Source organism: Cynocephalus volans, chromosome 12, assembly GCF_027409185.1.
Source record: "Cynocephalus volans isolate mCynVol1 chromosome 12, mCynVol1.pri, whole genome shotgun sequence".
In the NCBI taxonomy this organism is placed as follows: domain Eukaryota; kingdom Metazoa; phylum Chordata; class Mammalia; order Dermoptera; family Cynocephalidae; genus Cynocephalus; species Cynocephalus volans.
Genome location: NC_084471.1, coordinates 52,646,670 through 52,718,758, shown reverse-complemented (window position 1 = coordinate 52,718,758; position 72,089 = coordinate 52,646,670). Strand labels below are relative to the sequence as shown.

The window sequence follows — 72,089 nt, the reverse complement described above, 5'->3', positions numbered from 1 at the left end:
TAGTCCAGACACTTTGGAATAGAGTTTGGTGGTTTTTTCAAAACTAAACATACTCAACATACAATCCAGCAATTGCCCTCCTTCAGATTTACCCAAATGTGTTGAAAACATGTCCACACAAGAACCTGCACATGGATGTTTACAACAGCTTTATGTATAGTTGCCAAAACTTGGAAGCAACCAAAATGTCCTTCAGCAGGTGAATGGATTATAAACTGTGGTGTATCCATACAATGAAATACTACTCAGCAATAAAAAGAAATGAGCTATCAAGCCATGAAAAGACATGGAAGAACTTTAAAGGCATATTACTAAGTGAAAGAAATCAATCTGAAAAGGCTACGTACTATATGATTCCAACTATATGACGTTCCAGAAAGAAAGGTCAGTGGTTGCAGGGGTTGAAGGAATAGAATAAAAAGGCTGAGCACAGAAGATTTTTAGCGTAGTGAAAATATTCTGTATGGTACTATAATGAAGGACACGTTATTACACATTTGTCCAAGCCCATAGACTGTACAAGCCAAGTGTGAACCCTAATGTAAACTATGACTTTGGGTGATTATGAAATGTCAATGTAGGTTCATCAGTTGTAACAAACATACCACATTAGTGGGGGATGTTGATAATTGAGGAGACTGTGTATGTGTGGGGACGGGGGCATATGGGAGATCTCCCTACCTTCCTCTTAATTATTCTGTGAACCTAAAACTGCTCTAAAAATAAAGTCTGTTACAAAAAATACTTGTTGATGTGCTAGACATCATTCTAGGCACTAGGGAAACAGCAAAAATGAAAAAAAGGGATCCCTGTCACCATAGATCTTCCATTCTGGTGGAGGAGATTGACATAAACAAAGCTATAATTATGCAACAGAATGTCAGGTAGTTATTATGGTTTGAAAAAGTAAAGTAGGAGAGATGGATGGTGCTAATTTAGATAAGAAGATTGGATGAGGCTTTCCTTAGGAAAGGGCATTTGAGCAGAGACCTGACTGAACAGAGGGAGGGAGTCACGGATGTGATGGGGGAGAGTGTTCCAGGCAGAGAGAAGAGCAGATAGAAAGGCCCAAGACAGGAGCATCTCAAGCAGGTTTGAGTTCTAGCAAGAAGGCCAGTGTGCCTGGACCTGAGGAGCAGGTAGTGGGGTCAGAGAAATAGCCAGGGACCAGATCACGCCCCTGGAAAAAACTTTAGGATTTACTCTAGAGGAAATGGGGTAGACTTGGTTGGGTTTTGAACACGAGAGTGATGTGATCTGACACATGCTTCAACAGGACCATTGTGGCTGGTAAATAGAAATCAGGCTCTAGTGGGGCCAGAGTAGAAACTGAGACATCAATCAAAAGGCTACTGCATTCAGTAGATGTTGGGGGAAAATTAAAATAAAATATAAAAGACTACTGCAGTTATCCAGAAAAATCCACATGAGGGGTTCCAATATGCCAAACAAGTCAGATGTCATCCCAGAAGCAATCAAATGTGGAATCATATAAAAATATGGTGACCAACCCTCAAATTATGTATGTAAGGTAAGCCAGGTTATTTATGAGTAGAACAGAAAAAGATACTGCACAGACAAATAATAGGGCCCATGGCATAGGTTTAATTCACGAAGTATCTCACAAAAAGTCATTTTTTTAAATTTAGACACTTACATCCTATCAACTCAGAAACATATTTCAACATTGATGTGTAAATAAAACATATTACTATAGTTTTGAAATTTCTACTTTTTGAATATAGGAATATATCTTCCTCCTAAAATAAAAATTCTATGAAAACATTGTTTTGAAGCTAGCATTCTTTAAATGCAAATGTTCAAATTTAATTGGCAATTTTTAAGCTTGTAACGCAGTATATAAAAATGCATAGCATTCCCAGAACCAAATAAACAAGCAAAAACTAAGCTCAACAATTCTTACTAGCTGTACTGAAAAAGAAGCTCAAAATTAGAATTTTTTTGTTCATTATTAAGTAGCATGCCAAAAATCAAGGCTTGAAAATCACTCCTGCAGGTAAATATATTTTACTATACTATTTATCAAGTAAGACTTATCTGCTTATTTGCAGGCTTGTCCATCTTATGATCCTTCCAAGTTCATTTCACACTCCAATTTTATTCATCTGTTAATAGAACAATAGTTTCTTTTTTTTTTTTTTTTTTTTTTTTTTGTCGTCTTTTCGTGACCGGCACTCAGCCAGTGAGGACACCGGTCAGTCCTATATAGGATCCGAACCCGCGGCGGGAGCGTCGCCGCGCTGCCAGCGCAGCACTCTACCAAGTGCGCCACGGGCTGGGCCCCAGAACAATAGTTTCTTTTTTAAAAAATCCAATTCTCATGTATTTTAGAGAACCGCTTGTGATTCTTTTGATGTCCACATCATCATTCACCTTTGAGTAAAATAACCATTGTCCACACTCCTTCATTCTCAGTTTTACTACTTCTGTGTGCTGATGTCCTCTCGATCTCTATCTCTAGGAGCGACCTCTCTCCAGAACCTCTGACCCATCCACCTCACTGTTTCATATACATCCCCAATCAGGTGGTATTATGTTTAGAATAATTAGAAACCAACTTATCTTACATTACACACACAAAAAAAGAATATATATGTATATAAATATACACACACACACACACACACTAAAGGACCCAGGCTTTGCTCAGATAATTCTTTAGTTTGTTTTTGTTTTTGTTTTTTGTCCTTATCATACTCTCCTTTTTTATTTTTTTTATTTTATCATTACACAATGTAAACATTTTTTGTGGCCCTTTATCAATTTCTCACTAGCCACCCTCCCCCTCCCCCTTTCCCACTTCTGGTGGCCTCAGTTCTGTTCTCTCCTTTTGAAAGTTCAATGAATTGTTGTGATTGTTGTAGCTTTCTTGCTTTCTTTCAGCTCCCACTTATGAGTTAGGACATGCAGTATTCCTTTCTGTACCTGGCTTATTTCACTTAACATAATTTTCTCTAAGCTCATCCATATTGTTGTGAATGGCCGAATTTCATTCCTTTTTACAGCAGAGCAGTATTCCATCGTGTATATATACCACGTTTTCCTTATCCTGTCATCTGCTGGTGGACATTTAGGTTGTTTCCAAGTCTTGCCTATTGTAAATAGAGCTGCAATAAACATGGGAGTGCAGGTATCCCTTTGACATGATGATTTCCATTCCTTTGGGTATATACCCAGCAGTGGGATTGCTAGACCATATGGCAGTTCTATCTGTAGTTGTTTGAGAAACTTCCATACTGTTTTCCATAACAGCTGCATTAACAGCTACACTACAGTCCCACCAACAGTGTGGGCGGGTTCCCCTCTCTGTATCTAGCCAGCATTTGTTATTCTCTGTCTTTTGGTACTGGCCAGTCTACCTGGCGTGAGATGATATCTCAGTGTAGTTTTGATATGCATTTCCCTGATATTTAGTGATGTTAAGCATTTTTTCAAGTGTCCATTGGCCATTTGTATATCTTCCTTTGAGAAATGCCTATTCAGCTCCTTTGCCAATTTTTTAATCAAGTTGCTTGGTTTTTTACTGTTAAGTTGTTTGAGTTCACTGTATATTCTGGATATTAATCCCTTGTTAAATACATAGTTTGTGAATATTTTTTTCCATCCTGTAGGTTGTCTTTTCACTCTGTTAAATGTTTCTTTTGCTGTGCAGAAGCTTTTTAATTTGATATAATCCATTTGTTTCTTTTTTTCTTTTGTTGCCTGTGCTTTTGGGGCCTTACTGATAAAGTCTTTGCCTAGTCCTACTTTCTGATGTGTTTCCCCTATGTTTTCCTTTAGTAGCTTTATAGTTTCAGGACTTATATATAAGTTTTTAATCCATTTTGAGTTTATTTTGGTATATGGCAAGAGGCACAGGTCTAGTTTCATTCTTCTATGTATAGATGTCCAGTTTTCCCAGCACCACTTACTGAAGAGGCAATCCTTTCCCCAGTGTATGCTAGTGCTGCCCTTGTCAAATATCAGTTGGCTGTAAGTTTGTGGGTTGGTTTTGGGGTTCTCTATTCTGTTCCATAGGTCTGAGTGTCTGATTTTATGCCAGTACCACGCTGTTTTGGTTACTATAGTTTTGTAGAGTAATTTGAAGTCAGGTAGTGTAATGCCTCCAGTTTTATTTTTTTCCTCAGAATTGCTTTGATTTTTTAGTGTCTTTTGTTGTTCCATATGAATGTTAGGATTGCTTTTTGATATTTCTGTGAAGAATGTCATTGTTGTTTTGATGGGGATTGCATTGAATCTGTAGATCATGTTGGGTAGTACAGACATTTTCACAATGATTATTCTTCCAATCCAAGAGCATGGGATGTCTTTCCATCTTTTTATGTCTTCTTTAAATTCTTTCATCAGTGATATGTAGCTCTTGTTGTAGAGATCTTTCACCTCCTTGGTTAAATTGATTCCTAGGTATTTTATTCTTTTGGTGACTATTGTAAATGAAGTTGCTTTCTTGATTTCTTTTTCTACTATTTTGTTTTTGAAGTATAAAAATGCTACAGATTTTTGGGTGTTGTTATCATATCCTGCAAATTTACTGATATTGTTTTTCAGCTCTAAGAGTTTTTTGGTAGAGTCTTTAGGTTTTTCTATATTCAGGATAATGTCATCTGCAAACAGGGACAGTTTGACTTTGTCCTTTCCAATCTGGATGCCCTTTCTTTCTTTCTCTTGCCTGGTTCCTCTGACTAGTATTTCCAATACTATGTTAAATAGGAGTGATGAGAGTGGGCATCCTTGTCTTGTTACTGTTCAGGATGATAGTCACAGTGGGTTTGTCATATATGGCTTTTATGGTATTTATATACTTTCCTTCTATACTTAATTTGCTGAGGGCCTTTATCATGAAGGGATTTTGAATTTTATCAAATGCTTTTTCTGTGTCTATTGAAATAATCACATGTTTTTTGTCTTTGATTTTGTTGATGTGGTGTATCATATTTATTGACTTGCGTTGAAATGTCTTGCGTCCCTGTGTTGAATCCTACTTTATTATGGTGTACAATTTTTTTTTTTTTATGTTTTGCTGTAATTCTCTCTCTCTGGCTGTGGGCTACATGATTTCACCTTTCTGTACACATTTGCTTATTCCTCTTCCTATCTCTTTTTCCCTCCACAGTACAAAGAATGACTACCCCAAAGCTCTAGAGTTTCTCCTTGTCCTCTGGTTCCAGCCAGAGGCAAAGATGCAACTGTATCTGAATCATAAATGAGAATTCCCAGTAGGAGTTGATTGATCCATCTGGACTGACTCTTGTTAGCCTTGAATAACCCACATGCCCATCTAAGATCTCCCCTGTGATATGTTGAAACCAGAAACTACATCTCCCAGAATTCTCTTCTCTGTATATTCCCTGGTTGGAGTTAACCAATTAAGGCTCTTGCAGGAGATTTAGAAGGTAGAAGAGAGGACACTTGGTCATTATTTTCCAGAGGCAGGAGCATGGCAAGATTGGACGTTCAAAGCAGATTTCCAGCAAGCTTCTTGAGAACTTCCCACCTCAGTGCTGTAGGCTGACATTTTAGGTGTCAGCTTGCCTGACCACAGCTTCCCACAATGGTTGAATCAAATTCTAATTCTCTTTGCTAAAAGCTTGCATACATGAAATACCTAAAGTGGCTTCTCTTTTCCTGGCCAAAGCCTGACTGTTACACTGAGAAAACTAACAAACTTCACTGCCAGATGCAGACTGGATCTCAAAGCAGTTGTCTTACAGTTACCTCAAACATAGTCTATCTACCCTAAGCCTCCTTCTCTTGTGTTCTTTCTCTACAGTGGTGGTGCCAACTCTACCTGGTTCCCCCAAGAGGAAACCTCCTGCATTGACTCAGTCTCTTAGATCTGCCAGTTTTATCTCCTAATCTGTGTAATATTTTTAACCTCCTACCCATCCTTGGAAACAACCTTGCTATCTTTCCTAAACCCTGGCAGCTGCCTAACCAGCTCCTGGTCTCTGCTTGTGGTCCTCTCAATTCCATTTTTCAGAGATTCTTTCCTCAAGTTAAATATGATTATGGCATGCCTTTCCTTAAATAAGAGATATGCATCACAATAAGTTCTTTAATGTGACACAAGGGACCATCCATGGGCTTCTGCCCACCCACCCGTCCTCATCTCAGTGTTCTCTGAAACCCATTCATCACAGGGAGAATGAAATCAACTGCTTGGAGCACTTCAGTGGCTTTTGTGAAGTCTGAGCCAGCCTCACATGTCATACCATGTGGGGCTGCTCTTCAGTAACAATGCCATGTGGCAGCAGGAGAAATGGCCATAGAGGACTGCTTCACTGTGCAGCTACATTTTTTAGACTTATAAGCCCACAGAGTTTTTGTAAGGAGAAGTTTGAAGAAGCAGGAAAGAAATGCTGGATTTCTTGCCAAAAGGTGAACAAATTTTGAAGTATATAACAATATATAATATAACAATCAATAAGTAACATGTCTCTTCTCTTCCTGCTTCTCTGCCTATTGAAAAATAAGACAAAAGATGGAACAAATGGAAGAGCAAAATATTATCCTTTTGTTAATAGAGCTGATATAGTGCATGTGGCTCAAATCTGTGGGCAAATAGGAATCCTAAAACTGAACCTCAGAATTAGACTTTCCCAGCTCACAGTGCTAAACAGGATAGACACCCTCCCCAAGGCCCTGCAGGAGCAGAACAGAGCCCACACTTCCTGCATGCGGTCCCAGGAGGAAAAGAAGAATGAGGAGGAAGGGGCTGGGATAGGTATTCCCTGTTTGTCTCCCCAAACACAGCAGTCAGATGAGTCACTCCACTGCCCCTGGGACAGAGTGAGTGGGGTGGAGAGAAATCAGGAGTGTTATGCTCATGGAGTTCCCTGAACAAGATGATAAGAAAAGAAAGAAAAGATCTGCCCCAACTATGGGAGCAAAACTAGACAAGTAGAAAAGACATCACAGGATCTGCACAGCAAGTTTGGGGAGCATTTCATGCTGGCTACACATAAAGATAACTCAAAGAAGTCACCTCCATGGAGCCTACCTGAAGTATTTGCAATGCTGGCTCCATGCATGGATTACACTTAACATAGTGTGACTGCATAAACACATCTGCCTTTTCTTTTCTCTTTTAATTTTCTCTCTCTCTCTCTCTCTCTCTCTCTCTCTCTCTCTCTCTCTCTCTCTCTCTCTCTCTCTCTCTCTCTCATTCAATTTATGATTTTACTGAGTGAATCCTAAGTCTGTATGGGCTAGCAATTAAGAACCCAGACAGAGAACCCTGATTCAGTCCTAGCTCCACTGTCATTAACTATGTGATAATAGACAAGTTCCTCAACGTTTCAGGAACTTAACTTTCCTCAGTATAAAAATAGGGAAGATAACAGCACCTATTTCAGAGAGTCATTGTGAAGAATAAACATGTTGATGCTTATAAAGCACTTAGAACCCTGTCAGGCATAGAGTGAGCTAGGATGTTGTGTTGACAATGATAATGATGATAATGATGATTGTTATTATTGGCACTTGGCAGAACTTGATAGCTCTAGTGTGTAATGTGAGTCTTATAAAAAATATTTCCTCTATAACTTGAGAAACAGTCAGCAGCTGCAGAGCTCAGGGTAGGCAGCAGAGAGTTGGGTTTATCCATGACTCGGGTTTTGCCAGGAGAATATGACGAAGGAAGAGAAGGGCAAAAAGACCACGAAATTAGGTGAATAATAAGGGAAGCAAAGACATGTAAGGGTAAGAGACAGTGAAAAGATGTTAGGATTTGTGGATTATCCACCTCCTTGGGGTTGAATGATTGCTGGAGTGCATTCTAGAGGGAGCAAGCTGAAAAGCTGTACAGCAGGATTCATGAAATTGAGACAAAGTGGGGAATGGGGGCTGTTGTTATTATACTGCAAGCTCTAGAATCTGCCCATGGGATGCACTGGCTACAGTAAGCTAAAAGGCAAGAAGAGCTGGGTGAAAGGGAGATCATGGGAGTGAGAGGCCTGCGTGTTTCAAGCACCATCTATATGGATATTGAAGTTATAACAGGAGTGGTATTGGAGAAAGTGATAGTAAACCAGTAGATAAAATCTTTCTAGAATGAGGAGGAGTGACTGTGGGATCAGTAGATGATGATCACTGGGGACTAGTGGGTGATGTAGTCTCATGGCACAATATTTAAAGCAGGAAGAAGCTAAGGAGTTGTAGGAAGAAGAGAGGGAGAATGGCACAAACACGGATGAAATACAAGAAGGGCACTGAAAGTACCTCCACTCCATGCCCAGGGACACAAGAGGAAAGGGAAAGAAAGCAGCCACAGCTAGAGAGAGTGGCAAGGGAGTCAGGTCACAGTGGAAAGTCCACTCCATCATAGCAAGAAGGTAAAGTTCACAGAAAGCATTAAAGATATAAGGGATTTTGCTGGTGACTGACAGTGGGTTCAGAGGGCACAATTGGAAGGATTTCAGAAGTTGGAGACAGGTCGGAAATGGGGTCAGGAAAAAAAAAGTGCAGAGCCATTATAGAAATGAAAACCTGGGGATGAGGGAGTCTCCTGGGAGTGCTGAGCGTCTTGGGGCATCTGTCTTAAGCAGGAATAAAGAGCATCATGGAATTATCCTTGGTGGTCTCAAAGCTGAGAGTGGTAGGGAAGCCGTGAGTGCTGAAGATCCTGCCAGGAGCACACAGTTATGTGTCCCTTCTTCACTCCTGCCCATGATTACGAAGAGGTTGAGGGAGCAATGGTCTTATTTCCCAGAGGGATAGAAGTTCTTGGCTCCTTCTGGACCATCTGGGCAAGAGGATGTCCACCTCTGCGTGAAGACCAGTAGGTAGAGCTCTAGGAGGAAGGACTCCTGAGAAGAGAAAGGAAGAAGTAAACGTAACCCACGCTCACAGGCCAGCATGCGTTACTAGATATTAGGAGATGTTGGAGTTAGGAGGGAGCTTAGAAGTCTCTAAATTGAATGTATTCATTTCAGTGAGGAGAAAGCCAAAGTTCAGAGAAGTAGAGTGAACTCATTATAAATAAGAAATTAGGTAATAGATCTCAGAAAGCTCTCCTTCAAAAATCATTATCCTAACAGAAAATGATAAGCTACCTAAAGGAGTATTTATTATTTGGGAAATTCATTAATGGGAAATAAGCAAAACTTGCTTTAAAATATTTATCACAGTCCACCCAAAATTTTTTTGGCAACATTTTAATAAGTAGCTGCTTCAGAGGTGGCACTGAATAAATCCATATTACAGAATACTAGTAATTGATATATATTTTTTTTTACTTTTGGTTTTATTGTTTCCAATTATGGGGCTCTGAAGTAAAATGTCCTGTTACAAGACAAATTTATAGTAATAAATTTTAGAATTTATCATTACAACACTCTCAGAGAAAATTCTTTGAAAAATTATTGATAAATTAAAAGTCTGGGTGAATTATATGCCTAAAAGCTTTCTTTTAAGTGATGCTTGAGGGAAAAAAAGGTTACTAAAGGAAAAAAATTACTAAAAAAAAAACCTTTAGGAATTATACTTTACCAGTGTAGAAATAGTTACAAATATTACTCTTAAGTATTTTGTTTCAGTGATGTTTGTGAAATTTGACAAACTATTTGATAAGTCTAGATTTTCTTAAAGGCACTCAAATACATGGTATTATTTCTTAGGACTTGTCTTGGCTATTTTGATGGCCATAACTCTTCAATATAGGTTTTTGGATTTCTGAACTGATACTTTGAGGCCAAAAATTATTCCCACCACAACTTAGAGTAGCGTTTGAAATAATTTTTAGAAAGCACAATTTGATTTCATATTTACAGCCTTTTTGAGTTGTTTATAATTTACATGTTTATATAAATTTTATGTCTATTAATATAATTTATAACCAGATTTTAAAATAATCAATCTATTTTTAAAGTGTGATAAGCAATTGGATCATATAATTTTTGCCACCACTCCCTCTTATCCATTGACTTGGAAACCACATTCAAGATAGTCCTCTCTACCAAGAATCAGCCCACTGATGTAGCAGCAGGGTGCCATTAACTATCATTTCCACCGACAGCTGAGGTTGTGGTTTTGCATTCAGCACTTTTTTCCTTGTGTATAGAACGAAAGATGTTACTAATGCAGTAATGTGAGTAATCTACCAAACCTGTGGTTACTACTGCCATGCAAATTTTCTTTCTCAGTAGGAAAGTGTCATTGGTCATTCCCAAGATGTTACACATGAACAGAAAAAAGTGAACATTGTTGGCTCTTACATTTTGTCTAGGAAATAAAACTTAGTTCTTCACTTGTGGTTAAAGGTAAGTCACTGTGGTGACACACACCATTTTTTCATTAGGAGATGAGCTAAGCAGGAAACAGCAGCCTGAGATGTATCATCAATGAATTTTTACACTTACGTTATTTACTTTATTTTAATAAATATAAACAGCAAACATAAATATTAATGTCTATATGCATATTAAGTTTTTTCCTTCTAATCTCCTCAATTTGACACATGCCATATCAGTGTTTTGCTTTCTTAAATGTTTTCCTTTTTCCTTAAAAAAAAATCTAGTAATTTTTTTTTTTCTGTCTTCATCAGTGGTACACTGATTTTTCTATTTTCCCACTGAGTTGGTATCTCAAAAAGACTATGAGAACTAACCTCTTTGTTTCTAGAATCAGGCTTTGTTCTAGGGCTATCATAGGAGGACCCAGTAAAAATAATTTGGGGTAGGGTTCAAATCCAGTCCTTTCAGTATATGGTCACCAGGCTGAACTGAAATCTCCAGTGTGTGGACATCCCACACGTTGGGCACCCCTAGATCTTTCCCAAGCTTCCTGAATCCAAATTTCTGTCCATCTCCACTACCTCCTCCATCATCCAAGCCACCATCATCTCTCACATGAGCCACTGCAAGTGCCTTTTAATTGCCTTCCAAGCCTCCACCCCTACAATCAGGGCAGAGATTCAGTGGGCATGTCTGTCATCCTCTGTGGTTGGTCAAAGCCCACGTCATTCAGTTTGTCAAATATTTTTATTATCATACCTACCTACCACCTTTTCACTACATGATAGCCAGAGAGATCTTTACAGCATAAATCATGGTTTGCCATTCCCCTGAATATAATGGTTTTGTCTGGCTCACAACACCTGAAACCACTAATCCATCTCAACATCAAGAAAAGAGAAACAAGCAGGAATTACCTGCCTTCTGAAGTGACGTGGCAGGGAGTCCACAGCGCCACCATGGAGTATTCCTACCAAAAGCTTAGAACTGAATCTGATCATTCCTCTACATCTCATCACCAGTTAAAAGGAAATTCTGTGGAAGAGGGACAAGTTAAATGTCACCACATGGACATCAGCTGTGAAGTCCAGAAGGTGGGAAATTCTATAGGACAAATGATCTGGTTTCTTCACCAAATAAATGTCAAAACAGACAGAGAGAAAGAGTGTGTGGGGGAGCTTATAGATTTAAGAAATATATCTACTCATTTATTTTGAATTCTGATTAAGCCATACTGACTATTAAAAGAAATTCATGAGATGTTCAATTTGTTGATATTATTAAATTATTGTTAATTTTTTATGTATAATAATGATATTCCCGATGTATTTTTCTAAGAGTCCTTATTTCTTAGACATACTGAAGTATTTATGAATAGAACTATATCTGGAATTTTCTTTAAAATAACCTCAGGTGAGGGAGTGGAAGTATTGGTGAACCAAGATTGTCAGATGTTGAGAATCTTTTAAGCTGAGTGCTGAGTATATCAGAATTTGTTGTTTGGGTGCTTTTTAAAAAAATTTTTTTTAATAGTATTTTCTCTATTTGAGGGTAAGTTTCAGAATTTTATAATAAAAAGTTAAAAATATTAATAGAAAGAAAACACCTCAAAGACATCCCTCTACTCTCAGAATAAAATTCAAGCTCCTCCGTACCCTACTAGTCCTACATGATCTAGTTCCTGCTTCTCCAACCCCATCTTGTCCTATTCTCACTGCATATTGCACTCCAATAAGCAGTGAGAATGGGCTTCTTTTCTGTTTCTTGAACACCTCCAGGTCTTTTCCCCTTCAAGGCCCTTGCACTTGCTATTTCCTCTGTCTGGAATGCTCCTTCCCCAGCAACTCGCTTGGCTATCTCAACTCTGATCTTTCAAGTTTCAGCTCAAATATTAACATCATTTTACTTGGCAATCTGTCCTGAAAACCCCCTCTAAAATAACCCCTTGCAAACCCTCCCTCACCCAGTCAGTTACTTCTTATTATATTACCCCAATAATTGTCTCCACAGCACTTATCACATTCTGAAATAATCTGTTTTGCTATTATTGTTGTTTGCTTGTTTGATTTTTGTTTCTCCATGTATCATAAGCATATTGTCTCTTTTCATGGCTGTACCTCAGAATTAGAAAAGCACCTAGCATGCAATGAATACTCAATAAACATATGTTAAGTAAACAAAAGATTTGTTGAAAATGAAGAAACTACCAGGAAAGAAAACTGATATTAGAGACCATAAGTTAGCTAATCAATTGAGTACTGCTTTAAACTAAAAACCCAGACAGTGGGAAGTAGAGTATCCATATTCCCCAGACAGACACGAGGCAGGAACACAACCTCAGAGTATTCAAAGATGTTCTTCTTAGTTGCCCCAGAGATGATTATTCTCTAATGAAATTCAGATTTTCCAGAGAAGTGGGGTCATGATGTGGCTAGATCTGAGCAGTGGATGGTACCTAAACAAATACATGAATACTACCTCCATCCCTTCACCAGTTCAAAAGCAGCACAGGACACAAAGCCCAATTGACCTCACGTCCCTTTTACCTCCCCCCAATCCTTACTCCTCCAGAGGTACATGAAATTGTGGGTCTCTGAGAGATTAAAATTCACGGACACCCGAAGTCCCCAAAGCAAACTGGTATATTAGGATAGGAATGGACAAGAGAATGTATCAACACATTAAGAAAACAGTAATTCCTACTCTTGTTATCCTTACAAATACTACTGGGTGAGTTCTAGGGAAAGGTGAGCCACAACCAAAGCTTCTTATTGACTTACTCCCAGAAGACTGGTCTCAGTTCAAAACTGAGAATATCTTCTTACCTGGGACCTAGATTCCTAACTTGAGGGTGGCTATTCCAAGACTATGACAGAGTCACAGTTTTTATAAAACAACGGTTCTCTGGCTTCCTGCCAGAATGACTTTCCCAAGATCACGAGCTAGCTGGACAACTCTGGCACATTTGTGGCAGATAGGACAACCCCAGCAAGGTTCTCAGATGGTGCTGGCACAATAAATCAGAGCTAAAACCATCACTCAGGTCGCCAAAGTGTTACATATATAATGGGATGGTCCCATCGGATATTATGAAAGTTGGTAATACAAACTCTAACAGCTCCATGAGGTTCTTAAAGTAGGTTAGATTATTGCTTCAATTCCTCAGTTCATCATTGTATTAGAACTATTCGTCCATGCCACTTTGCCATACCACAACCACTCTATTAGGCAGTTTGTTTTCCTGCCCCAGTAATGTTGGGATCAGCCAAATGACTTGATTTGGCTAATACAATGTTAGCAGACATTATGCAAACAGAAGCTTAAAATATACTACATGATTTGGCTTGGCCTCTTGTGCTTTTGCCATCTGCCATGAGAAGATCATGTCCTACATTGCCACTGGTTGCAGAATGAAAGACGTGTGGTGACATGTTCCTGAAAGTGGGCCAGCAGCCTGAAGCCTGTAGCAGAACAGCCCCAACTGACCCAGAGATCCATGAACAAGACACTGTTTTGAGATACTGAGTTTTTGGAGTTATTTGTTACACAGGACATATTAATCCTAAACATGGAAATTCAAAGATCAAAGCTCAGTAAAAATAATTATTCCTTCTGTCCTCTTCATTAATGAACTTGTCATTGTTATTTGCTCAACAGAGGGATGTTTTATCCATATTAGAAACCCATGGTGTGATAAACAGGGCTCAGGCAATGAAAATTCCCCAATTATCCAAAGTATCACTAATGCAGGCTCCGTCAGGAGCAGCATATGTGCTTTTTTCCTTTGGAAGCTGTTACTGTTTACACAAAGACAGAAGAGTCTTAAGAAATAACCTGCACTATCCCTGTTTCACCTGGTCAAGAATTTATGTTGGCAGCAACAGAAGACGTTCTCACTGATATTCCAATAACTTAAAAGCAATGTTCCATTAAAGTAGTTTTAAGAACCCTGTAGCCCATGGATGCTTTATATCCATTCAAACCTGGCTAGTACCCAAAATGCAAATCCAAAAAGCCCTTCATGCCATCTATGTTCTCCACTTCTCTCCTCCAGCACTCTGCTCCTGCAACCCTTGCAAATGGAGGCAAATCATTTAACTTACACATTGTTCACAGATTATTTTTTCAAAGCAGCTTCCAAACTCTTACTTCCTATTGTAGATTATGTTTTAAGCCCTAATTCTTCACCCTACCTTTCATCCATACCCTTTGTCTTTTCTTTTGACTTTTCAGTTCCTTCCACTAAAGGGACAGAAATATTTCTCTGCTCCTTGTCTTTGGATTTGACTTGAGTTGGTCAATCAAATAAGGAGAACATGAAAATTTGGCAGTTCTGAGTCTAGGCTTTGAAAGATCAGGTCTTAAGAGGCCTCACATTTGAACTCACTCCCATAGGTCCTAGGAAGGGATGAGAGATAGTGGGAGCAGATCCATGCTAAGATAAGCAGCTCCATCCAGACAAGACAGACCTTGGTCAACAGACCCCCAGATTACCTACAGACATAGAAGCTAAATGCGTACCTGTTGTACAAAGCTGAAATCTGGTGGATGTTTGTTACACAGGGTTTTGTGACCATGACAAACTGATATACTTAACTGTTTTTTTTTAATTCTTTTAGGTTCATATCATTTACCTACACTACCTTTTACACCTACTCATTGATAAGAGCTCCTTATGTATTAAACCTTTGTCATAATTTGTAAAAGAATAATTTCCAATATGTTTTTACCTCTTAAATTAGTTAAAAGTAGTTTCAAATACAATTTTTAAAATAAAGACCCATTGATCTATTCCTAAATAGACCTTAAAGACTAAACAAGACCTACTGATCTATTCCTCTCTGATATTGCCTTTTCTTTTTGTATTTACAAAATTGATCATCAACCTAAGTTCAGTTAACTATTTTCTGCTATTTTGACTGGTACATCTTTATTTGTACATTCAGGTCCTTTTAATTAAATCCAGAAAGTTTTCTGCAGTTATACCTTTATGCATTGTTGCTGTTTCAATTAAGTGTCTAGAAGTTCTTTGACAATATTTTTATTTCTTAGGTTTTGTATTTGAGGACATGGAGATGAAACTGATGGGTCACGTTCTACCCAACTGAGATAAACAGAATACAAGATTAGGTGTTAAAAAATGTTTAATTAGGAGTCCTAAAAACAAATAGAAATTATCTAGTTATTTGTGAAATTATACAAATTTGCCCATTTCATCTTTTATGTGTCTGTTTTGGCCTTTCTAATAACACAGCTTCTTGAAAGACAAAGGCCTAATCTGGATACCTAATATTCTGATCTACTCTTCCCCACCTCCTGCAATCATTTAGGGGAAAAGTTCCCCAAAAAGCTGCTTCAGTAGAGGCCACAAATCTCATGAGAGAAGGAGAAATACTGGCATCAAGAGCACCTCTGAGTAAAGAATATACTTTGGCAAAAATATGCTCAAATCATCAAGCCCAGAATAATCAACGACTCTGGACAAGACAAGTTGCATTCTTTGAGCTATTTGTTTAACTTTAACATCCCCTAAGGCCTAGGAAGTCAGAAGATGCCTACTCCAGGAGACCAAGTGATGACAGAGGAATCCCCACTCCAAAAAAATTCTCCTATTTTTAAAAAAAATCATTACTTAAGCCAAAAAATGTTGAGAATCTGTAATAACCTGTGCTCAGGCTAAAGCTACAACCGTAAACAAAGTTCCAGCTGTCAAGAAGGGTTATAGTCTGGGGAGGGAGGAGGAGGATAGATAGAAATCAAATAAAAGTACTAAAATATAAATCCATCGATATTGAACTAATTTACAGAGTGCTTCCTATGTGTCAGGTCCTGCTCTCAATACTAGGGATGTAGCAAGTCAGGCAAAAATCCCTGAACCTTGGAGCTTAATTCTAATGAAGGGAATATGATAGATAGAAAGATACATAGATAATAAAATTCTAGGAAGGAAAGGAAAACAGTTGTTTGAGAGCATATAACAAAGAAATCTGATCAAATTGGAAGTGGTTCCAAAAGGCTTAGTCAGGTGGGTGAGAACCTTACTAGAGTAAGTAGCCTTACTATTGGAGCCAGAATGCCAGGATGCTAATACCAGCTGCTGGTCAGCTGCTACATGACCTTTTGTACTTTACTTAAATTCCCCATGCCTCAGTCTCTTCATCTGCAAAATGGGTACAATAGTGGTATCATTATGTAGATTACATAGGTTAATAGCTGTAAAGTGCTTTAAATAGTGCCCGGGCCATAGTATGTGCCATGAAAGGATTTTTGCAAAAAAAAAAACTCTTAAGAGAAGAGCGAGATGCATTCCATACAGAGGGCACAGAACGTGCGGACTCCCAGCACTGATGCCAGCACATACCAGTAGAGCCATGCAGTTATTTCCAAGCCACCATCCATTCTGATTGGCTCAAGCCCATGTACTATATTTCAACTCTAACCCTTGCAGATGTTCCTGGGGAGAGGGAGTTGAAAAACTAAGAGTCTAGAGCTCAAAGAGCAAGGACGGTTGTGGGAGGTTGTTGAAAAACGAATCTGAATGAGAACACACAATACTCTGGAAGCCAGGGCTGGAACTAGGGTGGGAGAGTGAGGTGACCAGGGTGCAATGTTTAAGGAGACACTCACTCTCAGGATCAGACAGGTACCACTTACACAATGCTAAGAATGTTTCCTTAAAATTTGCATTCTAGGTGCCTCACTGGCCTTATCCTAGTGCCAGCCCTGCTGCAGGCCATTTTATGAGCTTTCTTATTATGATGCGGCAATGAAAAGCCACAGAAGGATTGTAAAGGGTGAGAGAGGTGGGCGTCATGTTAGCATTTGCACTTTTAAAATTCTCCCTGGTTACGCAGACAAGGAGGAAGGAAACTAGATAAGAAGACCCAGTGTGGGTAGCAGATGGAGCTTATAAGAAACAGTAGCTGTGAATCCAGACATCCACTGTCCCCAGAGGACTCAGGACTGCTGTGAAGGATATGTGCTCTCAACTTGCCCAAATATGCTTCAGCAGCACCGCAACTAGCTAGCCCTCACATCCTACACAGACTGAGGACTTATGTAGCCCAGGATCCATGGTACTACCTGGATTGGTTTAGGGGCTCCAGCACCTAAACCAAAAATAGTTCTGAACAACTAGAGGGCCTGTGAAACCCAGCCCTGGCACCTGGACATTGCTAGGACATCGTCAAAGTGAAAAGAGAGGGCAATATGTGGAAATAGGGGCAACAAAAGAACCTCTAGGATTAACTCAGAATCCCAACAATTGTGTCTTGTCCCCCAGATCCCATGTCTGTGAGAGCTGAAATCTAGACTGCACAAGGGGACTCCAAAATGTTTGTGAAAAAATGGAATTAAAAGATAAAAATAAAAAAATATAAACTTTATTTCTCAACACAAGCTCCATCAAGTTCAAAACACTTTTGTGAGTGATGATAGCAGCCATTTAGTCCATCCCTACAGAACTGAGCATTCTGGGAACTTACCCGTGTCCGTGCAGTCTTCTTCACACGATCAACTGAAGAAAAAAGGGCACCCTTTAAAGATTCTTTAAGATTAGGGGAAGAAAAGAAGTCAGAAAGAGCCAAATCAGAACTGTAAGAACTAAATGCCTAATGACTTCCCACTGAAACTCTTGCAAAATTGCCCTTGTTTGATAACAGGAATGAGCAGGAATATTGTCATGGTGAGGAAGGACTCTCTGGCGAAGCTTTCCCAGATGTTCTTCTGCTAAAGCTTTAGCTGACTTTCCTCCAAACACTCTCATAATAAGCAGTTGTTCTCGTTCTTTGACCCTCCAGAAAGTCAACAAACAGAATGCCTTGAGCATCCCAAAAAACTGTTGTCATGACCTTTGCTCTTGACTGGTCTGCTTTTGCTTTGACCAGGCCATTTCCACCTCTTGGGAGCCATGGCTTTGATTGTGCTTTGTCTTCAGGATCCTACTGGTAAAGCCATGTTTCATCTCCTGTTAGAACTCTTCAAAGAAATGCTTCAGCATCTTGATCCCAGTTGTTTAAAATTTCCATTGAAATCTCTGCTGTTGTCTGCAGCCGATCTGGGTATAACAGTTCTGGTGCCCATTGAGCAGAAAGTTTGCTCAACTGTAATTTTTCAGTCAGAATTGTGTAAGCTGAACCAGTTGAGATGTCTATGGTGTTGGCTATTGTTTCTGCTGTTAATCATCAGTCCTCTTCAATTAGGGCAGAAAAAAGATTAACTTTTCCTCACAAATTGATGTGGATGGTCTGCCACTGCAGGTTTCATCATCAACATCAACTCATCTGTTCTCAAAATGAGTTATCCACTTGTAAACTGCTGATTTCTTTGGGGCACTGCCCCCATAAATTTTTCATAAAGCATCAGTGATTTCACCATTCTTCCACCCAAGTTTCACCATAAACTTGATGTTTGTTCTTGCTTCAATTTTAGCAGAATTCATGTTGCTCTGAGAGGAGCTCTTTTCAAACTGAAGTCTTATCCTTCTTAGTGCCTCAAGATAGATTGTGTTCAGACATGTTATAACATGTTAGTACAAGTTTATTTTGGTGTAAAATAATTTTGCAATCCATGCATAGTTTTTTGATAATATGCATTTTCCATGAAATTTTTGAAGACCACTCATATAATTAGGTGGGTTTTGGTTGCAAATAACAGAGAATTCTATTCAAATTGGCCTAATACAATAAAGGAGATTAATTGTACCACCTGTGAGACATAGGACAGGTTTGGCAAGCAGTTTAACTTAGAATCCTCTTCACTTTTTTGTTTTTCTCTGAACTTTGGCCTCCTTGTATTGGCTTCATTCCTAAGCTAAATTTCTTCGTGGAAAAAACATACTCACCAATAGTAAAGTCTGTTAAAAATTTTCTCATTCACATCAGGAAGAGATACTATTCCTTCCTTCACGTACTGATCAAAATTTATGAGTTTCAGAATGATTGGGCTTCCTCTGAATGAATCCCCCTGGCCAGGTTAATTTCATTGGTTCTATGTTGCCTCAACCATTCAATGTTTCAAGGACATTGACCAACCTCTATTTTTACCCTTCTCCACTTCCTATCTTTTTCACCTTGCTTTATTATTGCTCTATAGCCCTGATTATCCAACTTATTATATACCTGTTTTTGTTTATTTCTTGCCTATTTCCCATTAAAAGAATGTAAGTCTCATGAGGATAGAGACTTTGCTTTGTTCCCTGTGCCTAGAACTGTGCCTGGCACAAATAACTGTTTGTTGAATGGATGAATGAGTGAATGAATGAATGACCTGGAGTAGTGTGAGTAGTGAATGATGACTGAGGAAGCAGAGGACAGGCATGGACAAATCTTGCAAGAAAACTAGCTATAAATCAAAGAAGAATGACAGGGCTATGGCTAGAGGTCAAAGGTAATCTTGAGGTAAGATTTCTTCTTGTAAGAAAAATTCCTACACGTTTACATGCTGAAGAAAGAGATTCAGGGAGGGAGAGTTTGAAGTGTGAACTGCATACTCTTTCTAATGTGGTGTAACTTGAGGACCAAATTGGCTTCCATCTCTTATCTTAAGAAGAAAAGCAAATCAGTTTTAACCCTTATCTTGTTTTCCTTGAGTGACATCTAGAGTTAGGTCAGAAGTACTAACCTTTTTAGCTTTGCTTTACCTCAAGATTATCATTTGTATGAACTGACTTTCCCCAAAGACACAAGATGTTTCTAAGTTCCTATAAAGCTAACGTATTCTTGGAGAAATATTCTAAAACCCATGTTCAGCAAAGTTAAAGAGTCGTTTTAATGTAGATCTTCTCCAACCTTTAATATTCTAATGTGCATTATAATTCCCCATACAGAAAATATGCTTTGCACCATTTTCCCAAACTTGTTAAATAAGAAAACACTTTTGTGAGTTTAAAGCATGAAAAACTATTAATATGTTGGGGAAATGTTACATATGCCATGAAACAGTGAGAAAAACTGGTTTTAGTCACGTGTTTGCTTTTTTCTTAGGAGCAAGCTACACCTTAGTTTTGGTTTTTGGGTTTGTTTTTTTTTTAATTTCTATTGAATCAAAATTGATTATACATATTTTGGGGGTTCAACATTGAGATATGTTGATCAAATCAATATTACTAGCATATATATTGTTACAAATTACAATTTTTCTTTATGCCCCTTGTCCAGTCCTGCCCCATCCCCTTTCCTCTCCCCCCTCCCCCCTCTAATCACCCTAACAAGCTACACCTTAGTGTGAATTTAGTGTTTGCTGTTAGGTGCAAGGGATCTGTGTTATTGTGATAACCGTATAGCCTTCATTTGGTATCGACTTCAATTACTTGGTCCCTTCTTCCCTCTAAGCACCTTAGAACTTCTCAGATTTTGTTGTCCAATTTCTCATTCAGAAAATATATTCAGTATATATAGAAAGAAATAGTTTGGTGAATCAAGACAACATGGTTTTCCATAGTTAAAAAAATTGTTCCTGCTGTTTATTAAAAGTCATTAAATAACTGAGATACTTACCTGAGAGAAATAAGGCACCACTGGTGATTCAGAGAAGTTAAATTCTTCTAGATTATGGTTTTAAAATGCTTCATAATAATTATGTAACATTGGAAATATTTAACCTCTGCAAGCCTCAGTTTCTATATCCACATAAATTACAGAAACACAAAATCAGCAATATCTTTGGTCTACTTCTCAGTCATTATGAGGATCCTTCACACTTATGCAAAAATGTCACCTCATCAGTGAGCCTTTTCCTGACCACTCACTTTAAAGAGCAAACCACCCCCTTCCTGCCCTCTCCCCTGGTCCCCCCTCCAAGCTTTTTTGTTCTTCCTAACACTTGACATCATCTGACATACGTTATATTTACTTCTTTATTTGTTTATTGTTTGTGTCCCCCAATCAGAATGGCATTTTCACCTGTTTAACTTTTAGAACAGAGCCTGACACATAATAAGAAAAACAAATAAATCTTTGTTGGCTAAATGAATAAAAACACAACGTGATAAAAATTTGTGCTGTGTTAGAATAAATCAGCAGAACTGAAAATAGTTTCAATAAAATCAGGTATATAGTGAAAGCTCAGTATATATTTATAGCCAGTCTTTGATAACACTGAGAAATTGACTGAAAGGAAACACTCATCGTGGGCTACAGTAGCCTCAGAAGACTTTGCAGACCAGAGGCAACTGTGAAGAAAATAAAGAATTTGGCTTGAGGCAGAAGAGTGACAAGGACATACATGGACAAAACAGCATATCCAAGGACATGAAAGCAAAAGTAAGCTTGTCTCATGGGGGGGATTTTTTTAAAAATGGACTAGTCTGAAGGGATCTGTACATGTCAAAGCGTAGTAAGAGATGGATTTGTAAACTCATTCAGTCACTTATTCAACAAATTCCTGTTGAGCACCTAAAGTATGCTGAATTTTTTGGTTAGGAATGATGATAGTAGAGGCCTGATGAAAGACTCTGAATGTCAATCTAGCAAGTTGATCCTCATCCTGTCTCATGGAAAATTTTAGGGATTAACAAAATAGTGTACCCAATGTGCTCTGTAAGACTTTTTGCTCTATAATAATATACATCTGTATCATTACCCAGCAGGAGATTGATCTAGTCAAAGCAGCATGTTATACCATGCATTTAACCAGAGAGCCAAAGCTAATATATTTCTGAAGATCAGAGCATGTCAGAATTTAGAAAGTGCAGTTGTAGAGAAAGTGGAAAAGCCATAAAATAGATTAAGCACCACCAAGAAACAGACCTGTTTCATGCTTTAAGAACAGAAACTGCCAGAAATCATTTCCAAGACTGGACCCAGACTCTTTAAAAAAATCTGTCCTGAAACTCAGAAAACATTCTTCTGTTATCCTATTTAGAAGTTGCAGAGTGGAAAATTACAAGTGACTGAAAGAAATAGATAGCTGTCTATAAGATCCAACATCTACTAGGAGTATAGAGAAAAAGCAAACCTATGTCATGTCTTTGAAGCAGTCTTCTGCCACAAATTAACCAGTTTAATACCAAGAATCATTTTCCTCAAAACATCTCTCAATATGAGAATTGTTATTTTATCCCCAAAGAACTGATCATGCCTCTTCTCATTCTAACAAAATTGTCAAAACCTTTGCTGCATGTAATAAAGAATGCTTACTTAATTCATCCATTTGACTTCTGTGAGCCCCTACTATGTTCTGGGTTCTCATTTAAATGTTGGCAATACAGAGATCAACAAGGCATTATCGCTGATCTCAAGGAGCTTTTCCTTTGCTGAGAAGTTCGGACAAGGAAATGAAAGGTTGCAATACAGGCGCAAGTATTTATTTTTTTAATTTAAAAATATATATACTTTAATTTGACACATAGTAATCATACATATTTATGGGACACAGAGTTATATTTCAATGCATGTATACAATGTGTGATGATCAAATCCATCACTGCAAATATTTACCACTTCTTCATGATGACAGCATTTAAGCTCCTCCCTTCTAGCCATTTGAGAATGTACAATAAATTGTTATAATTATAGGTGTCTAGCTCTACTGTAGGCCACTAGCACTTTGTAAGTGCACACTTTAGTGGCTTTAAGTACATTGGTTGCTCTGCAACCATCTCCACCATCTGTCTCCAGAGCCTTTTCATCCTCCCACACTGAAACTCTGTACCCATTAAAGAACTCTCTCCCTTTCCCATATCCCAGCCCCCTGCAACCACCATTCTACTTTCTGTCTCCACGAATTTGACTAGTCCAGGTCCCTCATACAAGTGGAAACATACAGTGTTTGTCCTTTTGTGACTAGCTCATTTCACTCAGCATAATGTCCTCAAGGTCCATCCCTGTTGTAGCATTTTTCAGAATTTTCTTCCTTTTTTAAGTCTGAATATTATGTCATTGTATGTTTATCCCTAATGGGTCCTACGTTTTTTTACCTTTTAAGGCTTCACCCCAAACAGCAGCTTTGAAACTGTTTGATATGTGAACAGTGCAATTTACCCCGGGGAGGAGGAGATGGAATCCCGTCAGACAGCAGAGAGGGACAACAACCCACTTGCTTTAGTGCATCTGCTTTCTAGTGGGCCACCAGAAACCATGTGAGAAGTGCGAAACCATCTCAAAGCCTGACATCCCAGCAGGTGCTGGCAAGACTGGCATATCACAAGCATTTAGCAGGTGTCATGGCAGCAAGAGGAATCCAGAGAAGGAATGTAACTGCGACAGGATAGGGTTAAGAATGTGAGAGGTGACAACAGTGGAGAGCTTGGGAGGGACATGAACCATATGGACAAGACCTCCATTCTCATAATGCTTACACTTAAGTAGAGTCAGAGGGAGGATGATAATCAACAAGAAAATCCACAATCAAGATAATTTCATAGAGTAGGAATAAAATGAAGGACACAGCAAGGTGATTTGATTAGTTACTAGGGGTCAATGGGGAGCCTTATCTAGCAGGGTCAAGAACGTCATCTGGAAGGAAGGGACATTTGCGCTGAGGGTTGAATGAAAGGAGCCAACTGTGCAAAGGACAGGGGGAGGGTATTCCAGCAAGAGACAGCAGCAAGTGCAAACGCCCAAGACAGGACTGAACTTGCATGTTTCAGAAACAGAAAGCTCAGCAAAGAGCTGAGGCTAGAGAGGAAGGCTGGGCCATTCGTGTCAGTCCCTCAAGGGGTGGAAAATGGCAGAGAAGGGGAGAAGAGGGGCAGGCCAGGGGCCTTTGTTTGTATTCTTATTTGTACTCATGCCTTGGGCTCTGCAAATGGAAGGGGGTACTGGTCTGCACTACTTTTAACATTCACTCCTTCTGACTTGCCTTACTCTCTAGGCAACAAAAACAGAAGCCTTCAGAGGGCAAGAGCCATGCCTTTTTTACATCTCCCAGCCTGTCAAGAGGTTCTGAACTGCAGTGGCAAACTGGCTGTGTCCACCCAGTGAGGACACTGGCTATGTGGGCACCAGCTGCTTCTTCCCACAGCCCCTCCTTAGAACATCTGCCCCTCCCCCACCCAGCCCCTGGTCCAGGGGAGGTCAGGAGGCCACAGTCCTGGTCACCATCTCCTCGACTCCGGAGGCAGCCTGTGGACAGCCAGCCAGATAATAAGGTTTATTCTCAGTGCAAGGGCAGCCACTGAAAGGTAGCTAACAGGAAGGGATATGCTTTGATTTACACTTTTAAGTTGTCTCTGGAAGCTGTGAGGAGGCTGGATGCAGCGGCAGGGTGAGTGGAGGCAATGAGACCAGTTACAGGGGGGTTCTGCAGTGTCCACACCAGACACGGCAGTGACACACGCCAGGGGACACCAGTGGGAGTAGGAGAAGCAGAAGGATCTGTGGATATTTGGAAAATAGAACTGAAGGGATGTGCTGATGACTTTGGCTTGGGATCTGAAAGAAAAGAAAAAATCAAAGATGCCCCTAGATTGTTGGCTTTAGCAATTGAGTAGGTGATACTTTTTCGTATAAGAATAGTAATGCATGCTCGTAAAGATTTTATTATATGCCAGTCGTGACTCTAACCGCTTTACATATATTACCTCATTTAATCCTCACAACAGCCCTACAAGATGGGTACTATGACCATCATCCCTATTGTACAGATAAGGGAGGAGTGGGACAGAGAGATTCATTAAGCTCATTTGGCTGCTAAGTTACAGCCTGTAACTTACAAGGAAATATCAAGTGAACAGTTGGCTGTGTAAGCATGGCATTCAGGGGATAAGTCAAGCCTGGAGACATTAGCACACTGCTGCTATCTAAAGCCATGGAGTTTAATAAAATATATCTAGAGCAATAAAGTACATAGAGATTAGAAGAGGCCCAAGATCTAGCCCTGGGTTCTCCAATTTATAGTGTTCAAAGAGAAAAGAAACTCCTCGCAAGACCAAGAAGCAGCAAACAAGTGAGGCAAAAAGAATTCCAGGAGTATGGATTCCCAGAAACTGCGTGATTAACATGGTGGCTTGATTCTTGGCCAGATTCTTTTCTCATGGTGACAAGATGGCTGCAGCAGTTCCAACCCATATCCTTCTAAGCTTAAGGTTCATAGAAAAGAGAAAGACTCTTTTCCAGGGCTCATTTACAAATCCTAGAATTCACTCTGATTGGGCTTTCTTGGGTCTTGAGCCCATTCCTGAATTCTGTACCAATTATTGTGACTAGAGAGCCCTAGGGTAATGTCCCATCAATAATATGTGGATGAAAAGCTGGGACTTCACCATCCACTGTACATTTGCCTTGCAGGAAAATATTAGCAGGATTTTGAAAATTACCATGACTAAATTGTACCAGAGGGACCTGATTTCTCTGAAGAGAATGCTCTCTCACCAGTTCCAAAAAGAGTCTCAAAAGATCATCTTATGCAAAACTCAGTGACACTTGTGGCTGTCCATTTCTAACACCCAAATACGCCTTCTCAGTGTAAGCCATTATAAATCTAATCTAAAAGGAGTCAATCATAAATGAAAGGGGTAAATGGAAAGTAGAAAAATCACCAGAGCCTAATTTTGAATGAACCGCTTTGAAACCAATTCTCTTTAAAGAAAATGTGACCACATAGTTAGGAAGCCATTTACCCACTCCTTGCAAGAGTTTCTATACTGTCATAGAGGGTAAGGTTAAGAACCAGCCATGGTTAGAACTTTTAGCATCCTTGGCAACAGGGGTCTCTTGGTTTCTTCCCCTTATCTCTGAACACATCAACTATTCATTTATTTATTCAGCAGAAGTTTACTGAGCACCTACTTGGATAAGACACTGTTTAGACACTACAGGTACAACAGTTAAAAAACCATGTGAAAACCCTGCCCACTTGTTATGAAACTTAAATTCTAATATTGGTAGAAAGACGATATTAAGTAAAATAATATGTAAGTAATTTGTATAGCATGTTGGAAAGCCCACATACAGAGGAGGGAAAATAGATGGCCACCCCTCAGACACTTTTTTCTACCTTATGAATAATTTATTTATTTTTGCCAACTACCTTTATTTATGAAGATTTTTATGCTAATTAGTTATAAACATAAAGCTAGTGACACATAAAGGCCCTTAATGGAGGGGAGGAGTGGGGTGCCAGAAAACATCAGGGCACAATCCCTGGTTCTTGAAGGCTGCTGAAAGTTAATGGATCAGAGTCCATTCATGGAAAAGTGCAGCAAGCATTATTAATTCCAAATTAGCTGGGATTATCTGCTGTCCTGTTCGGAGCGGAGCGGGGAAGAGGAGAGCAGAGGGAGTTGGGAGACACTTTGGACAGGACCTGAATAGGCAAGTGAGTGAGGGACCCCTTAACCCTGGAGGATTCTCAGTCTCCATCTCTACCTCCCACAGCAAATGCAAATACCTGCATTTGTGGCTGGGTTTCTCCCTCTCCATTGAACATGCAGAGCAGCAGAGAAGTGGTATGGAGCACCCCCCAGTTGAGGCTGGGAGATGCAGAGAGAAGTCATCCTCATAGCAATCTCCTGCTGAGAGATGTGACCTTGTAGGAGTGTAAAGCAAGCACAATGTGCTCATCCAGGGTATGTTTCTCCCTATTAAATTATTTAAAATGTTAAAAGCAACTAAAATGTACCATGTGTAATTAAGTTCAGGTAAAGATTTCAAACGTATTTAATATATTGCCCATAGAACTTTATCAGTAGCCCATAACATAACTCAGAAAAAGAAAATGGAAATGGAGTGTACATATGAGAAGATGATCTATGTAACAAGCTGTCAGGGGAATGCAGACTAAAACAATGCAGTATTGTTTTCAGCCACCAGACTGGCAAAAATTTTAAGATATCGATAATATCCAATGCTAGCAAGAATGTAGGAAAATTATCAATAAAACGGTTATGAAAAGTAATTTGGTAGTATTTAGCATATCTTCTGATCCCACAATCTTGCTTCTAGAAAGCATTCCTATAAAAAAAATAAAAGCATGGATCAGAATAGATGAGGGTACTTCAAAAAGTTCATGGAAAAATAGAATTAAAGGATAATATGAGTCTTTCCATGAACTTTTTGAAGTACCCTCATACATATAAGTATGCTCATTACAGACAATTTTATATGAACAACAACAAAAAAAAAAAAACTGAAACAACAAACTGGAATGGTTGAATAGCTTGTGTTGTATTCATTCCATGGAATATTTTGTACCAATTGAAGTGAATTTTTTATACACACATCCATACGTGGAAAGATGTCCCCAACATGTTAACTGGAAAGAGCTAGTCGAAGGTAGAATAAAGAGTATAATACCATTTTTGTTTCTAAAAAAGGAAAAGAGACTCTACGTGTACATGTATTTTTATTGCTGTGGTTGGTAAAATTTGAAAAATTATGGAAAGAGCGTTCAGTAAACTGCCTTTGTTGGCTCACTTGAGAAAGTGGAGGTGGAGAGGCAATAAGGAGATTTTATTATTTTTAGTTTATATGCCTTGATATTATTTTAATTTTACAAGTACGTATTATTTTTTGTAATTTTTTTAAAACCCTAATAAAGTATAAAAGAGGAAAGCAAGGAAATGACTGTGCTGTGCGAAAGCATGGCTCCAAGAACCCTAAGGACCGTTCATTTGGAAGAGAATAGGCTCTAGCTGTTGAAAGCACCAAAACTATGCCATTTGAGTACACAGGGAAGAACTAGAGCTATCTGGCCTGGAGAAGAGAATATAAGGTGGGAGAACATGATGAACCTGGGATGGAAACAAGGGAAATGATGGCTGCCTGCAAATATTTAATGTGTGGCTCTGCCACCCAGCGTCTATATGCACCACTCCCCTACCCCCCAGCATGAAACCTTCACTTTTTAGCTGGATGCACGGCTACCCAGAATAAAGACCACAGTCTCCACCTCCCTTGCAGTCACACGACTAAGTTCTGGCCCTGGCCTGTTACAATACACATGGTGTAGGTAACTTCTAGCTTGCACCTTTAAAAGGAATGGGCAAGGCCTCCTCTTCCTCAACTTACCTCCAGACTAATCCACCTGTCCTGTAGAAGATGGGTCATAATTGCTCTACACCCCAAGTTGTGGAACTGGGAAAAATATATGATGTTTCAAGAGAATAGATTTTAGATTAATATAAACAATTTTCTAGTAGGCGGAATTATTTAGAAACAGAGAGGGCTCTTTCGGGAGGTAATTAATCTTCCTTAATTAGAAGTGGTCAAGAATATAATACATGGAGGCAGTGTTAGAAAGAAGATTCCAGTATAAGATGCAAAATTGGACAATGTGGCCTTATTGATCCTTTCAAATTATGAGATACTAGGCTTCTACGAAGTCCAAATTTCAAAGCATTTCTGTGTTTGGCCAAAAGGAGGTGCTAGAATCTCATTTCAATGTATTTTTATGTTTACTACAAATCAGTAGAAAATGTAGAACTCTAGAGACATCTTCGATTACTTCCTCAGCACTGAACCTCCTCAACCAGTTGGTCACCAAGTTCAGTCAATTTACCTTCTAAATATCTCCCAAATCCATTTCCCCCTTCAGGCCTCGCTGTCATCATTTTCTTCTGTTGTTTCATTCAAGAAATATTTCCTGGATGTCTGCTACGTAACAAGCACTACGCTAGACACTGAGGACACAATGCTGAATAACATCAAGACTGTGCCTTCATGAGGGGGATAAGGATGCAAACCGAAAATCTGATGCAATGTTATAAATGCTATTCTGGAAATCTGCCATGCAAGCAGCATCTAACCCAGCCCAGGAGTGGATGGCGGAAGCCATCAAGGAAGGCTTGCTGGAAGAGGTGGCACCTGAGCTGGGTCTAACCGGATAAGTCACCTCAAACCTCACCTCCTTGGCGAAATGTGTGTGGACGTCCCCCGACGGCACTTTGTGCACATGGCCATGACTGCTTGCACTACACGGCCTCATCACCTGCCTTTGTATCTTCTTCTTTCCTAGGTTCTAAACTGCCAGAGAGAAACTATGAGTTTTATTCATCATTATTACCTCAGCCATGACTGCATGCCTTGCAGATTGCAAGCATTCACTAAATGTGTAAAGAATTGATTGGTGTTCCTTTTAGTAAATAACTCACAGCTGTAGTGAAGGACGCCCATTCTTAGGAATTCTTAGGATGTACAGGAACTCACATCACAGTTCTGCATCGGCTTTTGAGATTTTCTGCTCCTCCTCCTCAGCCTGACGGAGCTTTCATTTTTTGCTCCTACCACTGGCTGTACATGTGAACAATCCAGAAGCCTCACTAACAGAAAGGCAGGACTCCTATAGCTTCCTCCCTTGGAAGCTGCATTTCCATGGCCACCTGACCAAGGCCAAGGAGAAGCACAAGGGTGCACGGCCATCCCAGCATCCTCTGTCGAGAGCCACAGTTGCCAGAACCGTGGAATGACTGACTGGGCGAGCCAGCTTTTGTCCCTCCATCTCCGGAAAAAATGACAGGAGCTCTGAAACCAGTTTGAAACCTGAACATCGTGGCTTGACTTTTTCTAAACTGGTATCTGTGGGTAGGTTAAAATGATCTGGTTCTAATTTTGTGTATTTCTAAGTTGGACCAGAATGAGGAAATGGAAATTCATTATAATGCAATGTTTCCCAATGTGTGAGACACACTCTACCAGGGGTTTGCAAGAAGATTCTCTGTGGTAGGCATATCAATGTGTTTTAGTTAAGAAAACATGTATCTTTTAAGTAATCTATTTTTATTTTTATTTGTTTAACTATTATATTTTTATTATATATGTATGTATTCACAATATATGGCATAATTTTGAGTATTTTAACATTATAAAGTTACTATATATATATATTTCCTGCACAACTTGCTTTTTTGTTCAATATCATGTTTTTTTTTTATTTTAATTTTATTTTGTCGATATACATTGTGGCTGATTATTGTTGCCCATCACCAAAACCTCCCCCCCTCCTCCCTCCCCCTATTTTTAGAATCATATATTTATTTACCTTTTATTTGAAGGAAGTACAAAATTGTGTTCATTTAAATTCATTGTTATACATATGATGGTACAGGTGCTCTTACAGGATTAAAGTTGGAACGCACTATTATTGTCCGTTCCTCGAGTTCCATGCCAACCAGTGAAATCATAGCAGTGGAGAATGCCAGAGCTGGAAAGAACCTTGGAGACCATCTAATCCAGTTCACTCTTTTATTCACTTATTCTTAGAGAAGTGTTTATTGTGCACTTATTATGTAGAAGGTTCTAGGCAGAACTGCAGTGAATCAGAGAGTAACAGTCCAGCAGCAGTCCAGAGACAGATATTAAATACACGCCCAGTAAAGAAATTATAGTTATCATAGGTTCTATGAGGACCTATAGCATGTATGAAACCATTAACAACAGGATGATGTTTGAAAGAAATCGTAAAGGATCAGGAGAAATTAACCAGGCTTGGGGAAGTGTCTGAGGCAGATGATGGGAAGAGAAGAGAGTTTGTGAGACCCTGAGACAGCCAGTGTAGCTGGAGTAAAGAAGACCTCAGTCCCCCGTTGTGCAGATGTCAGTGCAAAGCACCCGTGGTAGCTCATTTCAATCATGACCAATTCAGAAACAGAGGCCCAGGAGGCAAAGTGGCTTCACACTAGTTACATGTCCTAAGAGTAGCAGGGCCAAAGCCTCGACCCATTCTCTTATGGGTTCCTACACTCACCGCATGCTTATGTAGTGTCCTGAGTTCAGGCCCTGTGCTGAGTGTTAGGGACCCTACAGAGATAAAACAGATGAAACAGAGACAAAAAGCCCTGCCCCACAGCACCAATATTCAGATATAGTAGAGGCAGTCATTAAGTAAACATGCCAGCAGGAGAAGAGTGGTTTAGAGGAAATTGAAGCAGGAGAAGGGGGTGACTGGGGAGGGGTCGCTGTCTTGTGTGGTGACCCACCAATGACACAGGCAGAGACCAGAAGGAAGTTGGGGCAAGCTGGTCTCTTGACATAACTGAGGGTTCTTCCCAGTACTCCGCACTACTCACTGGTACTTGGGCTCCTTCTGTTCTACCACCGACTAAGGGTTTGTTCACTCAGTTCTAATATATGCTGACAGACTAAACATTTTAATAGGAAATTTAGTCTCAGTATAATCCAGGAGGGATCTACCAGAAGGGACTGTCTTCAACAAAAGCTAAATGGATTCAGGGTTTAAACAGCATCTCATGGGCATTCAGGGGTGTGAAGCATAATCATCTCTGGCTCTGATTAAGTCCAGAATGAAACCTGTAAATCAGAGGGTTTCTCCCTGAGCTCACAGAGACCCCACCAAGACACAGTCTTGCATCACTGTGCATAAGGATACCAGTCTTTCTCTTCTTGGCTGCCTTTTCAATATACCAGTCTTCACTCAAACACACAAAAACTGTGCTTTTTCCCCTGGCATTTGGAAAAGTTTGTGAATAGGCACCAGCAAATGAATACTGGTTTTTTACTCAGTGATGACTTTTAAATTCCTATATTGCTCCTGAGTTTAGCCTCTTTTTGACTGTTCTGAGCAAACCAAAGAATTTGAAAAACAGTTTTAAAAATAAAAACATTGAATTGAATTACCCAAAAAATTTGAAGAAGCAGGTGCAATTTAAGGACCTAAAGTCCGTATAATAAGGACTTCTTTGCTGACTGGCAAGTGAGTGTCTCCCAGCTTCTCTGATATCTAGAGACCCTCAGTAATGGGGCAGTTTAAGAATGGCTTGTAACCAAGACTGGTGACTCAGGGCTATTTGGAAGTCCAGTACAGTCAAACTCAGCTGTGAGGTGTGCTCCTAAAAGTGGGGCAAGAAGAAGCTGTGGGTACACCATCTCCTCTCTGGTCCATGGTAAAGTCAGGGAGCAGGTTCCTGATCCCCTAGATCCCAGCTCTTCCAAATGTTGCTCAGGAATGAAGGTGGTCCTGCTACTGACGGTCTAGCAGCCTGCCTGGGAAGCCCTGGGTTAACTACGCAAGGTGAAGAGAATGTTCCAGCTCCCCCTCATCAATCCCCTGCTGCTCACCACATCTTTCCCACCCTAAAAACTTGTCAAGTAATGAGGTCCCCAACAGAGATAAGACTAAGACGTGGGACCACAGTGTGTTGATGGGGAAGGAGGAAGGATGTCACTTTGGAATATGAGATCAATCCAGAGAGGGTAGTTCCTAGTGACTAGTCTAACTAAGGACCATATGATTGAAAAGAACTAGACAGTGGGAAAGCAACGAAGAGAAGAGTTGCTAAGGACACAATCTGTGAAGGCGTTGGGGAAACGCTGCCTATTCATACCTGCTGTTGCCTGTGTGCAGCAGGGGCATAATGAATGCTGTGAATGGCTGGCTGCCCAAGACATGCTGTGAGAAGCTGCCATGACTTCTGTGCTACGTGCCAATAGCAGTGAAGCAGAAGCCCTTTGCGCAAAACAATGGCCAGGCTATATTACGCGTGTAACTGAAGGGCCAACGGTGCAAATAAGGTTTTTAGACATGATAAAAATTTGTCCATGGTGGAATCTGAGCTGCATTTAACTTCAATTTGGCCGCTATCAACTTTCCTAATTGTACAGCACCCACCAGGAGGGCTATCAAGCTTCAACATCATTTCAACTTGGTCGCTTGTGCTCTCTGTGGCTTGCGTTATCTGTCAAAGGAGTTCCTGGTAAATCATTCCAAGCAGTTAGTTGACCTGCGTGTTCTGTTTGCGCTGATCTGGTTGTTACTCCTTGTACCAGTGAAATTCTAGCATGCTGTCACAGAAAGGACATCAGGAGGAAGAAACCCAGTTTATTTAATTAAATCAAGATCTGTTAAGCGCTTTCACACGGGGCATAACTAATAACCATCTACCCTTAAGTAGACAATAATCATAGACATCGCATCTGTTTAAGTCTGAACATTATTTTGTATCCCAGAAATCTGTCATTTTTCCTCAGCAAATACTACCTGAATTAATTCAGGTTATACACCTTTAAATTAAACTCATGCAATGTATTTGTGAATAATGAGACATGATCAGGATGAAAGCATTCTTTGAGAACACAGAAAATGTACAAATTAGTGACAATTTACTTATCTTCAAAACTTTATTGCATTAAAACCCTCTCATCAACTCTGCATCATCTAACTTGTTGTCAGTATTAGGTACAAAATTTTTCAAAGGAAATACACTTTTTAAAATTTTGTTCTAGTGGTTTTCATGCATTTCAAAATAACTATCAAGTCAATGCACTTGTCTTCTTGCTTTACTCAATGCTTTCCAAAAATTTTTTAATCCAGGAAAGAAGAATGTCCAGTTCACTAATGGCTTTGTAGATTCCTTTGTTTCCAATCTGCAGATAAAGTACAGATATAAAAGCAGACATTCTTCCTATTTTAAACACCAAGTAATCAAAGACAAAGATATGGAATGCTTACCCTATAAAATGTTCTTTTCATTCTGGTAATGGATTTCATCTCTGTAGCTGATGAAGCACAGGAAATCTAAGAAATAACAGTAAGTACAGATAATATCATTAAAAAGCACTAGTCATACTCTTCCATCAGTTCAGCAAATATTTATGGAGCAGATATTACGAGCTGGACACTGGTTATGCACTACAAATTAATACATGGCCTCTGTCCTCACAGAGCTTACAGTTTTATGGAAGCCATGATAAATTTTAAAAACAAACAAAAAATTAAAATCCACAAATTACAATTAAAGCTATGTGTGCAATGCACAAGGCTCTATGATAGGGATTTACAGGAACAAACTACTATCAATTGAGTGGTCAGGGAAGGCTCCTTTAAAAAAAAATAACATTCAAATTGAGATCTGAAAAATGAGAAAGAGCCAGCTATATGAGGACATGAGGAGAGGAGAGAAGGCGTCAGGAAGGAAACACAGGAGAGCGTAACTCTTACAGATAGAGGGGAATTGCTCTCAAAGTCTCCAAGAGAAGAAAGAGCTTAGTGCTTTCCAGAAGCTGGAAGAAAGAAAGCCCGGCTGGAGCACTTAAGCAAGAGAGGTGTGGGAAGCACCAGAGATGTGAGAATGACAAGAAAAAATTTACTTTTTGAAAAATCAGCCTGGCTGTCCTGTACAATGCACAGTACAATGTTCAGGTGTCGACTACCAGTAGAAAGCACCCAGGAAAGTAATATTAGTTTCTAAGTAAGAAGAAGGAACAGGTTGATATCTTTAGAAGCTGGCACATAGCCTGGCCAGGGGAACTACCAGTCTCCTTTGTGCAGGTGAATTTCACACCCCATCTGAGCACAAGAATCGCCTAAGAATCAAATAGGAGGAAGTCAACATCCTCCTCTATTCTCCCACAAGTTTCCTTAGGGTTAATTAAAGAAAAGAGAATGGAAGAAAAAAGGTGAAAATGTCTAATTTATCTACTTAGTTTTTACTCATAAAACCTTACATTGGAATTGACTGAGGAGATTGGATAGGCCAATTGTTCTCAATTTACAGAAAGGGAGACCAAGGCCCAGGTAGTTAAGTCACTCACCTAAGGTCTCACAAGAGGTTCTATCCCAGTCACAAAATAGTGCAGAAGCACGTCAATAAAGATAACAGTTGAAACTCATGAAATGGAAGTGGCTAAAAGACAACACCTATTGACTAAGGGACACAAAAGTAATTATGATTTGTAATGGTGAATATGCTAACAATATTGATTTGATCATCACATACTGTACACAAATACTGGTAGTCAACTCTGTACCCCCTAAATATGTATAAATAAAAATAATTTTAAAAAAATAAAATAAAATGAATAAAACATGGCCAGTCAACCAACAGGTCTTTTCAGTGGTCTTCATGGTAGTGACAGAGTCATGGCTCTGCTCAAAAGGGGACTCTTCCTTTGGGTCATACCCTACATAGAAAGGAAGAGACTCTCCTGTGAAAGGGGCTTTTGTGATTAGACGCAGAAGAGCTCTGTGCTCAGGGGGCTTCAGATACAGATGGTTCGGGTTAAGGTACAGTCTGCAGGATTCACAAACACAGGGCTAGACCTCCCTGTGACAAGAGACCTGAATTAAGAGACTCTCTGGGTGCATTTCATGTTACACTTGCACCAACCTATGCCACATGAGATCCTTCCCTTGGGATGGGTGGGATATTCTAACCTGTCATTGGTGTGTATGTGAGCTCTCAGTAGTAACACTCTGTCCTCATCCTCAATGCACGTAAGTTTTTACAAAACTAATAGCATCATTCTTCGCGCTCCTACAGTCATGTGTTAAGACTTAAAGATTTGACACTGAATGTGGCCTTCCAGGTGGAGAAACCAAGTGAGTTGCATCCTAAAGGATGAGTGGAAGGAGCAGGGAGAAGGGACAAGTAGGCAGAGATGGAGTAGGGAGACCAAAGAAGCCTACCAAATTCTGGACATTGCAGAAGTTAAATGACATGAATGCATTCCTGTCGACTGTGCCCTCTGCCCAGAGAACTATTCTGTGCACCTCACAGCAGGTGCAAAGCACTAGAAAGGCTTTTGACCTCACTCACATCTAAGGCACATGCTACCCAGGAAGAGTAAGGACGGCAGAAAAGGAGACAAACGGCGTTCGGGGAAAGAAGATCTAACAGCGCCAGTACTGCCACTAGAGCTACGCTCTGGTTTGTGGGGTGTTTTCTGACGCTTTGAGCTCCATTTACTTTAAATGACTCCTAGTAAATATCTGACCCAGAAGATTCTCATTTTCTTAACTGTTGTAAATGTGTCTGCAGATCCAGTAGGATAGCCAGATTTTAACACCATAATTCAGATTGCTTTGCTTGGAAGGAGGAATTTATTTTTAAAAAATGATTTCCTTTTCTTTCCATTTTAGTGTATAGAACATTTGCTGAAACCATAATGCCAGATGAAAGGGTCAGCAGTTTTATTGTAAGAATGGCTGAATGATTTGACAAACTCAGCTGAAGCAAATATGATCTAGACTAGAGGCAATTTATTGGCAGGTCTAGAAAATTGTGAGATAGTCATGTAGTAAGAAACACATAGGCCACAGCCTAATCATTCATCACTAAGCCAAGACATATTTGTTGCATACTTTACATGCTAGGCATACATATAATGCCATATAGCATTGATTTATTTAATTTGTAGAGTACTCTACAGGATGGAAAGCACCTCAGGTCATACGTGATGGCTCACAATCTACCAAGAGACAGAGTGGTGCAGAATTAAATAACTGTGATAAACACTTTGATTAAAACAAAAATACAACTAACTGCTCTGGGAGACAGAGAAGAGGCCATCTGACTGTGGGCTCTCAGGCGGCTTCCAGGTGGAGAAACCAAGTGAGCTGCATCCTAAAGGATGAGTGGAAGGAGCAGGGAGAAGGGATGAGTAGGCAGAGGAAGAAGATGTGCTGAGGCTGGAGAGAGCAGAGATGGTTTAAATACCCTTCGGGTCTCACCTGAAATCCCCAGACTAACTGATCTCAGTTGGGCTCCCGACAGCACCCCGCTGCAGCATGTCCTCCTGTGGCTGCCTTTGCAGCTCCTGTCACAATCCAAGACTAGCCCAGACTGGCTGACAGCCTTTTCAATGAGCTCCATGAGGACAGAGGTATTATCTGTCCATGTTTGTTGAATCCCCAGCATCTGGGATAGTGTTCAGCAAATTCCAGATAATAAACGTGTGTTGAATGACTGAATCAACAGATGAAATGCGTCCTTCACTGCTTCAGAGTCCATTAACCCACTGTTTAATAAGTTTGAAGTATGCCCTAGACATGAGTGAGCACTGTAGCTTTGTTTAGTACAATTAGACAAACAAATAATACAATCCGTAGTCTGTGTCCCCAATACCCTCCTGTGTTAGAAAATCATACAAATTTGTATTGTGGACAGGAGCTAAGACAAAAACCCCCTCCACTGATGATTCTGAGGACACAAGATACGTGGCTAATGGGTGGACAGCTACACGTGGCACAGTCCCTCAGAGAATTAACTGCCCATATTGTATTCTCACAAAGAATGGCCTCAAATCCTTTCTACAAAAAGGATGTTGTTATATTATACTATATCGTAGTATAAACACATAGCCACTGGGGGAGTAAAAAACCATGTGTAAGATCTTATATTTTTTATTGAACTCAGCATACAACTTCAGACTGGATTGTAACCACCCTTTTTTGTTGTTTTTTCATTGTTTGTTTGTTTGTTTGGGGAGGATTTTTTAATTGACCTTAATGGCTAACATAGTTTCTACTCTGGCCGTAGCATTGGTTTCCTGAAACTTATTTCCTCAAAATACAAATGATAGATAGGGGATTAGATCAAAAACTAAATTAACTTAATTTTATTGTTTAAAGGCAGATGTAGTTTTAAGCAAATCATATTCAGTAACTTTTTGTATAGTTTTTCACGTGAAGTCCTGCAAATATTTTCCAAGGCACATTTAAGACAACAGGTGAGAAAAGTGTGCCAGTGTAGCCTATTTTGAAAACAGATGAAATAAATGTCAATTTGGCAAAATCATGGGCACTAGGACACCAACACAAAACTATTCAGACCAGAGAAGTTTATAGGAAACTCAGAGAGAAAACAACAAAATTAGCATTAGTCAGAGAAAGCATGACTGTAAGAGGGTACCTCAAAAATTTATGGAAAAATAGAATCGAAAGATAATACAGATCTTTCCATGAACTTTTTGAAGTACCCTCATATTTACAACCAAGTTTTCAGGAAAGGAGGAAAGACTGACTCGGCTATTAGCCAAGTGTCTCTCTGCAAAACCAAATTCATAACCAGACATTTAATTTCAGCAAAACAAACAACAACTACCCAATAACTGAGTAAATATGGAACAGAAGAGTTTGTAAAACATTATGTAATTTCTATACTCTCTATAAGAGTCTTCTGATCACAGATAAACTTAGATTATCTCGCTTCCCTAAAATAATCTTAGACCCTCACAAAACATTTCTCCAAGTTCCAACTATAGAAAAAAAAAGTTAAAAAGAGTTTCTAAATACCTTAAATACAAACAGATACTAGGTTAGGATAACTTTATTGCAGATTTTGAAAGTTCTCAGTATACTTATCATTCACACAATGAATACATATAATTGAACATGTAAAGAAAATTCCTAACTCAGCAATAGAATTGTGCCCCACAATTTTGGCAGAAAAGTTATATATCATTAGCCAAGGAATAAATTTGCTAGCAAAAAGATTCTATAACAATTAGAAAATATATTTGCCAAAATGAAAGCCAATTATTCATAAATGATTTCTTCATCTTTAAGTTAAAGCACTACTGTAAATTGTACACATTATACATTGTAACACTAACATTAGGCATTAAAAAGGTATCTTATTACTTAATGGAACCACTCTTTTGGAAATTGTTGAGAAAAAGTATTGGAAGAAAATTAATGTTCTGTGTATTGAAAGCATTAAGGAAAGACAATAACAATTTTGCAGAACTACCACATGCTAGGTACTTTAACATATTACTTTATTGAATTCTCCCAACAACCTCAATATGAGGTTATTGTTATTGTTGAAAAAATATGTTTTGGACTTTGCAGTTAATAAAAGAATAAGATAAGGTTGGTCTCACTTCCTACTTCTTACATTATCAGTTCAGCCAATTTCAAGTTAGGCAAAATTGAAAATTACAAGAATGAATACTTGATAATATCTCACAAGTTAACAAGCTAGTTACAGTTGAAGATACAAATTACTTATCAAACTGCCCACAAGAAATGGAGACACAAATATTCTATTTGACAAGAGTTAGACTTTAAAATTAATTACAATGCAATAAATATGAAGAAATGTGCCTCTCTAATTACCAGTTACTATTCAGGCTCTCAAAATGTTAATTTAAATACCTGATGAAATCTTGAAAACTAATGAAATTGTTTCCAGTTTCAACTTTTATCACTAGCAATTAGGCAAATTATTTTATGAATTCAATGAGGCAACTGTTAAATTCCCTTTCTAATCCAAGAGTATTTGAATTTTATAAGAACCTTTAAAATGTCTTCCTACATATACATTGGCCAATTTTCCAAATACCATAGCTGGAAAAAATTATAAAAATAAGTTTACATTATGTATAGCATTTTCTTTGAACAATTATACCATGTGAATAATCCATATCAAACTAATTGAAAAATATAATATTTTATTAGGTGCTGCAAATTCTTAGAATGTTACCAGAAATAGTGAGATGACATTTAAGTACAATGGTAATAAGGATTCCAGACCTTGGGATCTCTCATGATAATCGTCCTGGTTCTCTATCTTAAGAGTAGTTCAAGAAGATGCCAATCTTAATGGAATTATGAGGAAGCCCAAAAGACAGGTAGCTTACAGAAATTGGAAAGGTTTTACAGAAATAAAAAATATGTAGTTTTGGGCCGACCGCGTGGCGCACTTGGGAGAGTGCAGTGCTGGGAGCGCAGCGGTGCTCCTGCCGTGCAGGTTCGGATCCTACATAGGGATGGCTGGTGCGCTCACTGGCTGAGCGCAGTGCAGACAACACCAAGCCAAGGGTTGCGATCCCCTTACCGGTCACAAAAAGGACAAAAAAAAAAAATATGTAGTTTTAGTCCATGAGTTAACAATGAAACTGAGAGACAATGACAACAAAAATAACAACTCATTGGTCATCACAGGAGATTAGAAAACAAAGCCCTTATATTGAAATCTGGTAAATAAAGAAAAAGAACACAGCATCTACCCTGTCTTTCTTATGAGGGTACTTCAAAATTCATGGAGGGATTCATACTATCTTTCAATTCGATTTTTCCATGCAATTTTTGAAGTACCCTCATATGTGATAAGTTCCTCAGGATAGCCAAATAGTTAGTGAAGGATAGGTTCTATTTATAGAATTATCCCAGCTTATGAATAAAGAAGGTATAACAAAATTTTTAAATTATTGTTTTGCAATGCCTTATAAATTAATAGATCTAGGTGATAATTATCCATGGCTGTTAACATCATAAAAATATGAGTGTACTTTTAAAAGTTTGTGGAAAAATAGAATTGAGAGATAATACAAATCTTCCTATGAACTTTTTGAAGTACCCTCATAGAGACCATATATTATGTTCCTTGATGAAAGTACCCAACACCTATGAAATATTCTAGTCAAAACATCAAGCCTGAATCTGACCAAGTCTCTATATGTAATTACCAATGTATGGAAAATAAAGAGAAGACTATATTAAATGACACTATGAAAATGCAATCAGAAAATAGACTATGAGAAACTCTGTGAGACTAGTGACCCAACTTCTTTAACAAATTGCAAAAAGAGAAAGGAGGAGGAGAAAAAGGAGAAAGAGAAATCACAAAAATGGGGTAGAGTTTATGGAAATGAGTTGCTTCAGTGAGGGGCAAACTTAGCACTAAACTAAATACTGTTTTGGTCCTGCCTAACAAAACTTAAAAACAAGATCTGAAAAGATCAAACTGTTTTCAAGTAATTTAATTGTGTCCCAGAACAAAGCTCAGGAGTACTTACAGAAATAAAAAAATGTCTAAGATTTAATAAGGTAAAACTTATAATGTCTGACATTCAATCAAAAACTGCCAAAGAAGCAGGAAAATATGACCCATAATGAGTAGAAAAATCAATTAATTGAAACCAATCCAGGATTAATACAAATGTTAAAATTAACAGACAGGAATATTAAGAGTTGCTATAACTCTATTCTGTATGTCCTAGAAGTTAGAGGAAAGATTAGTCATGTTAAGTAGAAAAATGGAAAATATTACAAAGACTCAATTCAAATTTTTAGAGATAAAACTACAATGTTTGAGATGAAAAATATACTGAATTGGACTAACAGATTAGACACCGAAGAAGAAAAGATTAGTGAACCTGAAAATGTAGTAATAGATACTGTCCACAATGAAACACAGAAAAAGACTGAAAACAAACACAGAATTAGTGAGCTGTGGGACAACTAAAAATGGGCTAATGTCTGTGTAATTAGAGTCCCAAGAGAAGAAGAGACAGAGGAGATACAGGAAAAAAAATTTTTTAATAAATAATGGATCAGAAATTTCCAAATCTGATGAAAACTATAAACTCACAGATACAAGAATCCCCATTAACTCCAGGCACAAAAAACAAAAGAACACACAAAAGCACATTATAATCAAGTTGCTTTCCAAGGAAAGAAAAAAGCCAGAAAAAAAAGACATGACAAACAGAGAAACAAAAATAAGAATGGGAGTATATTTCTTGTCAGAAACAATGAAAGCCTGAAGACAATGGGGCAGCATCTTTAAAGTATTGAAAGAAAAAAGCTATCAACCCAGAATTCTATAACCAGAGAAAATATATTCAAAAAGAAGGGAAAATAAAGGCGTTCTTCTGACATAAAAAGTCTGAAAGAATTCATCACCAGTAGAACTATACTACAAGATATGTTAAAGAAATCCTTCAAAGAAAATGATACTAGATAGAAATCTGGTCCTACACAAAAGGAATGAAAAGCCTCAAAAATGGCAAAACACACAAGAGTTATAACTAATGTCAATAAAGGGGACAAAATGGAATCACTAAAAAAATCAATCAAGAAAGTTAAAAAAAAAAAGAGGAAAATGGAAGAAAGAACAGACAGGATAAGCAGACAATGAACAGTAGCATGGTACATTTAACCACAACTATATTAATAAACACATTAAATGTAAATCGTCTAAATATACTAATAAAAAGACTGTCAGAATGGTTTTTCTTTAATCACAGTATAAATACATGCTGCTTACAAGAAACCCACTTTAAATAAAAAGCACAAATAAGTAAAGAGTAAAAGGATGGAGGCTGGCCAGTTAGGTCAGAGGTTTGGATCCCCATACCATCCAGCCACACACACACACACACACACACACACACACACACACACACACACACACACACACACACACACACACACACACACACACACACACACACACACACACACAGTAACAGGATGTAAAAAGATATAGCTACTAACATTAATCAAAAGAATGCTGGAGTGGTTCTATTAGTATCAGGAAAAGTAGGTTTCAGAACAAAGAGCATTATTAGGGGCAATAATGGTAATTTTAAAATGATAAAAGGGTCAATTCCTCAAGAGGACATAATAATCATAAACACTTATGTACCTAACAATAGAACTTCAAAATACATAAAGCAAAATCAGATAGCACTTCAAGGAGAGATAGAGGAATCCACAATTAATGTCAGAAATTTTAATTATTGACAGAATAAGTAGAAAAAAATCAATAATGACATAGAAAAATTGATAAACAGTCACAACCACTAGATGTTATTGAAATTTGCAAATTATTCAACCCAACAACAGTAAAATACATATTCTTTTCAAATATACATAGAATATATACCAAAACAGACCAAATTCTAGGTGATAAAACTTGGGTCAGCGAATATTAAAGGACTCAAGCAAGTCATACAAAGTATATTCTCTGACCAATGTGCAATCAAATTAGAAATCAAAATTAGAAAGGTATCTGGAGAAATCCCCAAGTAAGCAGGAACTAAATAACACCCTTCTAAATAACCCACAGATCAAAGAAGAAATAGAAGAGGAAATTAGAAAGTATTTTAAAGTAAATGAATATAAAAGTACAACACATCAAAGATTGTGAAAAGTAGCTAAAACAGTACTCAGAGGGAAACGTAAAACATGAAATTATTTTAATAAAAAGTTGGAAAACCTCAAACTAACAACCTCAGCTTTCACCTAGAGGAAAAAAAAAATGAAAGATTTCAAGTTAATAACCCAAGCTTCCACCTTAAGAAACCAGAAAGAAAAGAACAGATTAAACCTAAATTGAACAGAAGAAAGGAAATAATAAAGTTCAGAATAGAAATCACTGAAATCAAAAATAAAAGCAATAGAAAAGAAAATCAATGAAACTAAAAGCTGGTTCTTTGAGAAATTAATAAAATTGAGAATTTCTAATCAGACCAATCAGAAAGAAAAAGTGAAGACAAAAATTACCAATATCAGGAATAAGAGAAGTGACTTCATTCCACACTATGTAGATATTAAAAGGATATTAAGGACATAACATGAACAATTTTGTGACTATAAATTTGACAAATTTGATGAAGTGAACAAAATCATTGAAAAACATAAAGTATCAAATTTCACACAAGGAGAAATAGTTAACCTAAATAGCCTTGCATCTACTAAAATATAGAGTACTCCAGGCGAAAATAGCTTCACTGGTAAATCATACCAAATAATTAAGAAAAAACAATAATGCTATACAAACTGTTCCAGAAAAGTGAGGAGGGAACACCTTCCAAGTTACTCAATGACACCAGCATTATGCTTATACCAAAATGAGACAAAAACATTACAAGAGAAGAAAATTATAAACTAACACCCCTCTGATATTTAGATGCAAAAATTTTTAACAAAGTTCTAGCAAATTAAATTTAACAATATTTGAAAGGAACAACACATTATTACCAAGAAGAACATGTCCACAAAATGCAAATTTGTTTTAACTTCAGAAATGAATGTAATTCATTGTTTCAATTGTCTAAAAAATACAAACTATTTGATCACCTCAATAGATGTAGAAAAGGCATTGACCTAAATGTGAAACCCGAAACTACAACATTCCTATCACGAAAACATAATAAAAATTCTCCATGACCTTGGTGTTAAATAAAGATTTCTTAAATATGACACAAAAAGCATAGTCCATTAAAGGAAAATTTGATAAATTGGACATGATAAAATTTAAAATGTCTTCTCTTCAAAAGATACTATTAAGATAATGAAAGATACCATGGATTGGGATAAAATATTTGCAAATTATATATCTATCTGATAATGGATTTGTATCCAGAACATATTTTAAAACACACACATATTTAAAACTCAATAATAAGAAAATGGTCAACCAATTTTAAAAAGGGTGGGAAGATATTTGAACAGGCACTTCATCAAAGAAGATATGTGGATGGTAAATAAACAAATTAAAAGATGCCCAACATCATTAATCACGGGGGAAATGCAAATTGGAAGCAGAGTGTGATACTACTACTCTCCAGTGAAACTGGCCAGCATTTTAAATACTGACCCCACCAAATCATAGCAAGGATACTGAGCTCTTTGAACTCTCATATATTACTGCTTGAAATGTAAAATGATAACGACCACTTTTGAAAACAGCTGGCAGTTTCTTATAACGTTAGACATACACCTAACCTGTGATCCAGCTATTTCACTCCAAGGCATTTACCCTAGAGAAATGAAAATATCTCTCCAAATAAAGACTTGTGTATGAATATTAACAGCAGCTTTCTTTATGATAGACAAAAAGTGGGGAGACATTTCTCAGTAGAAGACATACAAATGGCCAACAGATATGTGAAAAAATGCTCAACATCACTAATCATTAGTGAAATGCAAATTAAAACCACAATGAGATATCACCGCACACTTGTCAGAATGGCTATTATCACAAAGACAAAAGATAAGTGTTGGCAAGGAAATGGAGAGAAGAGAACCCTGTATAATGGTGGGAATGTAAAGTAGTACAGCCATTATGGGAAACTGTATGGAGGTTCTTCAAAAAACTAAAAATACAATTACCATATGATCCTGCATTCACACTTCTGTGTATTTACCCGAAAGATTTAAAATCAGTATGTCAAAGAGATTATCTGCAGTACATATTTATTGCAGCATTATTTACAATAACCAAGTTATTGATCAATCTAAGTATTTATCAACAGATGAAAGGATAAAGAAAATGTGGCATAGATACAAAAATAGAATACTGTTCAGCCTTTAAGAAAAAAAGAAATTTTGTCATTTTCAACAACACAGATAGAATTGAAAAACATCATGCTAAGTGAAATAAACCAGGCATGGAAAGACAAAACCATATGTTCTCACTTACATGTGGAATCTAAAACAATCCAACTTAAAGAAGCAGAGTGTAGAGTGGTGCTTACCAGAGGCTGGGGGTTGGGAGGGATGAGATGAAGGTCAGAGTGTACAAAGCCTCAATTAGATAGGAGTAAGGTGTTTTTTTCATTGTTCTTGCCACAAAAAATAAGTTATTGAGGTAATGAATATGTTAATTAGTTTAATTATTCCACATTGTATTCATACATCATAACATTGCTTTGTGCCCCATAAATATATACAACTATAACTTGTCAACTTACAATTAAAAAAAAAAATTAACAAAAAATAGCAATGAGTGACACAATGTTACCCACAAAAGAATAAATGGGGGAGGAGGGAGAACAGGACGATTTACTAGTCATGGACGTTTTCTTTTTATATCTGAATTTTGAACTCTGGTTCAACAGTCAGTTGGTGATACAAATGGTAAAAGGATTGTACGATTATCTACAAGTATAACCAGTAATCGTAAAGTTCCAAGTGAACTGCAAAATGGGAGAGAGATGGTCTCCCACTGACAACACATGATCCACTATCTAATTCCTGGTTGTACTAGAGCTAGTCTTTAAGTTTTCTCTTTGGTCAAACAAAACAACCCCCACCAAGGATAAACCAACTATAATCCAGATTATAATCCAAGATAATGAGATTTGGATTGCAATATTTTTTCAACCCTAATTCTCCTGGTCACGGAAGGCCACGGTAAATTATAAAGGAAGAATTTAGTACTTAGCTCTTGATAAGTGAAAAATTCCACCTAGTTCAATATATAATCAACAAATTCACCCAGAGTCAAATCCTATTTGGTAAAAATATCATTATCTGAAAAAAATTACCATCACAAATTAAAATGTCTTTGCATCTTTAGCCAAGTAATTATTTAACAGCTCTGATGTCCATTAAAAATTGTCAACAGAAATAGAACATCTACACAGATCAGAATATTTTAAAATACCATACAAGAAGTAACAATTTATAAAAAGCTATAGTAATCCTTAATATTACCTTCAGTGTATTAATATACAAAATAAATCATTACTGGATTCTCTAAATTATATAAAGCAATATATAGTATGTTTTGCTTTTTTGTTATTTCTAAATTTGGGGAGAAAAATTTTTTCAAATACTAAATACATACACACATTAAGCAGATTGGCTACATGACAAAATTCTGTATTCAGATCAGCTGTTCAGAATACAGACAGCATTGAACTCTGTAACACTGCTACAAATGCAGTGTTGGTTGTTTAATCAACCCCTCAAAATCCTATTTAACTTATAGCATCACACTGTCCTAAGCATTATTTCAGAGTCCTGGAAATAACAGGTGAGGCATTTCCTCCCATTTCCAGATCATGGGAGAAGCCTTGGGCCAGTTTTGACATATGCCAAGGTTCTGAGGAAACAGAACCCACAGGACTCAAGGCCCTTCTCAAAGTCCCTCTTTCTTGAAACCTTTCCTGTCCGTCCTGAATTGACCATTTCTGCTCTGAATCCCAGAGTTTTGCTAGTGCTGCTATTAAGGTGCTTTTACTTTCTTCCTTTTGTGAGCATCGTTTGTGAAGTTACCTCGTGTTCCCCTTCTTTCCCCCAGATCCCCCTACCAACCACACACACACACACACACACACACACACACACACACACACACACACACACACACACACACACACACACACACACACACACTGCAAAACTCCTAGAGGCAAAGGCAAGGTCTGTCTTTCACTCATTTTTCCCACAATAGTCCCAATAAGACAGACAACAGGTGAAATATAGCAAGTGTAATTCGTTTGTATATATTCTCTGTTTAAAAATTGACTAAACTGTGTCCATTTTTCATAAAGCAAATATCATTTAAATTAATATTGCCTACTTCACATTTTATAACTTCTCCCCGCTAAACCAGCCCCCAACTATTAATTCAGAATCCCTCATACAGCAGATGCTCAGTAAAATGATATTAAACAGATGCCAGGATCTGGTGCCAAAAATATAAAATTATGATTGGCTGAAAGATCAGTACCTGTTGCCCAAAAGCAATGCCTGAGGAGTCTTTCTAAAGCTCAGGCTAATCCTATCACTTCGTGTTCCAGGGATGGTGGGTTTACCGAGGGCATACGCTCCATAGCTTGTGGGACAAATTAACCAAAACTGACTATGGTCGGCTTGAGGAGGGAGAAAGGGAGAAGGAAAAAGCTAAGTGGTGCTTGGGGAGGCTGATCGGATGTGATGTTCGTATTTGGCCACGAGGGGGAGCTAGACACTTTGGTAAACTGCCACAGCCCACAGGAGAGGCCACACTGCACCCGCCCCACCTGCCTCAAGTCTCTGAAAGAAGCATCTCGATAGAGATACTGAGGTCCCTTCAGGAAAAAACTCCAAAAACGAATCAAGGGAAACCAGAGTTCCTAGGCAGATCTAGGTTTTCTAAGCTTTTCATCTAAAATATTGCTTGTATTTTGGTTGTAACTATCGTTATGTGTTCTCTAGCTATTTGAGCCATCAAAACCAAATAAATGACAAAAACAGACGTGGATTTGGGAGTTCCAGGTGTCCAGATACACTCTATCATATCAGGCAAGGAATTTTTTGATAGTGCCTCATCATCATTAACAAACTTTATTCAGAATAGTATTAAATTAACCAGATAGCTAATGCAATGGATAACAGCACTTAAACAGAGAAACCAAGGAATCAAGCAAAAAGCTAGCAAAAAATAAACAGAAGGTACTTTTTTAGAAGATTCCCATTTAAACAAACAAACGAACAAAAAAGTCTGCAGAGGGTCCCTGTCTTCCTGATACTGACGTGGGAAAGACACTTTTGTCCCTTTGGATGACTCCACTCTAGCGTATAGTGACTGCCATAGGTCTCACTACTTCCCCAAAATCAAGTCCTTCACTGGATTATTCTCCTCTTCAATTCTTGTAGTGGAGAAAAAAAAAACCCTCTTACTGTGAATGATAATAACATAAGCAGCTGGTAGTAAGTTAAATGTAAAATTATACAGTAATTCAGCTGAAATTTAAAAGACTATAACTATTCACTGTTTTAATAAGACAAACTTATAGGTGAGAATCAAGCAAGTGAACTTCCCATCACTTCAGGCAAAGGAACAGGCCCAGAGCACTTGCCCTGTGAACTCCCTACAAAGAGGTACCAGTTTGCAATTTTTATCATTGTTCTTATTTTAATGGAATATGCGAGTTTATGAAAAACCAGGCAACCCAAGTCCCGAACAAGGACATAACTTAAACACAAATGAACCAAGGAAAAAGAGAAGGTAAATTTGTTCAAATGTTTTACCTAACTGACTAACTTATATTCATAAAATGCCTCTGCACTGTGGGCTGGAATTTGGGTTATGAACACTTTAGTGGACCACAGGAAAAAACATCCTAACTGAGAAAATGAAAACTCACCTCCAAGTGCCCAGCGTTTAAGTCTCAATGACCACAATACCCTAGGGTAGGAAGCGCCTCTCCATCTGGCGTCCCAAGGACTGCAATAAAGATCACTACCTGCCTCTACACCATGTGCAAGATGCAACTGCAGGAAGCTGGAGAACACATTCTTGGAGCCCAAAAGAAGTCACAGAAAAGATTTAACACTCCACACAGAAGCAATTCAACTACCATTGCACAGAGCCTGACCTTTGTTTTTCTTTGGGGGGGGGGAGTGTTTTGTTTTGTTTTGTTTTTCTGTGCAGGTATCTTATTACTGTGGCTGTTTTTGTGGAAATGTGGTTACTTTTACCTTCTTATTAATTCCTCCTCGCTTACTATGACAATGACCATACTGGGCCATCAAATAATTTAGGTACCAAAGAAGAAATGCCCCCCCTTTTTTAAGTTTTGACCATGACTATGCCGTAAAAAGGGCACAAACTATAAAAAATTAGATAAACAAATAAGGAAAAGGCAATATAAAAGCTCTCATTTTTATGGGACAGGAAGGAAGGAAGGAACGAAGGAAACAAACCTTGAGTAGCACTTGTCACAACGTTGGTGCTCAGGAAATACTTGTTAAATGAATGAATGAATTACTTGGGAATCATAAAACAAGGGAATGATAAAGAAATTATTTAAGAGAATTTCATGTTATTTTAGCTCTCTTCATGTTGTACGTGCTATTCTTTAAAAAACAGTGGAGAGTGGTACCATGAGCTATGCATGGTTCTTTGATGCTATTTCCCTGATGATGACTTCTCCATTTGGACCACAAGCCAACAATTACAAAGCCCTTTTTACTCACTCATTGGTGTGGAGACAGCTTCCTGCTACTTGCTGTTTTCTGGATAGGTTTCTAGGATCAAACTCACTGTGTTTGCTGTGCATACTTACACAGCGGCTCAACTTCTGCCTAAGGCTATGAAAATCTTCCACAAAGTGTATTTCCTTGTAAACTTGTAATTGGAGTTGACCAAAAACATCTTCCACGAAGAAGGACAGAAGCTGTTCTTGGAATCTGCAGTTTTTCTACAAATAAGATATTAAAAATTGCATAAGGTAAACTATGAATAGTTTGTGGGGGGTTTTTTAAAATGTCACTGAAACATCCCCCTGATTATTTCTTAATGACCATCTGGAAAAGTAAAAATGTGGGGAGAAAAAAAGCACCAAACAAGTAGAAACATGAAAAAGACTTTCTGGCTTACCATAAATAGCTTTTTTGTTTTCTTTTTTAATAATCGTATATGTTTAATGCGGTCTTCCTACAACAAAACAAAGAGAAATACATTGTATCCATGATTACAAATGTCCTGTAGGTCATCATTCTAAGCAGAGCCTAATACTTACTGGAATTGTTGCTTTGAGCCATGCTGCCTTGATATAGAGGGTGTCGACGGCTTGGGACAGTGATCCCCTTGGGTTACAACTTTTGGTCAAAGAAGATTGCTTGTGCTTGGCAATGGCAAGAGACAGAGTGACAAACAGCAACCCAGACCTCAAAATGCAATTCACCCGCATTTCCCTCCACCTCCTCTGGGCTTGTGTCACTCACAGCAGCCAGAGGCTTTCTTGTGCTGGTTAGATGAGAGGATAACCTACTTACATTGGCCCTCAAAGCCACCCCTCCAATGAGATGCAGTCAAAGATAACTTGCAATTGATGTAGAGGAAGATCACTGTAGTCATCCTATTTTTTTTAGAGCTTGCTTCATAATCAAAAAACATTGACCACAACATCTGTGATGCGAAAGCTCAAGTTTACTGGTAAGATTGGGCTCCCATTTCCAGAAAAAGAACATGACGTCCAAGAGACTATTGATCTTTTTTTTTTTTTTTAATCCCCACATGAAAATCTCCTTTTTTAAATCGGAATCCCAGAAAAATTTAAACATGGGATAGAATAGGCAGCCCGGTGAAACCTGCTCATGACACTAGATGGGTTTTATGTTTCCCCCTCGCCAAATCCTTCACCTGGCTCTTCCTGTTCCTTCAAAAGCCATCATTCTGCAGCTAGCTGCAAGAATTTTTCCAGCTCAGAAATTATAATTTCCCTAATATATTCAAGATTTGTTCAGAACTGGACCTGGGGTTAAGATTCACAATTTATTAGGTTTCCTATCATTTCTGTCCAAGATCGTCACCCAGACTTTTCCTCTAACTCTAGACTTCCAGTAGTGAGAATTCCTCGAGGAAAGAGACTCTTTTCATCTTGAATACTGAGCACCTTCCATGGTGCCTCATCTGAAGAAGAAGCACATCAGTACTGGTTGAATAAATACTTCCCTTTCCTTTGGTAGGTCACCAAAGTCCAGCAGGAATAGAGTTAATGTAGTAACCGGGGCAAGTCAATGCTAGGACTCTGGCTATGAGTAAGAGATTCATAAATAACAAGCACCAGAACCCAAGACTAAATTCTAAATTAAAGCAAGCAGGCTGGCAAAGGACCAAGGAGAAAGAAAAGAAGGCTGAGGTGGGAGGTTCAAAAATGTGGGAGTATCTTCTGCTCTTTCAAAAGTGAGTGGATTTCTCTGAAGAACCCAGGGCTCTCTTCCCCGGGAGCAACTCTGCTGGGAAAAGACACACCCTATCAAGTGAGGTGAGGACTATTGACAAAGAGCACAGCACAAAATAGCTGATGGGAGTGCCAAGTAAGGGTCACTAAAATTTTATAAAAATTCAGAAAAAGGAAGAATTACTTTTAGCTGAGAGTGGCTGAAAGGGTGTTTGAACTGGGGCATGAAACACCCAAAGCTTTTTTTTCAGCAGAGGAACACCTAGCATTCAAAGTTCCTTTGGAAAGAAAGAGGTTGAAAGAAGGCATGGGATTAACATAAACACCATGAGTGGGTAGATACAGGACATTTGGGGCTCAATTGCTTGTACTGTCACCAAGCCTAAAATATGCCTAATTACATAGCCTGTTAGCACACTCTGTGGGTGCAATAATAGGACCCACAAATTCTTCCAGGAGTCATATACTGCGCTGAGTGGCCAATTTGGTATCCCTGATGTGTACCAACAACTTATGTGCAAATCAAATTGTTAATACTGATAAATGAAGTCGATATGGGTTCTGGCTATTTTTTAATCTCTGGTAGTTGCATTTCCATAAATGTTTTACATCCTTAAATCGTTGTCATGAAGGAAGATCACACATATCACAGAAATGCCTCTGCTTTGGTTTACAGTCAACTCAGGAAAGCTGCGGCTGGTTCTTCATGACTGAAATCTGTATCATAGTCATCCTACGTCTTAGTCAGCAGAGCTGCCTCACTGGGCTCCTTTAGTAAGTGCAGAGTCAAATCTAACCTCAAAGGAGCGATGGTGCCTGCTACAAAGGAGACTCAAAACACAGGTCCTGAAGGCAATTCCAAAGGGGAGTTCCAAGAGTGTCCTAAATAACAGAAGAACCATTAGAAAAAGTACATGATATCCTTGGTGCACCAATTTAAAAGATTATTCGCTGCTCATTTGGATGTATGTTTATTATATCATTTTCACAAGTGTTGAAATATGTTAAAATATGATGTTTAATGACCTCAGTGATTGGCATGATTCCTTAGGGTCATATATTCTGGAAACAACATAGTTCTACATAAGAAGTAGGTGGATCAATTTTTAAGCAATCATACCCATCCCTAAAAAAAACCCTAAAATCCAATGTATTTTTCCAGTATAGAGCCAGAGGACATAGATAAGAAACAGGTATGGATAAAGAAATATGTCCAGTACAATGATACCTTGGTTTTGTCCCTCCAGAAAAGGTAGGTCTCTCTCTATTGGAGAATTCTACCTAGGACACCTGTTTCTCTCATGTTTACATCATCAGAGAGATAGATGCGGAGTTAGAGGAGAAACGGGGAGTGCAGCAAGTGGACTGGATGAGAAGGCAGGGGATCCGCAAGCCAGATGAACGAAGAAGCACGAGCAGAAGAAGGGCATGAAAATTCACCGGGAGCCTCGGCCCATGTGCCCGGCCCCGTGCTCGGTGACCTGTGTGCTCCAGGCTTTCGCTCTTCATCACTAATGCATTCATTCAGCAAATACTCACCGAGTGCTTGTTATCTCCTGGGCCGTACTAAGGTTGGGGATAAATCAATAAACAAAACAGACAGAATTCTTTATTTCATAATATATTCTAGTTGGGGAGGGGGTAGAGAAAGAGACAGACAATAAACAAACACGATAGATCCAAGTAATATGTTCTAAGTAAGTTCTCTGCAGTTAGGAAATAATCAATGTTTCTGAAAAAATAGAATCGAGGAAGGGGGACGGAGTTGCCGAGATGGGGATGGAGATGACTGTTAGTAGGAAGATGTAGAAGGTCTCAGTGCCAAGGTAACATCAAGCAACAGCTTGAATGAAGCAAGAGCATCAGCCACAGCGATGCCTGTTTCAGTCAAAGGGATCAGTCAGTGCCATAGCCCAGGGGAAAGAGCATGCGTGGCGTGTGCAGCAGAGCTGGGAAGTCTGTGTGGCTGGACTTGAACGACTGAGGGGGAGCGAAGGAGTCAAGTCTGAGAGGAAACTGGGACCCAGATCACGCAGTACTGGCAGGACTTCGGCTTCTACTTTGTGTCGTATGGGAGTTTTGAGTAGAGGGGCTCTATTATTTGACTTATGGTTCTTTAAAAAGAAAATGGGACTCAAATGTTCATCAATGAACAAATGGATAAACCAATTGTGATATATCCATACGACAGAATATTATTAATCCATAAAATGGAATAAAGTACAACATGGATAATACAGGTACAACATGGATAAACCTTGAAAACAGTATGTTCAGCAAAAGACACCAGACACGAAAGATCCCATCTTGTGTGACTCCATTTAAATTAAATACCCAGAATGGGTTAATACATAGAGACAGAAAACAGATTGATGGCTGCCAGGGGCCGGGAGGAGTGGGGAATGGGCAGCAACTGCTCAGTGGTTGTGGGGTTTCCTGTGGGGGTGATGAAAATGGTCTGGAACTAGATGAAGGTGGTGGCAGCACAATATTACTTATAATGCCAGTGTGCTAATGGCCCATGAATTGTTCACTTTAAAATGGTTAATACTATGTGAGTTTCACCTCAATATAAAAAGAAAAGAAGGAGGAGGGGAGGGACAGGGAGAAGAGGAGAAAGAAAAGAAGAAGGAAGGAAGGAAGGAAGGAAGGAAGGAAGGAAGGAAGGAAGGAAGGAAGGAAGGAAGGAAGGAAGGAAGGAAGGAAGGAAGGAAGGGGAGCCAGCGGCTGATGCAGCAGGACAGAGAGAGGCCACGTAGGAGCCACGTCTACACCAAGCCTTATCTGTGGTCCTGGTACTTGCCTTCTTGTACAATCCAGAAGAGCATTTTTTTTCCCCCAATTATGTTGTGAATGTGAGCTTTTTAGTAGCTCTAGAAAAACATTTTTAAGAAGAAGAGAATTCTGCTTCATCCAATTTCTAAAACATATTTAGATTCATTAAAATGCTTTTTTAAGAGGTGAAATCATAACCTTATTTATTTGTCTGTTAAACCAGAAATTAGTGAAATTAAGAGAAGCCTTGTGTGTCATGTGTGACAACTTAATATGCCACAGGCTGGGGTGGGGGGCAATTTTTATATCCTAAAATATGGGGCATAACCAAATGCTTCCTACTACATTTGAGATTGTTGTTAGTCCTTAGAGAAGCTGGTATTGCTCCGCTTTACAAAGGATGCCCAATGCACCAATCTGGGCCACAGGGAAATCTAATCCCATGCCCAGTGGCACACAGCTCATCATAAGAGGCAGAGGATGTCAGTCCATGTTCATGGAACTCCAAAGCCCACCTGTTTCCCACTTCTGTGTGGCCTCCCACCACACTGGAGAGCAGCACACAAGGAGTGTCTGAGGCTGTGATAGACACATGAGAGATGGGACCACGACCTAAAGAAGAAGGAAGGAATAGAACAAGAAGAAAAAACCTAAGAAAGAGTAAAATTAAATGTTTTTGGTATTTTATGGCCCTTGTATATACGTTATAACAATATCTAATTTTATGTAGTACTTCACAAAGACTTTTTTTTTTTTTTTTAAAGATGAACAGTAAGGAGATCTTAATCCTTGACTTGGTGTTGTCAGCACCATGCTCTCCTAAGTGAGCTAACCGGCCCTCCCTATATAGGGATCTGAACCCACAGCCTTGGTGTTATCAGCACCACACTCTCCCAAGTGAGCCATGGGCCAGCCCACACAAAGACATTTCTTTACTTGGTTTTCCCAATACTTCTGTAAGAGGTAGGGGAGGTCTTGTTTTCTCCAGTTGACAGATAGGAGAGTCAGCTGACACTAAAAGAGGTTAGGTGACTTGCCCAAAGGCAAGTAGTAAACCTGGTCTTGAGCCATGTCTTTGAACAACACACCCAGTAGCACTACCACTGTACCATCTTGCCTCTGGGTTAATAAATAAACAGTATTTATATATGATTCTGAGATGTTCTTATAGGCAGTGTGAGAATAAACTTACCTTTAAAAAAAGTTTTGGCTTCTGGTCAAGATGGCAGAATAGACGGTCCCCAGTGTCACTCTCTCCCAAAAACCAACCAACTTACAACTATAAAAAAAGTAATAACTGCCAAGCTGAGGCTACTAGATCTCAGGGGAAGAGAAGGAGAGACCTACAGGGTGAGTGAAGGCAGGAGAAGCCAAGATGAGAGAAAGAAAGAACTGCTCTGACCATTTCGAGCCCTGGCCACTTCCAGGCTGGAGCTGCTGAGCACATGGAGCAGGAGCTGGCAAAAACCACAGCGATGGCCTTTGGATGGAGTTGCTTGGAGGCAACAGGGGAGAAGAGGGCCTTGGTGGCCCCCAGGCCAGCAAGACCACTAATAGGGTTCCCATGGACCCACATAGGAGCAAAGAGCCACAATAACTGGAAAAAAGGAGCCACTCAGAGGCCAGTGAGTCATCACAAGAGACCAGCACATGGCCCGTCCCATGGGAAGTGTTTGGAGCATGGGGGGTGGGGGAGATGGGCCCACTGGGAAAATACTGGGGCACAGCAAGGACATCTGATCTGCCCCCCAATCAGTGCAGGACCACTCAGAGGAGACAGGTCAGGAATATAGAATTGCATGAGGTGTAGTCTGATGAAAAGACTCAGGCCCAGACCAGACTTTCTACACAACACGGGTGCACCAGATTTCACTAGACCTGGATGTACCTAGAAAGTCAGCCATTAAAACCTGAGCGGCACAAAAAAACATCCCCAGGGAATCAGCAGCGAAGCAGCAATTTAGCTCAACCACAGGGTTCAAGGGCTGGTCCCCAGAGGAAGTTCCCCCATTTTAGAAGTAAGCAAAGGACAACAAATTAGTTCCAGTGCGGAGTTTAGGTGGTGGGAACAGCAAATAATCTAACACAGAACTGAAAGAAAAAACAAAGTGCCCACAGCCAAAGACAAAGTTTACTAACTAGTAAATGTCTCATTTCACCAAAGAGCACCTATAACACTTAGAAGGACCAAAAGTTCCCTGGGATACCAAGCCAGAAAGGCAGTAGGGCCAGGGACCACAGCCATGCCCCCTGACATCCACAACCAGTCCCAAGGTAGGGGATGAAGGCCTCAGCCACCCCACCCAACACATGCAACCACCCCAGAGATGACCACCAAGCCACCACAGGAAGTGCCCTGGGCTTTCTGAAACCATGGTGGTGGGGTGCCAAGGGCCTCAGCCACACTCCCCCAACACTCATAACCAGCTCAGTGACAACCACCGAGCTGCCACAGGAAGCATCCTGGGCTCTCCTGAGCCAGGGTGGTGGGGGGCTGAAGGCCTCGGCCACACCCTCCTGACATCTGCACCCAGCCTTTCAATGACCAAGCCACCGTTGGAAGTCCCCCACTCCCCTGTGGGAATGAGGGAGGTGCCACAGGCCTCAATCCTGCCCCTCCTCCTTCCTCCTTCTTCCATCACATTTCCTTCCCTTTCCCCCTCCCCCTCCCTCCCAGCTGCTCTGCAGCATCACAGAATGTAAAAAAATAATATTACTAAAATAAAAAAGCAATTTTAAAAAGTTTTAAAGTACATTCCAATAGCTATTTTGCATTATCAATATTCTTCATAGTTTTGTAGGTTTGGGTTATTTTAGCATTTTCAGATTTGACAAATTGGTATCTTACATACCGGCCATTCATTCTCTGGCAATGAAACCTACAAAGAATATGGTCACCTAATTGTAATTTCAAAAATAAGAAGTCAAATGCAGATTTCCCATAATAGCTCCCCACAAAGGATAATAGAAAATAAGCCTCTGCTGTTCTCCCCTTCACGCTTATCCCAGCAAAAGAAAAAGGAGAAAAGGATGCCCAGTGCACCAGTCCAAGCCTCCTTCAACTTTTATCAAAGCTCATATGACTTAAAAATAGTGTTTCTACCTCATTTTCTAAGTGCATCAAAAAGAAGGTTCACAGTAATAGCATCAAGAATCGAGGCAGCATTTAGAAGTCCCCAACGCAAGAGCCCTAGAAATGGACATATCTTTCCTCAAAATCTATTCACTGTTGCTCCATCTCTTCAGCCTGGTGTCCCGGGGCAGTTGGCATAATCACTTGATAGACTGTGCTCAGACTGAACAACACAATTGAGCCTGAACTTGCAGGTCACTAGCAACATTATTTCTCCATCAGGGATCCCCCTCCAACTCAGAGTAAAAACCAAAGTCCTTTCCACGGCCTAAGGACCTACCTTACTTGGCTGTTCTCCTCGCCCTCTAGGCTCCTGGACTCTCTTGCTCACACACTCAAACCACAATAGTCCCTTTACTGCTCCCCAAACCTACTACGCAGGCCTGTTCTCAGACCCTTTGCACCTGTGGTTCCCTCTGCCTGAAATGTTTTTCCCTCAGATACCTGCATGGCTAGCTCTTTCAACTCTTCCAAGTCTTTGCTCAAAACCACCTTCCCAGCAAGGCTTTTCCTGGCTGCCTGTTATGAGCTGAATCTTGTCTTCCCCACCCCCACTGCCCTGCCTCAAATTCCTGTGTTGATGTTCTAACCCCCAGTACCTCAGAGTGTGACTCTATTTGGATACAGGATCTTTACAGAGGTGATGGATTTAAGATGAGGTCATTAGGGTGGGCCCTAATTTAATATGACTGGTGTCCTTATAAGAAGAGGCAATTAGGGCATAGATGAGTACAGAGGGAAGACCATGTGAACACACCAGGAGGGTGGACATCCACACGCCAAGGAGACACCAGGAGGACGGCCATCCAGAGGCCAAGGAGACACCAGGAGGACGGCCATGCACAGGCCAAGGAGACACCAGGAGGGCGGCCATCCAGAGGCCAATGAGACACAAACAGGAAGGCCATCCACAGGCCAAGGAGACACCAGGAGGACGGCCATCCACAGGCCAAGGAGACACCGGGAGGACGACCATGCACAGGCCAAGGAGACACCAGGAGGACGGCCATGCACAGGCCAAGGAGACACAAGGAGGACGGCCATGCACAGGCCAAGGAGACACCAGGAGGACAGCCATCCACAGGCCAAGGAGACACCAGGAGGACGGCCATGCACAGGCCAAGGAGACACCAGGAGGATGGCCATCCACAGGCCAAGGAGACACCAGGAGGACGGCCATCCACAAGCCAAGGAGACACCAGGAGGACGGCCATCCACAGGCCAAGGAGACACCAGGAGGACGGCCATGCACAGGCCAAGGAGACACCAGGAGGACGGCCATGCACAGGCCAAGGAGACACCAGGAGGGCGGCCATCCAGAGGCCAATGAGACACAAACAGGAAGGCCATCCACAGGCCAAGGAGACACCAGGAGGACGGCCATGCACAGGCCAAGGAGACACCAGGAGGACGGCCATGCACAGGCCAAGGAGACACCAGGAGGACGGCCACCCACAGGCCAAGGAGACACCAGGAGGGTGGCCATCCACAGGCCAAGGAGACACCAGGAGGGCGGCCATCCACAGGCCAAGGAGACACCAGGAGGGCGGCCATCCACAGGCCAAGGCAAGCGGCCTCATAGGGAATCAACCCTGCTGATGCGCAGTTGTCAGACTTCCAGCCCCCCGAGCTATGGAGGAACAAACGTCTGTTGCTTAAGCCGCGCATCTGCGGTGCTTCATTATGGCAGCCCTCACAAGCTAATACAATGCCCTATTAGAATTATCCCCGCTCCCTCCCACCCTCTTTTTTCTGTTTTATTTTTGCCAAAGCCCTTATCATTCTCTAACATATGATGTATCTTACATGTGCATTGTGTTTACTATCTCCCTTTGTTAAAGTCTAAGCTCTTTCAGGGCAGGATTTTTGTCTGCTTGATCATTGCTGTTTCTCCAGTTCCAGTGACTGCCACGTGGTGTGTGCTCAATAAGTTCTGCTGGATGCTGATCCACCCCATATGCCCACCACAGAGTGCCCTGTGAGGTGAGAAAAGACCGAAGGGCAGTCAGGGCTCTGAGGAGGAGGGAGGAAGAACTGTGGGTGCATTTGACAGGATGGTGATAAACTCTGCTTTGGTAGGGCTGCTCTGGAAGTTTCTTCTCCACCCACTTCTGAGCTGGGTTGGGCAGCCACAAGCAGCCTTTTATCTTCTAATTTTGCTCAAGAGATCTGTAGAGCACAAAATGGGCATCCCCTCCCCTGCCTTCATTGTTTCCTGTCTCTCATCTGCATTTCAAACCACACCAGAAGGGTAGGAGGGTCAGATCGGCAGAGCGTCTGGGCTAGACAGGAGCCTCTAGTGCGGCTGTGTTGGCTGATGCTGTCCGCTCCTTTCTGTCTGTATCTTTTCGCTAACTTCCTGCACAGCAACCGTTCTCTTTACTGAGTTGAGTGCATCTGTGTTTCTTTGTATTGCAGCCCTGGATGCTCTCTGATGGTGGGAACCAACCGATGAGAGGTCTCCTATCCTTCCTGCAAGCTTGTTCCCATGCTCATGTCTTCCTGGGGTTCTGCCCTGAATCAGTGCCTTCGTTGCTGTTTCAAAATGGAAAACAAAAAAATTGTTAAGCATCTAGTAATTGCCAGATGATATTCTAAGCAGTGAGCAAAATAGAGTAAAGTCCTTACTTAGATTTTAGGAAGCTTAGATTCTTATAGGAAATTGGCTCAGCCCAGGTTCCTCATAAAATAGAGCCGGAGGATAAGCTTATGCACTGACGGTTGGTTAGGGTACAAGGAGAGTGACAGAAGGAGAAATGAGGCCAACGAGGATGGGAAGCAAGTTCATGGCAGTGCATGAGTGATCTGGCCAATGCCTTATGAAGACAGACAGCCAGCTCCTGGCCATGTAGGATGTCTCCAGCCAGGCTGTACAGAAACACCACAGCTTGGGTCAGATCAAGGAAAGGAGAGAAGGGGATGAAAAGCTTGCACTTCTGGGTATTCCCTGGCCCCATCAGCAGCCCAGGGAAAGACAGATTCCACAACCTGCTCCACATCACTTTATCTGAGTCCAGAATGGCAGAAGGAGCCAGAAATGATCACTGCAGTGGTGGCAGGGAACTAGAGGGGCAGAGAGAATCTGAGATGACTCCTGTGATGATAGACTTTCTATTACAACAAAAAAAGTCATTGTCATCAAAAAATGGCTAACAGCGATGTGGATTCATCAGTGTATCAAATGTATCACCCCGGTGGGGATCTTGATAGTGGGGGAGGCTGTGCCCGTGTGGGGGCAGGAGATATGTGGGAAATCTCTATTCCTTCTGCTCAATTTTGCTGTGAACCTAAAACTGCTCTAAAAAATAAAGTCCATTTTAAAAAGCAGCTGACAAGATGAAACAGTACTATAGTCATAGTTACATTTCACTGTCCTGCAATAACAACTTGTGATCGATAGGAAAATTTAATGCAATTTTAGTTAACTCCGGGTCACTCTCAATGCTGAATACGTTTGTAACTCTGCTGCTCATCACAGATCTTTTTTGTTTTTATTTCCTTCTTCTTATATTTATCATTACACAATGTTATCATTTTTTGTGGCCCTTTACAATTTCTCATTAATTCCCCCTTCCCCTTTCCCACCTCTGGTACCCTCAGTTCTATTCTCTCATTTAGAAAGTTTAATGAATTATTGTGATTGTTGTATCTTTCTTTTTTCCTTTGTTTATTTATTTATTTTTTTTCCCCCAGCTCCCATGTATGAGTGAGGGCGTGTGATATTTCTCTTCAGTGCCTGGTTTATTTCACTTAACATAGTCTTCTCCAAGTTCAGATCTTAGCAGTTGCCCACAAAACCATTCCCATTTAATCTTGCTCACAGACTTGTGTTTGGGTGTTAATGTGCCTAGTGCCAGAAAATGAACCGTGATCATAGGGACCTAAATCTGTCCCCCAGCCTGTTTTTGTAAGGCCTGTGGGCTGAGAAGGGTTTTTACACTTTTAAAGAGTTTAGAAGGAGGAGGAGAGGAAAGAAGGGGAGAAGGAGGAAGATGATGAAGGCAGAAGGCAGAAGGCAACAGAGATCATACGTGGCCCTCAAAGCCTAAAACAGTCACTATTTCACCCTTTACAAAAAGTTTTCACATCCCTGATCTAAGCCAATGATTGTCATGAGCACATGAGCCAACTCTGGCCAAAAAGACATGAAGGAAAGTCTGCCTGGCGTGGGTCCCTTTTCTGGGGGAGGCAATAGGAGCCTCTCTGGGCTCCACACGTTGGGGGGTGGGGTTAAGGGAGGCTGCACCTTACTTCTCTATTCCGAACATCATTAAAATTCAATTTAGAAAATTCCACTTCCAGCCAAGATGGAATGATGTAATTTTTCCATGAGGATAAGTGTCACTTTCCTGATTTAAGGACAAGTAATCTGCCATTCAAAATTATGAGACAGTGAGGAGCAGATCTATGGGCCCTGGGGACTAGACCCAGCACATTGGAATCATCTTCTGAAGACAAAAGCATAAGAGTTTGACAAAACCCTGGGAAGAGAACTCAGGATGAGGCTACCATGGATTTAGACCCAATGGGTCTAATCCATGTGGGAAAGGCTGCTGGGGACTCCCCGCAGCCTTTCACACATCAACGCTTAGCAAAAAAAGTGGCCCAGGCAGGCTGCAGACGAGTATCCTACAGAAGGTGGGAGGTGACAGACAGGTGACATCTTCTATCTGGCTGTGTCAGAAACTATTTATTTGCTTTGTATTTAGCTTCTTGAATGAATTTCACTCTGTACCATCAGCAGCATCAGCTTTCCAATAATTCTTGGGAGGCATTTGGTGGTGGGAAGTGTTTGTGGTTATAAGCTGCCCAAAATCAAGAAGAGAAACTTGAAATACAGTGTTGCTGCTGTTGTCTTAGCCCATAGCAGGTTAGGGGTGGAGGCGTGGTGTGAGCCAAAATCTTGTCAGTCCACTGAACTAGCTTTCTTTTAAGTCCCCTCAATAACTGAGGTGCCAGACACTAGAAATAGAAAATTGTACGGAATTAGTGCTACCAGATGCTGGCATCTTCCACACAAACTGTGCTCCAGCCACACCGGTCCTCTGGCCCTCCCCTGAGCACTCTGTCACCTTTCACATCTCCAGCTCTGCTTGTCCAGATCTGTGGGCCTAGATTTAATCCTTTGTGCATCTATCCCACCCATTTACCCACCACCTGTAAAGTACCAGGTATTATTAGCCCTGGGAACACAAATGTGAACAACAGTGTCCGTCCTTGAAAATCTCTTGAGACAGACACATAACAAATGATTAAACTGCAGTGTGATAAATGCTAAGAGAGAGATGCAAGTTATGCCTTGGGAGTCCTGAAGATGGAGCAATTAATGCCTAAGCTTGCTAAGGGGAAGAAAAAGGGAGATTTCACAGACAACATGATATTTGAACCTGTTGAAATTGTTCTTATTCTTCAAAAAATCAGCTCAACTACAACCTTTGGCATGTTCCCAAGTGACAATTTTCCTCTTGTTGGTCCCTCTGTTATAGCACATTTCAGTCCACTTGTGCCCTTGGCAGTGTGTGCTTGTCTTCCTCCCAAGATGTCAGTCTCCTTGAGGACAGAGTTCAAATAAAATATAACCTTGTGTTTTTATAGCCCGTAGCACAGGATCTTGAATACCCTATGATCTAAAAGTTGTTTACTGAACTAAATTGAATTGAAATTTCTATGGGTATCATTGAGGCAAGCAGCAGGAAGAGTCATAAAATTCCTGTCTAAAAAGAGCATCTGCAGAGACGGCAAGATAAAATGTCACAGATGACAAGACCGCTCATGAAAGCATCTCACAGCATGTGGACTTCAAAAAGAAGGACACTTTGGTCAACTTCTAGGTGCTACCAAGGTTAAACTGCACACGCGTTGCTAAAATAAGATACAGGATGCAGAGAATGACCCCAGATGGTTAAACGCCAGAGAAATAAGGAGCAGACTGGGACTAACAGAGGCATGTAGCATCACTCTGAATGTCTTTAGGAGCTGTAACAAGGAAAGAGTAGAAAGAAGGGCCACACACAAGAGAAACAGACAGAACGCAAGGCTGAGAGGAGTCAGAATTAGCCAGGTGTAATAATTCTCCCACCCCGTAGCTGGCATAGTAGCTTGACTTAAACAAAGATTCCCATGCATGCCCAAGGAAGCAGGGGGGAGGAAACAGCAAACACGGAAAGGAGCAAGGGGACCAGAGAGGAAAGGGGACCTCATCAGTTTCCTTTAGGTAACAGTGCACATTGGCCTGAGCACCTCCATGTCCCTGTGAAGAAACCTGTTGGAGAAACAGGAAAACATTTTTTACTAAACAAAGTGTTTTAATTTTAGAAACCAAAATACAATTGTTTCTAATTTTATTTTATTACAGGATCAAAAAGATCACAACTCAGATGTGACAAAAATTAGCTTTATTTGTTGTCCATAAATGATCTCATCTAAATTCCCAGGCTTTATCCTGCTGCTGGGTGGGGACGCGAGGGGATATGAGAGGGGAGAGAGGTATGTAGGTCAGAGTCCCGGTAGAAAAAAGATTCACACTCAAACTGGAAATGGAGAAAAGTTTAATGAGGGATTGTTTGTTTGGGGTTTTTTAGGTGTGCAAAGAGTTTAGGGAAACCAACTAGAAATAGTGCAATATTTGTGAATCTCAATATCTGAGATTCACAATAGCTGGCAGCCTTTTAAGGGCCAGGGTTGTGGGCAGTTTCCAGAACCCAGAAAGAGAGCTATATAGAGAAGGGCTGCAAGGAGCTTGGGCTGTTCAGAGAAGCAGAGAGCTGTCACCCTGGCAGGAGGGCTCCAGGGGCATCCGTACTCTGCCCTATTCTCCTCCCACACTTCAGTCTCCTGCTAACTCCTCCCATTAGCCAAATGCAGCCAAAAGCCAGAGAGCAAGCGTGTACATGAGGCAAGCCATATGTCAGCCTCTCTGGGCACAAAGTAGAGTGGAAAAGAACAGAGTACAGATAGGGAGGGCCAGACGGGCACCTTCCATATCTTTTGTTCTCAGCACTCATTCTTGTCTTTGTCCAGGTGAAAAATGTATGCCCCCAACACTGGAAACACATAGAATGATGTCAATGTGGTCATTCAAACACTAAAATATTAGCCATCACAAGTAGTCTTCATATAAGGGGGAGTATGGGACAGGAGAGGACAAGCAATGAATTAATAGAAGGCATATCTGCTCCGGTTCCTGCTTTTATAGCTGTTCACAAGACCTGACATGTATTAATAATCATGGTGTTTTAGTCCATTTTGTGTTGCTTATAACAAAATACATGGAACTGGGTAATTATAAAGAAAAAAGAAATTAATTGCTTACAGTTTCTAAGGCTGGGAAGTCCAAAGTCCATCTGGTGGTGGTGGGATCTCACATTGTGAGATGGTGGAAGCAGAGACAGAGCAGAGAGAGCAAGAAAGACAGACTCTCCTCTTCTTTTAAAGCTCTCAGAACCACACCCTCGACCACCATTTTTAATCCATTCACTACTGCAAGGTCCTATAATCCAGTCACCTATTTAAGGCTCCACCTTTCAATTACCATAAGAGGATTTCCCACCCTCTTAACAGTCACAATGGGGGCTAGGTTTCTAATACATAAACTTGGGGGACACAATTCAAGCTTCAGTGAGTTTTGGGGGGACATAATTCAATCCACTACACATTGGATCCCTCTTCCTCCACCCATTCCATTTTCCCCTTACCCTCTGCCCACACCTTAGTTGAATGGAGTCCTTCATCTGGAAAAGTGACTTAAACCCTCATTCCTGTAGCAATGGAGCACTTGATAATCCTGTCTCTTCTGGGCTGATGTAATCTTCCACGGATGAGACTACAGAGCAATGGGGTGTTACAAGACAATCCCGTGAATCCCCTTGGTTTGGTTACGGTCCCCCTGGCCCTTATGGTGTAGCAGTAATGCAGTTTTCTCTTCATGACCAGGATCAGTCGTCTCAGCCTTCTCCACCTGTTTTTTCAACAGTGAACATCCCTTGAAAGTAGATTTTTAAGGTAAATTCACTGCGCCTGTGGTTGCTTCAGTGACAAGAGGATCTCAGCCTTCTACCCTGGGTAGTCCTTCATTCTCCTCACCTAATGTAAGTATCTTTACTCAAATCTTAAATCTTAACCTCCTTTCAGGACAAATATCACTTCACTTTAATTTCTATGTGAAGCACTGTAGGCCAACGAGCAATATGAGGTGCTTCAGAAAGTTCGTGGAAAGAGTCACATTATCTTTCAATTCTATTTTTCCATGAACTTTTTGAAGTACCTCAACCTAGTGTAACTGAAGAACCAGAAGAAAAGCTAAAGGATTGCTTTTCCTGTTAGTGCCTATGATCTCTTATTTTCCAGGAAATCCACACTTGGTGTCACAGTGACAGTCACACACCAGTTTTCTCAGGCTCTGCTCCCAGCCACTCCAGTGCAATCATCACCTCTTTCTCAACTCTTGCCCTGGCCTTGCTTCTATTCTTACTCCTTCCAGATTTCCTCTTCATCAGCAGCCAGAGGGATGTTTATAAAGCATGAGTCATATCAAGTCATTCCCACACTCAAATCCTCCATTGCCTTCTCATCAGCCTTAGGACAAAAATCCAAAGTCCTGTTCTGACCTTCACAGCCCTATGTACGTGGTCCCAGCCAACCCTCTGGCCTCACCTTCAACTTTGCCCCTCATTCATCCTGCTCTAGCCCCAACCTCCTTGCTATCTCTTAAACCCACCAAACTTGCCCCATCTCAGGGCTGTACCCCAGATATTCACTGGCTCAGGCCCTCACTCCATTCAGGTATCTGCTCCTCTAAGAGGCCTTCCCTAATCTCTTCTAAAACAACCCCCATCAAGTTCTACCCCCTGGGCCTAACTTTGTTTCCCTTCATAGCACTTACCAGTGCATGTCGTTATACTGTTGTCTTCTGTTACATCTACATTAGAGTGTGAGTTCCAGGAGGACAGGGGCTCTGTCTGTACATTGTTCACCACCATATCCCACGGCATAAAGTTAGCACCTAATATGTACACAATGAAAATTAAATGAATGGCCAAAGTAAATAAATTACTTATTTCATAACAACAAAGAAAAATGAAGTGGGGTGATGGGGGTGTGGAGGGGTGGTGAGGAGGCTCTACTTGTGGGAAGCTCGTGTGGGAAGCTCGTTCTGTGCACAGACAGCAGCAAGCGCAAAGGCTCCTGGGCGGCAAAGGCTCCTGGGCAGGAGTGAGGCTGTGGGAGGCCCAGGTGGCTGCCCCAGCGGGAGCAGGGAGGGTGGGAGGAGGCGGGCGTGACACCAGCTTTGGAGTTCATTCTCCATGGGAAGGGAAGCCGTTGGCAAGCAGGGAAGTGCCCAAGCTAATGTTTTTGTTTTTTAAGTTTACTTTGGCTACTGGGTTGAAAAGAGACAGTAGAAGGACATTTAGAAACTATTATGGTAACTCAAGGGAGAGATGATAGTGGCTGGGTAGGATTTAGCCATTGAGGGAATGAGAAGTGAGCAGATTCAGCCATTATATTGGAGTTAAAACAGACAAGATTTCTGACACAATTAGTGTGCAGGGTTAGATAAGGAGAGGCCAAGGCTGACTATACCTGCTCCTGAAATACATGTGACAGTGTGGAAAGGTTTTTAAAATCTCTTAGAGAAATCTTCCGATTTTAGGGGTATTCTTCCACTTATGGCTCAATTTTTTCAAGATTGTCCAAAAACAAGTACAATATCAAATTTTGCTCAAGTCATTACACTCAGACTGATTTGGAAGAAGAAAGACCTAAACCTCAGCTTATCTCAGAAATAATTATAATTCTATCATCCCTGATTCTCATCATTGGTGCCTCTCAGCATTTGGAGCCCAAGCCCACTGCTAACTCTTCTTTAACCACACGTGAACCTGCAGTTTACGTATGTGCTCACCTCTCACCTCTCACCACAGGCTTGACCTATCCTGCAGGAACTTCACAAACAACCGGCGAGGGACCTGTAGAATAAAATCATGGTTCCTGATCGTTTGCAGAAGGAAACACTTTAGACAGATGACCACTGACTTCTTCCAACTACTAACTTTGACATTCTGTGAAAGGACCTACGTACTCTCTTGAAGCCCCTTCCTCCAAGGAACCACTCTTCAACACGGGCACCCTTTGTCTTTTTCTCTAAATGGACCTAGTCCAACTCTTATCTTTACCTCTGCTCTCTCTTCTCTGTACCACTGTACAGCTTTCCCTCTGTGTGTGTGTTGTTTGATACCTTGTCCATCTTCCACCAATGAGACTTTTCTATCAGTGCCCAACTCCACTAGAAGGGAACATTCCCAGGACACAGTGAGCTTCTCCATTATCTTATTGCCTTACTTATAGGAAGACTGGAGAATGCCCTCCCTGATAGGCTTGAACTAGAACTAAAACAGTTCATCTACAAGAGTAAGGACTACATGTATTGCTCCCCAGCAACATTCATGCCTTTCTTTTATCCACAAACTGCTAATGATGCAGATGAATTGGCTTCAATTTCTTACATTTTTTCTTTTAGAATTACATGCTGAATCAACATAATAAATCTATCTGGGAAATATAGCAGAGAGCTTTGAAATCAGATAGACCTGGTTCAATAAGGATCAACTACTTCTAGTTATAAAACATTTCTTAACCTTCTCATTCCATTTTCTCATCTGTAAAATGGGTATGATACTAATAGCTACTCATTTGCTTAGAGTCAAGAACAAAATCATGAGAATGATTACATGATAACAAAGGTGATGATGATGATATTAAGCAAGAAAAATCATAAAGCACAAGACTTAGGATTAATAAAAATTTATTGAGGTCAAATAAACATATTATAGCTCCATAATTGTTGTCATAAATATTAATACTAGCCTTATACTCAAGTAGCAATATCAAATAATGTTTCTATAAATAAATTTACATTAATAAAATGGTATAAATAAAATGCATACTTATAATAATAAATACATTTATAAATATAAAGTATTAATTATGGAAACATGAAGTTATTTAGGTTTTTTTCCCCTAAAGGTATTTACCCAAAAGTAATCTTTTTATGGAAATAGACAATTCCTTAAAAAACAAATTATTTTCTGTGTACATAACACCAGTTACAATAAAATGGTACGAATAAATATCTTTATGCTTGGAAGGTCTACCTCCTCATCTATGGACAAGTAACATTGGTTTTCATATTAAGTTCAGCAGGGGTTCATTTGGAATCCACCCATAATGGTGAAGTTTGGCTTCCCGTTTTGCTTTTGGTAAAAAATTATTTCATGGATACTATTGTTATTTCTAACAGTCAGGAACGGTTAGTTATTCATTTTCCAGCTTTGATCTGGTCAAATGCAGGCATTTCTCAGGCTCATAAACAGCAAATCCAATTCTCCAATTGCTTTGATCTCTCCATTCTCTCCAAGCTGTGAAAAATAAGAACACAGAAACATCTGAGCATTTATACCATGTTTTCTAAAGAGGAACAAATTAGAGGAAAATGGCATGACTAGGTTGCTGGAGACAGAAATCAAATTTTAGCCATTTGCAAAAGAATAATAATTAACCCTTTCAGCAAGAGTATAATACAATTTGCCAAAGACCTTATAATTATGGCTATCTGAACTGAGAGGACACCAGCAGGCTCCCATCTCAGTTGTATCTCACAATAATGAAGCTGTTTAAAAGCCGGGCAGAGGGTTGACCACCCCTTCCTAACCAGAGCGAGCAGATTGGAGCCATCTGGGGACTCCTGAGTGCCACCATATGGCCTGCCCTGCTTTACAGCACTGCAACTGTCTAGGACCAAGTACTTATAACAACTCAGCTCAAACAGCCTTGAATTATGTATTTACCAATACATTGGGGCTTTTTCTGTTTCCACATTCTTGACAAAAAGAAAAAAAAACACACACACATTTTCATTTTTGTGGGAAAGATACCAAGTAAGTCCTTTCCGGTTGCTTTAATTAGTAGAAAGCCAGATATGGGTCCTAACACCCATTCTTTCTCCTTCTTCCATGTGGTATGCAGATGAGGTTTCAAACTCAATTGGGGAGAAAACCCAAATTCAAGTCCAAAGCAACTTCCTCTGAAACTTGTCTAATCTATTATATTTGTGAAGCTACAGAGAAAAAAAGCATAATCACTCTTCCACATGGCAACCCATTGCAAATATGAAAGTTGATTCTATCAAAGTGGATTACAGGCTTTATAAATCTGTTTTCCCACACAGATCACCATAGATTTTTCCCTCTCACACTTCACTTTTCTAAAGACAACAAAGTAAGCTGACACGAGGAATTCTTTAAATAAAAAGTATAGAGCATGTCCTGTCTATGGCAGGCTAACATTCAGCCCTCTGCATCTAGATAATAGTTCTATAACAAGAGAATTGAGCTTCACAATAAAAAGCCTTCAATTATCAAAGGGAGAAATGTTGATTATTCTCAGCAAGAAACATTATAAAAAAATCAAGATGGAAAAAAAAGGGGAGGATGAGGGTTAAGCCTGTTACTAAAAGTTCCTTCACCTAGAGCCTTCGTGTTTCAGAGTATTTAACTGCACCTGCTTGCCAGAGCATCACTTTCACTGCTACTGGTCATGCCTCTGGTTTTGGGGTGAGTCACACTTGCTAGACTGAGCCTTCCACTGTTGTTCTTTTCAACAAATAGGTCACACACTGGTATCACTCACCGTAGAAATGCACACTAGCTGAAGGAAAATAGATGCTCACTAGGGATTTATCAAGAGAGTGAAGGAGGAAACTAGGAAGGAAGATGAAGGGAGGGAGGAAGAAAAGAGGATTAGCAATGTAGACTTTCATTTCACTATAATACACTCTTTACTAATATTTCCACTCTCTTTGAAACTCTGTAAAAGAAATTGGGGGTTGTCCACTTTTGCTTTTAAACTAATAGCTGCTGGGTATTACATTACAATAATTAAGTGTAAGTATTAATCATTCCAGAAATTCAACTATGTGCAAGTCCAGCTCTTTTGTTATTGTTGTTCTGGGTTTATTTCTTCAAGTTTTAAAGCATCAAATTAATGGCTTCAAAAATCAATCCAAATAAATTTGCCCCCAGGCACTTTTCTGTTTTGGAACAAGTGTGTCTTCAGATTGCATGAGTCAATCGGAATCTGAAATGTCCCTAAGAATTAATAAAACCAAAACTAATATGCATTGTTGCTGGAAAAGTGCTGGCCTGGGATTCAGGGGACTACATTCCAGGCACAGCTCTACCACTGGCCATCCCTGGAACATGGGATAATGAGACTAGATGACCTACATTTCCAGCCAGCTCTAGAATTCTATGATTTGCAAAATTTGGAAATTAATTTATGGGTGTATAGACACATCTATATACATCTGCACCTAAGTAATCAATCTGATGGTAGAATCAAGTAAAAAAATCATGAAATGGTGGCGGAGAGGAAAGAAAGGAAAGGAAAGAAAAACAACGTTTATCTCTGCTATTGAATGACTTAGCATTAGCAGTTAGCAGCCGTACCTTTTTCACTGTGTCCTTCAGCTTTTGCACATTCCTCTTGATATGCTGGTCATCACCCTCAAAATGCTAAAAAAAACAATAACAGGAGTAACTATTTTACCGTTGTCCTGTGGAAGCTTCATATAGCCCAGCGCCCCATCTGAGGTGTGTTACAATTCACCTGGAATTAAAGCTCTTGGTAATTCTACCCACAATGACCTAGATTTCACCACTGACCTAGATTTCCAAGCTCTTGAATTCCCTTGGACACCAAAATCCAGTCACTTCCCTTACCGGGGAACTCTCTTCATCTTTGGAAAATCTTACTAAGGTTTAAGTTTGTGGAACAGGTGGAGTGGTTTATGCAAATTCTGTCAGGAATAACACCCTAACTGCACCTCATCAACACTGCGTGCTCAGCACAGTGATGTACATAAAATATCTCACATGGAAAGTAAGCCCTGCTCAGTGAATGCAGAGTCACCCTTTCACTCTGCCCACTCCGCTCCAACCTTCTTTCATAATTTTAAATGATCAGAGGGGCTGGTCGGTCAGTTCCCTTGGTTAGAGCGTGGTGCTGATAACATCAAGACCAGCCACCAAAAAATATATATATAAATATGTTCAGAAGTATTGAGTTCACACACTCCTGATTTTGTCATTTCCCATGACGTCAAAGGGCAGCGTCTTTGCCCGCCCACTACTGATGTTAAACCTTCCCATTTCCTTCTTCGCTTTCTCTCTTTGCCATTCCCTCCTGCCAGCGACTTATACTCGTGGAATTACTTCCACATCTAGGCATCTTTCCTTACAGTTCCCGTCACCTTTAACCTCAAGCATAACCAGAATTGAGGTTTTTTCCAGGTATAAACAAATGAGGCTCCACACAGTTGTTTTCCAGATCCCGTTCCCCACCAGAAACTCAACACGTGACCATTAAAGCAAAATCAAGCACTCTGTGATTTCAAATGACTCCTGATAATAGAGTTGCTGAGGCACTTCTGGCATAGGGGTGGGGAAGGAATGGGGGGTGGCAGAAAAAGGGTTCTAAATCGAAAACGGAGGGAAGGAAGGCAGCTAGGAGTGGGTGGGCATAGGCCGAGAGGAGAACTTACACATGCACTTAGCTTGTTGCTGAGCCTGGCCAGGAAGGGCACCACCTCCTGCATGTAGGGCTGGAATCTATCAGCCTGGGGGAGCAGCACTTCTTCAAGGGTAAAGTTCAGCACCTGCTTCATCACATAGCAGCGCTCACTCATCTGCAGTTGGAAGGAAAACGGCAGGGGTCGTATTAGGGGACATCCAGAAGACACAAATCATCATCCCCACCACTCCAAGGAACCACAGATGGCACACTCATGTGGTCCCGCTCATCACCATAGCTTACATTGACACCACGGAACAGCTTCTCCCCAATGAGACGGACATCTGTGTTGTTATCTGCCAAACTAGCCTGGAAGAGAAGAAAAGACTAAGTGCCTGGACATTGAGGAGATGAAGGAAAAGTCTGTAAGTGGAGATCTCCTCTCCCCAGAGCAACCTCATAAAGACTAGAGATAGAATTCAGGAATGTGCATGGGTTTAGAATAATGCACGGGGGTGGAGGGGGAGAAATTAATAATCAGATGCACTACTGAGTGGC

The 72,089-nt window shown here is 40.0% G+C and overlaps 2 protein-coding genes across 2 annotated transcripts in view; both read right to left on the bottom strand.

Moving 5' to 3' along the window:
- Window positions 1-33,424: 33,424 nt before the first annotated feature.
- On the bottom strand, window positions 33,425-50,065 carry IL26 (interleukin 26). The gene is made up of 5 exons (XM_063115604.1): window positions 49,895-50,065; window positions 49,753-49,809; window positions 49,439-49,573; window positions 33,597-33,662; window positions 33,425-33,511 (listed from the first exon to the last, which is right to left on the bottom strand). The coding sequence occupies exons 1-5, from the start codon at window positions 50,063-50,065 to the stop codon at window positions 33,425-33,427; spliced, it is 516 nt and encodes a 171-aa protein (XP_062971674.1).
- Window positions 50,066-68,302: 18,237 nt separating this feature from the next.
- The window catches only part of IL22 (interleukin 22), a 4,200-nt gene continuing 413 nt past the window's right edge, over window positions 68,303-72,089 (bottom strand). Inside the window, exons 2-5 of the mRNA XM_063076374.1 lie at window positions 71,835-71,900; window positions 71,563-71,706; window positions 70,469-70,534; window positions 68,303-68,380 (exon numbers count right to left, since the gene is read on the bottom strand). Coding sequence (XP_062932444.1) covers window positions 68,303-68,380; window positions 70,469-70,534; window positions 71,563-71,706; window positions 71,835-71,900 — 354 coding nt within the window. The remainder of the gene's footprint in view (window positions 68,381-70,468; window positions 70,535-71,562; window positions 71,707-71,834; window positions 71,901-72,089) is intronic.

Bases quoted from the DNA above. Each gene is read 5' to 3' on its own strand.
- IL26 (XM_063115604.1), bottom strand. From the start codon at position 50,065: ATGCGGGTGAATTGCATTTTGAGGTCTGGGTTGCTGTTTGTCACTCTG. The intron at 49,810-49,894 runs GTAAGTATTAGG...GTTTTGTTGTAG, and splicing joins GGCTCAAAGCAACAATTCCA to GAAGACCGCATTAAACATAT. The intron at 33,663-49,438 runs GTAAGTATGCAC...GTTATTTCTTAG, and splicing joins GGCAGAAGTTGAGCCGCTGT to ATTTCCTGTGCTTCATCAGC.